The sequence below is a fragment of the Lytechinus variegatus genome, chromosome 6 (genome assembly GCF_018143015.1).
Source record: "Lytechinus variegatus isolate NC3 chromosome 6, Lvar_3.0, whole genome shotgun sequence".
Lineage (NCBI taxonomy): Eukaryota > Metazoa > Echinodermata > Echinoidea > Temnopleuroida > Toxopneustidae > Lytechinus > Lytechinus variegatus.
In genome coordinates this window covers 34,514,580-34,586,668 of record NC_054745.1, presented here as the reverse complement: position 1 = coordinate 34,586,668, position 72,089 = coordinate 34,514,580, and the positions used below count along the sequence as shown (strand labels likewise).

At 35.9% G+C, this 72,089-nt stretch overlaps 2 protein-coding genes across 2 annotated transcripts in view; both read left to right on the top strand.

Annotated features, from left to right (window-relative positions):
- The window catches only part of LOC121417754, a 5,750-nt gene extending 4,859 nt beyond the window's left edge, over nucleotides 1–891 (top strand). Inside the window, exon 3 of the mRNA XM_041611486.1 lies at nucleotides 838–891. Within this exon, the coding sequence (XP_041467420.1) occupies nucleotides 838–891 (54 nt within the window). The remainder of the gene's footprint in view (nucleotides 1–837) is intronic.
- A 40,085-nt stretch (nucleotides 892–40,976) lies between these two features.
- On the top strand, nucleotides 40,977–49,358 carry LOC121416713 (baculoviral IAP repeat-containing protein 1g-like). Its single transcript, XM_041610176.1, has 2 exons — nucleotides 40,977–41,277; nucleotides 47,755–49,358. The coding sequence occupies exons 1-2, from the start codon at nucleotides 40,977–40,979 to the stop codon at nucleotides 49,341–49,343; spliced, it is 1,890 nt and encodes a 629-aa protein (XP_041466110.1). The 3' UTR covers nucleotides 49,344–49,358.
- Nucleotides 49,359–72,089: the final 22,731 nt, after the last annotated feature.

The following is a 72,089-nucleotide window of genomic DNA, read 5'->3' as shown; positions in this document are numbered from 1 at the left end:
TCATATTCATGGTATTCGGGCGAAGTTGTGCAAGCCATGGAACTAACTTTATTCTATATTCCTTGAAGTCATTATTCGGAAACAAATATGATAATGTAGATTACTCCCCCCCCCCCCGGACAGATTTTAATGACAAATGCATGAGAAGTCGGAAATGGACATTGATCTGTTTCATTTTTCCCATGTCCTGAAATCCAGCTAGTCAAAAAATTGCCTTAATCTTTACATGTAGGATTATAATGTGGGGGGGGGGGAGCAAATAATTTCAATTAAATTTAGATTTGAATGAAATTTAGTCTGTTTGATTTACAATGACTAGAAAGGCAAATAAATTATTTTTTAAAAATATGCAGCACGGTGATTGGGTTTATTTTTCTACTTTATCGACAAAACGTGAAAATCAGTGTTGATAACAAATTTCTGCCAGCTTTCCAAAAGTTGGCGGTGCTCACTCAAGCCCAACATTTTGTAAACCTTAAAAAATGCCATCCCATTAAAGAGACAGACAACCAAAAATATGTTAAAATATAATCCCCATTTAGTAGCTAGGGACATTTTTCAAAGTTTAAACTTTTTATTGATATGCGCTGTAAATCGTTTGATAAATGTAAAATAATGTGAACATAAAATCATAGCACATACCCATCTAAAATGCTAAACTATAATCCGCCATACTATGATCGTAGAAACTGTAAACCAGACAAAAACAAAGAGCCAATCATTGAAAACACATTCTTTGAAAACTTAAGTCATAGAAATCGAGGCATATCTTACAGAATCTGAGCATTAATGAAAAAGGCACTTTTATATATGTTCACATTTGTGTTTATTTGTTAGGAAAATGGTGGAGCCCGTACTTATTCCATCCCCCGCACTGATCATGTTGATTGAGCAATTGCCATTACAGCGATTCCACACATCACGGAGTCATTATGATTGAACTCATTCAACTGGAGGGGAATGAAATTGAACCTGCAGACACACCATGGTCAAGTCTACTTTCTGTTTCTTTCCATCCCGGATATAAATGATGGATGTGAGGACTAGGACTACTTCGCTTCAGCCGGTAGCACATTGAACAGCAACTCTTGATTCTTGCTGAATGGAATACAACATCCAAATGTCACTGTTACACCAATGAAACCAGTCGGTTAAATTACGTCATATTGGTCTGGCCCTGTAACAAAACGCCATAGTGATTAATTGCAAAATAGAATTACCTATTAAATCTTTCGTTACATATGCATTTTCTTCAGTATACTGACTCGGAACCAATCAGAATTGCTCTTTCACATTATACAATCTCAAGACTGTGACAGAATTAAGCTGCCAAGATATTGTCTTCGAGGAATCATCGATGGAAAAGTGTCAATCATTCTATCATCCCAAAATGGTTTTAATGGTTTAAATGATAATACAAATAATGATGGTATTCTTCTTTAGGGGATGAGGAGAGTATACAGAACAGTAACTGATAAAGAGAGGGTCCGTAGATTTCAATTTGTTGAATTAGGATATAATATGTGTAAGAGAGATAGAAAGCATTCACACAATGCTCTATTCGTTTTATAGCGATTTGAAAGGTTGTTCCATTGAAAATCAGTTACATTCGTATTAAACAATTTAATTCGAAAGGTTGATTTTCGTGTTTGGAAATGGATGGTCAGGGCTGAATATAATTATATTTCAATAAATAGAGTAAAATTCACAGAACAAATGCTGAAAATTTTATCAAAATCGGGTAACAAATAACGAAGTTTTTGAATTCTAAAGACTTGCATTGTTTCTATCGCATAGTTCTATGCATATCTTCATGAATATTCAGTAGGTGAGCTGATGATGCCATGTACACACTTGCACGACTTGTTCTTTTGTATTTTATTGTATGAAATTAGGTTTACACAAAGTTTTTTTTACCAAGAACTAAAGAAAGTGGATTGACAACTGTCTAAGTGCATAAGTTATGTATTTATTAACTTATTTCCCCATACTGGAGACACATGATTGATGCATGTTTGAAAAAAATAAAACATTCATTATTTAATGTACTAACATAAGCAAAATGAGTGTAACTATGTGACAACATCAACCTAACTAATGAATATTCATGAGGACGTGTACACAATTGTTTTCCAAAAATATTGCTAAACTTTAAAATTCGATAACTTCGTTATCCGATTTTGATGCAATTTTCAGCTTTTTCGTTTGTGAAATTTACTCTACATGTATTTATGTATATGATTTAGATCTGACTTAAGATGACAGTGTTATAAGGACAAGTCATCTGTAAAGCCAAGTTAGCTAGGATAAAGACAGATAAAACGTGACAAAAATTGATTTAAGATTGTTATTTCCCTCCCGTGACATGCAGATGTTAGACCTGCATAAATTCTAATATCCATGTTTTCGCAGTTCGTGGTAACGAAAAGTGTTTTAATCCCATATTAGCACGAGTGTATACACGTTGAGCAACATTGTTTAAAGGGATGGTCCGGCCTGAAAATATTTCTATCTAATTAAATAGACTATAATTCACAGAGCAAAATGTTGAAAATTTGATCAAAACCGGATAACAAATAACGACTTCATGAGTTAAAACAAATTGAATTATTCTGGTGAAACAGCTTTAGGCTTGTCTTCATGTATATTCATTGGGTGGTATGATGTAGTCTTATCCATACCAGTTCTTTTGTATTTTATCTCTTGAAATTAGGTTTATCAAGAATATTCTACCAAGAACGAAAATCATTGGATTGACAAATGATTAAGTGCGTTAGTTCCGTATTGCTGCAACTTATTTAATCATAATAGAGACACATCACTTTACACATGTATGAAAACAATGAAACAATTATGATATTATTTGATAACATAGGAAAACGGAATGTGGGGATGTGACATCATCAGCCCACGTAATGAATAATCATGGCGAAGTGCATATATTTTTTCACAAAATACTGTAAACTTCAACAATCTGTAGATTCGTTATTTGTTATCCATCTTTTTATGAAAGTTTCAACGTTTCGCTTTGTGAATTTTACTCTATTTATTTAGATTTAAGTATTGTGCAGACAACCCTTATCATTTATTACATACTTATATAACATGAATTCTATTTAATGAGCTACTCGGATTCAATGTCATGATATTAAAGCAGTTATTATATTCTTTGATCGAATGCAACACTGACAATTAGGGCAACGCTATTTCGGGTAAAATAAATCATGATAAGATCAGATGTGACCCGAATCACAGACCAATCTGGTGCCGAACGAACGAACGAACTGATTTCAAAGTCAAAGGTGCTCGCCAACATCAAGTGTGTGTGTCTCTCTCTCTCTTGACCTTTACTCTTATCAATGCGAACTAAGCCTTATCATTTTTTTCATTTCCGTTTAATTTCTGACATATCAGCATTTCAGACGTTTTCTTTAGACATAACGTTTATCCAGTTACAAACTAAATCAGCGGGTTGCCATATCTTGTACTTGTATATTTTCTTCCTCCGGTCTTCGGAGATCTGTGGCAAGCCGCAGAGTTCAGGTCCTTTATCGATGGTGCTGTCGACATAGGTGGATTTTTAAGATGTATCTTAAGCAGTGACATGTCAGAGAGGAAGCAGAGAAGGAGGGCATGGAGTGTGAGGGAAAGAGGATGGAGGATGCAAGGATGAGGGGGTAATTTCCAGTGAAATTTAGGATGTGTGCAGGCAGGTCAAGGTTATCAACATGCTCTAGTAGGTCCAGACGCTGCGTCAAGTATTATAATCTATAAACACACACAGTAAACGTATATTTGTAGCAGGAGGGGTCGTAGAAGTAGTAGAAGCAGCAGCACCAGTGGTATATCAGTAGTTGTAGTAGTAGCAGCAGCAGCATCAACAGTAGTAGCAGTAGTGGTACTAATGGACTACATCTACTACTACTACAACTCGTATTATTAGTAGTATTATCATCAGCAGTAGTGGTAGTAGTAGTAGTAGTAGTAGTATTAGATGCAGTAGTTTTTGAAGTAACAGCAGAAGTTGATATAATAATGTTGTAATAGCTTTACTTACTGATCAGATCAGCATTAGGCTGAATGGCATTTAGTTTTCTCTAAATTTCTTTAATTGGAATAGTTTGCAATCAATACCGATTCAAAGTTGGACTGAAATTTTCAATCTGATGCTATGGATTTATGATTTAATCTTATTCGATTGAAACTGTTTAATAAAATCGTTGATTGTTCCCTAGCCACAATCTATTAGATTGACTATCAATCTCTGGATGTTAAGAGAGTGCGCAAGATGTAGAATTGTAATCGATGACATAGACCCAAATTGACACGATTAACATATTATGACCAATATAATTCAGGAATTCAGGATTGTAATCGCAGCGCAGGAAAACCTGTATCCTATTTCGTATGCAAATTTCGAGAAACGATGATGTCATTCACTCTATTTAAATATCACAATTAGTGTATTTCGCTTTTTTCTTGTTCACACTGCTCATTAGTCATTCTTGCCAAATTAGGAAAGAAGCCAAACTTCCTAAAACTACCATGGTGCAATTTGTAAATACATTAACATTAAGTGGCGAATGCCAATGTACAGAAAGTAGTATAGAAAAAACTATATGCAATTATAGTGATAAAAAATATCAACGTATAAGCAGTTAAAATGCAGAATTTTGAAAGGAGTATGTTATTAATGTATTATTTATTCATATATTTAATGGAAGTTCATTAATTTCATTTTTCACTCTTATACATTGGTGGAGTAAATGAATCTTATCGTACTGTATATTATTTTTGTGGCGTCAGACAGTATTGTAACATAGAGACAAAATATGTGGAGATCACCTTGATCACAAACACTGCTATACATATCAGCACAGATTGTACAAACATATTAACCTGTTAAATATGTATATTTACATAGAAATGCTTTCAAACTTTTGCATGATGTGTCAAAAATTATATTGGTTATGATTATTTTACGAGAATAGTCAATGTCAAGAATATTAGTATGTAAATATATAATAGTATATAAAAACAACATATTGCAGAATAACAAAACGTAATACTTTCAAAGAATAAAGAGTTGAATAAAAATATTAATAAATGTTCCTTGTGTAAGAAAGTTTACTGAATGAATATATCTACTTTCTCCAAATGAAATTTTACTGTCACATAATTTGTAAAAGGCAAGTATGTAGTGCTGACGAAAATATGACCCCATTTTAATCCGCAAAAGACGCGAAGAAATGAATAATACTTATTGTTAATTTTCAATCTGACATTTGCACACATTTACAAGTTACATGACTTACGGTTGGCAGTTAAAAGCACATTATGTCGCCCGTTGATTCGTTTTGAAATTTAAAAACAGAGCATGAAGCAGTCGTTGAGAAATTCGGGAATATGATAATTGTTTAGAGAGGATAAAGAATATTTACTAACAAAATATTAAGGCGTGCTTAGCGTTATTCTCTTATAATAAAACTATTCAAGCACATGAAAACTTCCTACATGTATTTGACATGCGCATACTTTTTCTAAGTAACATTTACATATACCTTTTTCTTAGAAACATATTGCTAATATAGATTAAGCAAACAATATTTCGTAATCAGACAAGTACTCAATATTTTACACCAAGCAATTGCGATTAATAATATAGGAAATCGGCTTTCAAAAATAGTTCCAATATTTTGTTTTGAAAAACTACTTAAAAAAGGAATTGATGTAGTTTTGTTATATTTGAGACAACGTAAAAATGATATCATTGTATCATTTGTAAATTTGATTATATTTGGTTAATTTATTTGAAACAAGCTAGTGCTTTCTTCCTTCGGGTATTTCACAAATTGTATCATTGAGTTTTCCTTCAGCTACAGAGTATTGACTGAAGTGGTATCACGCTCATCACTTTATTGAAATTTCTTCGTGCAGGGACGTCGATATATGATTCAGATATTAAGGGGCGCATTATAAAAGCAATGCCAACATTTTAAATTCATCTCCAATACATTTGCAGGCGTCGTGTATTCATTTGCTGTGTAAAAAATAATTAAACGTACATGTAGCAGCAATGTATGCGCTAGAGGGTGCAGTGTAACGACTCCATTGCTATGACGGATACAAATAAATAATACATTTGGAAGTAAAATTCGCGTCTGTTTATGCATTATTTGCGTACGTGCATGTGTGTTAGTGTGCGTATGTGTGCGGACGTCGGAATGTGGCAGAGAGGGTGGGATTTGGGTGCGTGTGTGTATTTCACGTCGTATAACAATCATCAGGGCTTTACTCGGGAAGGTATGACGAGGGAGCTACAGCCCGATAGTCCGCGGGTCCGATAGTCCACGGGTCTGATAGTCTGCAGGTCCGATAGTCCGCATGTCCGATAGAGTCCGCAGTGCGTGTAAAATTATGATCAGAATATATTGAGATGAAATGCCATCGAAAGGTCAAATGGTCAAATGATACGATCGAGACCATGGGTTTCTGTAAAACTAAACCAAAAGACAATCGCCCCCTGACAGGTACTTCCGGGGGTGGCTGCCAAATATATTGATGTATATGCACATGCGTTACCAAAAGAAGCGTTTAAAGGGGTGTGTTTTCTTTTAGGTTTTAGGCGCGGGCTGCGAGTGCGCTCGTTATGGGTATTGAAAACACAAATTTTACAAAAAAGGTGGTTTTGAAAGACTGGTCAGAGATAAGGGACGGCACTTGGGGAATTCAATAGGTTCACTCAGCCGTGACTGCTGAACAAAAGAAGTATGACGTAACAACACATTAGCATAACAATGAAGAGTTGAATAGGGGGAAATTAGCATAACAATGGGGGTGGATAGTCTGGAAAGATGGGAATTCAATAGGGATGATTAGCATAACAATAGCGAGTGCAGGAAGATCGGATGGCCATTGAATAGGGATAATTAGCATAACAGTAGCGAGCGCGGAAAGATCGGATGGCCATTAAATAGGGATAATTAGCATAACAGTAGCGAGTGCGGAAAAATCGGATGGCCATTGAATAGAGGATCATTTAAATAACAAATAAGCGCAGTGACGTAGTTATGTTACGTATCGGTTGGAAGCTACGGAAGCGTCTCCCTGGAAACGAATCAACAAACACAACGTTGAATGGAAGGATTAAAGAGTGTAGTTGTTGGAAAGTAGATGTTGGGAAAAATACTAACAATGTATAAATAATAAAGTGAAAAAAGAGGGAGAGGAGATTTATGTGAACGAATAAAGAGGAATTTTGACTTACCTGATCTGAGTATCTTCAGGTGAGCATGCATGTATTTCAGCAATCATATAAAATCTTGTCCATATTTACATTGTTATTTGTCCTCCAAAATTAGTATTATACCCGGGCATGTAGATCTGTATATTGTCCATATTTATAGTGTTATGGAACAATGGGTTTTCAATAGGTGGAGCAGGTGGAGCTCCACAGTGGGTTGCTCCACAATGACGCCATACCTAAAAACGGATATGATATCATCATGACTATGCAAAATGTCATTGTGACGTAATACCTATATATAGATATGACATCATCTAAATGATAATGAAGAGGGGGGATGTGTATCCCCAACCCTCCGCACATGAAGCAAGCTAGTGAGTGCTTGCATGATCATTCGAACGTAACGATGGGCCTATTGCACAACTTTTGAAAATATTGCATCTTGTTTGTACGTTCACACAGCAGCTAGTGTCCACAAGCCCATTTGGGCCCTGTCTTTGAAGAGTTACAATTGATCCAATCAATCACAACTATGGACGGCGCCAGCAATGTCAACATCTGTTATGCATGTTTGTTCAAAATATTTTCTAACTATGTATATGCATGCATTCCTTGTTTTCTGTGAAATTTAATATGCTTCTCTTTGTTTACAACATATATTGTGCAAATTTCCCATAGAAAAAAATATGGTGGAAGGATTTCCATAGAGAGATACGATTGATTGGCTCAATCGTAACTATTTCTAAGACGGGGCCCTGATAAACATTATTGGGTATTCCCTCACGCATGACGTCAATATTATGCCCACTCGATCGGTCGTGGGCAACGATATTGCACAACGCTGAATATTACATGGTAGGGTATTAAAGTGTGTCATTGAATATTCCAAACAAATAACGTCGTATACGAACAAAGTTGATTTTGAGCATTAAATCTTGACTTTGTATACTCTCAATGAAGTAGGGGAAGTGATATGATTTTCCACGCTCATGAAGCCGATGCATGCTTGATCATTCGTGCATAACACAAAATCAATTCGACGTTGCACCATCCAAGAATGCATTGCGTAATCTGAGAAGTAAAGACGTCATAAATCCTTAGTAAGCTCCCAAATATTGAGAATCATCAGTATTGTCATAAATTCCTACACGAGGTCTGTATAACTCTTTAAACTATTGGTAGTAATAAAATATGTACTCCAATATCAAAGTCATTGGTTGTTCCTTGATTTAAAACAGATTTAACTTTGTCAATTCTATCAATATGATTCAAAGAAGTTCGAATCCTTTTACGGATCTTGGGATTCGTTTAGTGGATTTACGGAATCGTTTAACGGAACTATGGATTCGTTTACGGATCTACGGATTCGTTTAGCGGATTTATACGGAATCGTTCAACGGAATTACGGATTCGTTTAACGGATCTACGGATTCCATTACGGATCTACGGATTCGTTTATGGATGTTAACTTCATTTATATTATAAGGATACGATTGATATCACTTTGCTTCAGTTCTGACCTAAACAGCATCGAGTCAACATGAACCCTCTTGATATGTCCAACCGGCGTTACGCATGTTCCCAATGCAATAGGACCTTTAGTCGGAAGTTTGATATGCAGAGGCATGAACAAAAAGCTCACCCTGATACAGAAGATGAAGGCAAAATTAAATCTTCCTACGCTAAAGAAGGTACAAGTGAAGAAGGTACAAGTGAAGATGATTACTCCGAACCACCCTCTCAAACTCAGGGAGTTGAAGAATCTAGTGATTCAGAAAACGATGGAGAGGATGAATCGTCAATGTCAGAGACAGATAACATGGATGAAATTGAAGACAACCTTGCTTACCAAGTATGGTTAGAGCAGGCCATGACAGCCACCAAGGACCTGATAGATGAAAAATATCAGAAATATATTTCAAAGGGAATGGAAGAAGAAGACGCTAAAGAAAAAGCACACGTGAAATTACTGTGGGCCGTCAAACGCATCTTTTTCGATCTTTACTCCCAGTTCTTGCAGCAGAACGTTAGCCTAGGAGAAGCTGACGTCAATCACGAGATCGTTTCTGATGTCAAGGAAAGACTAGAAAATGGCATGGAATTCCAGAAAGCCGTACAAAGAGTCTTAGCCAGGCATGGTCCACAATTTGATGGTTTATTCCAGTTCCAAGATGGAGGTGACATCAGGTGAGATGACGACGAAACAGAGAGTGAAGATGGAGTCTACAACTAAAGGCACAGCACCACCTTGTCAACAAAATAAGCTAAGAACTTGAAGACGCCGTCAACATAAATGACAGATTGAACTCTATTATTTCCATCGTCAATATTCATACCAGCCATAGGTCTACATGGATTGTGTTACAGCGAAGATATAACAGTTAACAATTATTTTGTCTACACAATACGTACTTAGATCACTTTTACCTTTGTATCAAAATCTGCTTTGTGCATATGTCTGGAATTAAAATGGAATAAAAATGAATAATAATAACATGTATTGTACAGTGTTCTATGTTATCACCATGTGGGTGAATGGAGTTGACCTGAAGCTAGTGCCATCTATGTAATACAGTTTGTGTGAGTCAGAAAGCCAATAAAGAGAGACGTGTATGCGGGTCAAAATGAAAACTATGGAAGCATGAAGTAACCGATTGGAGCGAAGACGCAAAGATTAGTTTCTTACATTCTTCGCTTTGTTCGAAAAATCAAAAGTTTTTTTTCGACCAAGACATCGCTAAGTAGTTTGCTTTCTACCATTTAGCAAAATAACCTATTGGAGCGAAGATACAAAGATTAGTTCTTGCATTTCTCGCCTGGTTAGAAAATCAAAGGTTGTTTTCGACCGTGGCATCTTGAATAGTTCGAATTCTTTCAACTATTATAATATAGATAGAAAAGAAGATACAGTGAATAGTTCTCGTATTCTTTGCTTTCCTTTAACAAAATACCGATTGAAATAGATTGAAAAATCAAAAGTTTTATTCGACCAACTAGGTTTATATGTATAGTTCACTTTCTACCATTTAGCAAAGTAACCGATTGAAGCGAAGAAGGAAATATATCAATCTGTGTTAGTTTTTTTTATTACATTCATTTTCGATAAATTTGATAGAGATGAAATGGCTCGATCTTCAGAGGTATCATTTAGTTTCCGTGAATTCGAGGCAACCTCGCCTGTTAACAGGGCTGCCCTTAGGCTACCAGGATTTTCTTCCTACGAGGCATTCTACAACTGTTGGATTTATTATCCTACCTTTATTGCGTCTATAATATACAACCTTATAAGAAATGGAGAAGATTATGAAGAACTGGAGAAAGTGCCAAAAATAAAAGGCAAAAAAAACGATGGAAGCGATGACAATTCAAGGGGTAGCAAAGGACGTGATTTGGGGAGACCACGGAGACATGTTGGACCGATATGAAAAAGATTCCGTTCAGGGGATGGTGTCTATCGAGAATCGTTGCGTAGCGATACCGGGGTGTATCATCTCCAATCAGGTTGGACATATCAAGAGAGTTCATGTTGACTCGATGCTGTTTAGGTCAGAACTGAAGCAAAGTGATATCAATCGTATCCTTATAATATAAATGAAGTTAACATCCATAAACGAATCCGTAGATCCGTAAACGAATCCATAGTTCCGTTAAACGATTCCGTAAATCCACTAAACGAATCCCAAGATCCGTAAAAGGATTCGAACTTCTTTGAATCATATTGATAGATTTGACAAAGTTAAATCTGTTTTAAATCAAGGAACAACCAATGACTTTGATATTGGAGTACATATTTTATTACTACCAATAGTTTAAAGAGTTATACAGACCTCGTGTAGGAATTTATGACAATACTGATGATTCTCAATATTTGGGAGCTTACTAAGGATTTATGACGTCTTTACTTCTCAGATTACGCAATGCATTCTTGGATGGTCTAAATAAAGATGATCTCCCCGCAATTTTTTCAATTATGTTCTGCAAAAACTCCTCTGTACACGATTATCCTACAAGACAACGAAACTCTTATCACCTACCTCCAACCCGAACTTTACTTGCAAAAAATTCTTTTGTTTTTTCTGGTCCTGTATATTGGAATTCCTTGCCCAACGCCTTTAAGGAATCCCCAAGCATCACAATTTTTAAACATAACCTTAAAAAGATGCTTATTTGCCAATACTTTACACAAACAAGTCAATCTACCACATAACCAAAACCATATACAATTTTTTTCCTCCCATCATACAACTTGCCTGCTACCTGTTTCCGCACCTGCCATGCTCTTCTTTGCACCTCCAATTGTACCTGCACCCCCTCTCTCCCTATATTTGCCTCTGTTCTTCCCTCATAATCACAATTATTGTAACCATGTTGTTATTTTTTATTATTTTTATTGTTATTACTATTATTATTTATTCTAATTTGGTTCACTCTTAAGTTGTTACCTTCGATATTTTGTATAGCCTCCTTTTAAACTGTCTTCCGTCTCTCCTTTATACTATAGTTTTGTAATATACGTATTGAAACTAAGTTACGGGGGCTTGCCTCCCATACAAGCTTCGCTTTTCTTGGCAAGCCCCTCCGTTCTGTTTTATATAGTTATTATAGTCAAAGTTACTTTAGTTTGCAGTTTGCATTAATTCTCATTGTTTATACCTTATTTCGATTGATGTACTTTGAATTTGACTATGTATTGTTTGATTTTGTTGTGCTTTGTGAACGGAAAATGAATAAAATCTAAATCTAAATCTAAAAATCTAAATGGTGCAACGTCGAATTGATTTTGTGTTATGCACGAATGATCAAGCATGCACCGGCTTCATGAGCGTGGAAAATCATATCACTTCCCCTACTTCATTGAGAGTATACAAAGTCAAGATTTAATGCTCAAAATCAACTTTGTTCGTATACGACGTTATTTGTTTGGAATATTCAATGACACACTTTAATACCCTACCATGTAATATTCAGCGTTGTGCAATATCGTTGCCCACGACCGATCGAGTGGGCATAATATTGACGTCATGCTTGAGGGAATACCCAATAATGTTTATCAGGGCCCCGTCTTAGAAATAGTTACGATTGAGCCAATCAATCGTATCTCTCTATGGAAATCCTTCCACCATATTTTTTTCTATGGGAAATTTGCACAATATATGTTGTAAACAAAGAGAAGCATATTAAATTTCACAGAAAACAAGGAATGCATGCATATACATAGTTAGAAAATATTTTGAACAAACATGCATAACAGATGTTGACATTGCTGGCGCCGTCCATAGTTGTGATTGATTGGATCAATCGTAACTCTTCAAAGACAGGGCCCAAATGTGCTTGTGGACACTAGCTGCTGTGTGAACGTACAAACAAGATGCAATATTTTCAAAAGTTGTGCAATAGGCCCATCGTTACGTTCGAATGATCATGCAAGCACTCACTAGCTTGCTTCATGTGCGGAGGGTGGGGGATACACATCCCCCCTCTTCATTATCATTTAGATGATGTCATATCTATATATAGGTATTACGTCACAATGACATTTTGCATAGTCATGATGATATCATATCCGTTTTTAGGTATGGCGTCATTGTGGAGCAACCCACTGTGGAGCTCCACCTGCTCCACCTATTGAAAACCCATTGTTCCATAACACTATAAATATGGACAATATACAGATCTACATGCCCGGGTATAATACTAATTTTGGAGGACAAATAACAATGTAAATATGGACAAGATTTTATATGATTGCTGAAATACATGCATGCTCACCTGAAGATACTCAGATCAGGTAAGTCAAAATTCCTCTTTATTCGTTCACATAAATCTCCTCTCCCTCTTTTTTCACTTTATTATTTATACATTGTTAGTATTTTTCCCAACATCTACTTTCCAACAACTACACTCTTTAATCCTTCCATTCAACGTTGTGTTTGTTGATTCGTTTCCAGGGAGACGCTTCCGTAGCTTCCAACCGATACGTAACATAACTACGTCACTGCGCTTATTTGTTATTTAAATGATCCTCTATTCAATGGCCATCCGATTTTTCCGCACTCGCTACTGTTATGCTAATTATCCCTATTTAATGGCCATCCGATCTTTCCGCGCTCGCTACTGTTATGCTAATTATCCCTATTCAATGGCCATCCGATCTTCCTGCACTCGCTATTGTTATGCTAATCATCCCTATTGAATTCCCATCTTTCCAGACTATCCACCCCCATTGTTATGCTAATTTCCCCCTATTCAACTCTTCATTGTTATGCTAATGTGTTGTTACGTCATACTTCTTTTGTTCAGCAGTCACGGCTGAGTGAACCTATTGAATTCCCCAAGTGCCGTCCCTTATCTCTCTGGTCAATTTCGGGGTCAAACGAATTTTGGGTATTATTTTTTTTCCATTATTTTTTTAAAGACTAACCAAACATGTTTGGGGAATGTTTTTCCCAAATTTTTTTCCCAGGGGTCATATCTGGCGACAACTTATTTAGGAACCAAAATGTGTAAATAAAGCCTACTAAAAACTTGTTTAGGTGGTCGTTTTCCACACACAGAAAAACTCGTTAAGGGAGTGTTTGGAAACAATTTGGTTACGCCTGTGTACAGCGCAAGCAATACATTTGACTGCCCCCCACTTCGACTACTTCAAGGAAAACATTATCCCAACATTTTTATTGCCAGGGACTGTTACCCCCCCCCCTAAAAAAATACCCTCTAGACAGTGACTTCTAATACGAGCCTTTAAAATTTCCGAATTTCCGGGGAGGGGGCAGTACAAATATGGGAATAATATTTTCCTTTAAGTAGTCTGATCAGTGACGTAACTACAGGGGGGAACGTGCCCCCCCCCCCCATCGGCTGGTCGAAAGAAAAACGGGGAAAAGGAAAAAAGGAGGGGGAAAAGAAGAGAAACGTAGTGGCAAAAGAAAAAAATATTGTTCATTATAATGTTATATTATATTATGTTACATTACATATGAAACATTTTTTTCATAACTTTATGAAATATTATTTGCTTCATTGTGTCTTCATTGTTCCTGGTGCTCGCAAAGACTGTTAAACGAGATATAATAATCGTGTTGTACTAAAACTTCCCGTTTTTAAATCAATCTACAAAAAATTCGCAATTCGAGTTATGATTGTTTTATGTAGTTACATATTCTTCTTTTTCATGACTACAAAGTGATTGCACTATTTTAATGTCTTAATATAAAACATTTATGTCCCTGCTAACGTTTGCATGAGTGGATTGGTGAGATTTCTGCTCTTCATGAACTCCTAAAATCGGTCCTTAACATGTCAATTTTTTCTGATCTCAATTTCAAAATTTTTCAGCTCGCGCTTCTTGCTTGCATCATTTGGTTCGTGAAATACGTAGGTTCCTAGTGAATTCCTGCAAACAAGCCTTACAAATGCCCTTCTTCAGGTCTGAATTTCCTAAATTCAGTAATTTTTTCTGATCTCAATATCAAAAATTTTCGGCTCGCGCTTCGTGCTCGAATCATTTGGTTAGTGAAATACGTAGGTTCCTAGTGAATTCCTGCAAACAAGCCTTACAAATGCCCTTCTTCAGGTCTGAATTTCCTAAATTCAGTAATTGATAAGTGAGATGCGTATGATAATCATGATTTCAATGACTTCAAAAAATGCTTCTTTATTTTAGATATAATTTTGCCAAAATCAGCAAGCGCGTGGCACTCACATTACACTGTTAAAAATTGCCGCAATTTTACGGACAAAATTTAACAGAAATTGTCCGTAAATGACGAAATACGGAATTAAATTGTTAATTTACGGATTTCTACAGAACACCCGTAAAATTGCATAATAATCAGGCAAATGATCAATTTTACGGAAATTTTCTGTCATTGTACAGAACATCATTGTTGAAAGGAGACGTTTACGATACGTCTTGTAAATTTACTGTAGAGTAGATGTAAGTTTACGGAAAACATTTAACAGATTAATTTGTAATACGTGTAAGATGCAATTTTTACGGAAAAAATTGTAAAATTTACAGAAAAATCAGGTTATTGATACATTTTCTGACGTCTACGGTAAATCTTTGTAAATTTACTAGTAAGTATGTGTAGATGAAAGTTTACGGACAAGTTACAGATTAGTTCGTAATATGTGGAAAGTGAAATTTCTACGGAAAGTAAAATCAGGTTCATGATAAACTTACTGATGTTGTCCGTAATTGTAGTGAAAATCATTTATTGAAAGGAGGCGTTTAGGATTCATCGTGATAACTTACTGTAAAGTAGATGTAAGTTGATGAACAAGATTTAATAGATGAATTTGTAATATGTGTAAAGTGCAATTTCTTCAGAAAATTTGCAAAATTTACAGAAAAATCAGGTTAATGGTAAGTTTACTGACGTAAGGAGACATTTATGATACATCTTTTTAAATTTACTGTAAAGTAGTCGTAAGTTTACGGACGCTATTTAACAGACTAATTCGTAATATGTGTAAAGTGCAATTTCTACGGAAAATTTGTAAAATTTACAGAAAATATCAGGTTAATGATCAATTTTCTGACGTTGTCCGTAATTGTAGAGCGGAGATCATTCTTGAAAGGAGTATGCGCACTTGAGAAATTTGTGAAAAGTCCGCGAATCAAAGAGAATTTTCCTTGCAGTGTTGGATGTGCCAAGTGATCTTCTTGATCAGAAATTCTTAAGTATTTTGCTTTGAATTCGTAAAAGAAATTCCTCCTGTACTTTTCTTGAATATATTGATACGATTTATCCAGCTATATGAAACTAATAGTGTTGGTTGTCATGATTACGAACCCGGGGGGGGGGGGGACTTCCATTTACGAGTGGATACCATGCGCGACCATGGGGTCGCGACACATTATGAATACTGTGAGCGCTGCTGGGCTGGTACAGCATGTCCAGGGCCCGACCCATATCCAAGGTCACACCTTAGATCTTATTTTTACTCGTGATTATGCTTTCTTATTTGATTGTCATACGCTAGAAATGTGTTCATCAGACCATTACATGATTCATTTCTCCTTAAGAAAGGAGAAGCCCAATCCTAGTTTGATTACAGAGACCTTGCGCAATTATCGCAAGTTAGACAAAGTAAGGTTCATGAATGCATTGGAGGAATTAGTATCGTTAAGACCACATTGTTATGATTGTGATGCCTTTTGTAATTGGTATAGTGTTAAAATCACTAAAATTTTGGATGATCATGCACCATCCAAAACAAGACTCAATGAGTCTACACTTGTTGCCCGCCAGCAACGCCGTCAAGCGGAAAGAAAATGGCGCAAGACAAGGCTAGATTCGGACCGAAAACTATTTTTGGAGCAAAATGATAATCTTAACAAGGTTATTAGTGTAGCTAAAGTGAATTACTTCCAAGAGAAATTGAGCTCTTGTGATAGTAAGGAAGTTTATCGTATCATTTATTCTCTTCTGAATAAGAAGTCTGGTCATCTACCTATACATGACTCAGCATATACTTTGAGCTCACAATTTTCTCAATTATTTGTGGAAAAGATAAGGAAGATTAGAGAAGAAATTGACGCTCTGAATGTTGTCCCTGACACTAGGTTGTTGATTCAGTTGACGAAACTATTCCTCTCTTTGAATGCTTTCAATCATATACTCAATCTGATGTTTCCAAGCTTGTTATGAATTTCACTAACACATCCTGTATGTTAGATCCAATCCCGACATGGCTTATAAGAGATAATCTTGTTCAGTTATTGCCATTAATCACCGACATAATTAATAACTCTCTATCTACAGGTAGTTTCCCTTTTGGAGCACATTCATCAATTGTTAGACATCTGTTGAAAAAGCCGAACTTGGATAAAAATGAACTTTCAAACTACAGACCAGTTTCTAATCTCTCCTCCCTTGCTAAACTCATTGAAAAAGCAGCTTGTTCACAACTAGTTCAACACCTCGACAGCAATAATATGTTTGATTCTGTTCAATCTGCTTACAGGGCGCATCATAGCACAGAGTCGGCATTGGTTAAAGTTAAAAATGATATCATGTTTTCCCTTGACTGTAACAGACTTGTTTTGATCGCACTTTTACATTTATCTGCTGCTTTCGACACGATCGACCACACTATCATGGTTTGAGAGTTATTTGACTGATAGAAAACAATATGTCACTCACAATAATATTTCTTCTAATTTTCAGACAATAAAATGCGGAGTTCCACAAGGATCGATCCTTGGCCCCCTACTTTTCCTTATATATATTAATGATTTGACTACTGTAACGCCTTTATTATCATTTGTATTATTTGCCGATGACACAAACATTTTTTGTTCACACACTAGCTTAGAAACTTTAGTAGATACATTTAATCGTGAATTACCTAAACTATCTTTATGGTTTAAATGTAATAGGCTATCACTTAATATAGACAAAACAAACTTTATGTATTTTAAGCATACAAGTTCACATATTACTGAGTTTCCATACGACATAAGCATAGATAATATTCCACTCAAAAGGAAAAAAGAAACAAAGTTTTTAGGTGTCACAATAGATGAAAACTTAAATTGGAATGAACATATACGTTGTATAACTACTAACATCTCCAGAAACGTAGGTGTACTTTACAAAATGAAAAACATAATTCCTCATACTACACTCGTTTTACTCTACAATTCATTGATATTGCCGTATATATCGTACTGCAATATAGTTTGGGCAACGTGTGCAAAAACTAAAATTAATACAATATATTTATTACAGAAAAAAGCAATTCGAATTTGTACTAATTCGCAATATTTATCACACACAAATCCATTATTCCATAAACTAAAGACTAACTATTTTTGACATAAATTCATTTCAAAGCTTACTGCTTATGTTCAAATACGTAAATAACATGCTCCCACCTTCATTTCACAATTTTTATACTATGAACACATCTATCCATTCATACCCTACGCGGAACTCTTCTAATTTCCATTTAATCAACCCCAAATTGCTTATTGCGCAGAGATCCATAAGACACCATGGTCCTGATTTGTGGAACTCTCTGCCAGAATCTATAAAAAGATCCACGTCCCTTTACTCATTTAAAGCAAACGTTAAATTCATGTTGATATCAGAATATTTGAAGTAAAATTTCTGTGTCGTTGTGTCATTAAAGCATCATCACCATCATCATCCTCTCCATCACCTTCATCTTCACCATTTCACCGTCATCTTCATCCTTATCATCTCCATCTTCAATGCTCAAATTAGATTACTGCTGTTTTTCATAAAATGTACTGTGTATCGATTCTGCTGTATTAATGTATTATATTAATCAATGAGTTTTAACCTGGGGTTGTCATTTTTTCAAGCAATCTGCTTATGATGACAATCCTTCTCCTGCAAATTGTAAATGTTAACTAATTTGGTATGAGATCAATTTTGTTTGTAATGATAATTTTAGTACATTTAGTTATGATTCATGCCAAAAAAAATTATCAATATACTATGTTTGTTATGTTATGGAAAATGTATTCTATACGAATGATGTAATTGCAGAAGTAAACAATAAAATCAAATAAAAAAAAAATCAAATAAAATTCTTTTATCTCGTCTTTACAGCAGAATAGGTGTGAGATCTACAGCTCTGTCATGGTTTGAGTCATACCTCACAGGATGGTCCTCCAGAGTTAACATTACTGGTAAACTATCCAAACCCACTAACCTTGATTTTGGTCTTCCGCAAGGTCCGGTAGTAGGCCCTATCGGGTATTCTATATACACCCTACCAGTTGGTTATATTATTACACATCATTGTATCAACTACCATCTTTATGCCGATGATACCCAATTGTATATTTCATTTAATCCGAAAATTCCATGAGATTTAGTTGTCGCTTTGTTTCGACTTCAGAACTGTATCTCAGATATTAGAAACTGGATGACAGTTAATAAATTAAAGTTAAATGACTCAAAAACAGAATTCTTCACAGCGGCCTCTTTACACAGTCTACGCAATCTGCCAGATCTGAAGTTAACAGTCGGCGATATATCCATAAGCCCTTCAGTTACTGTTAAAAATCTTGGTGTAATTTTTGATAGAGAAATGTCAATAGTGGACCGTGTTTCTCAAATATGCACTACTGTAACTTTTCATTTAAGGAATATTTCTCGAATTAGAAGATATATTACTCAATCTGCCTGTAACAATGCAATTCGTTCTCTAGTTCTGTCCCGTTTAGATTACTGCAATGGTCCTCTCTCTAACATTCCCGTTACGCAAGTAGATCGCATTCAAAGGCTTCAAAATTGGGCAGCTCGAATAATTTATCTAGTAACAAGATTTCACTTCTCCAAACCACTCCTTGAATCGTTACACTGGCTTCCCATACAACATCGTATAGTTTTTAAGTTACTTTTGTTAGTTTTTAAGTCTCCCAATAAGCAGGCACTTTTATATCTGTGTGATTGTTTGACCCTATACACCCCTCGCAGGAATGTACGAGCCTCCAGTGACCCATTCCGTCTCACATATAAAATCACTAAGAAACTGGCTGGAGATAGGACTTTTACCATAACCGCTTCAAAATATTGGAATCTCTTACCTTTTACTCTTAGACAATCACCATCTGTTGCTTCATTTAAAAAGGGACTTAAAACCTTTCTCTTTTCCAATCAAGATTTTTAGGATTGTACGTTTTCATTTGTATAGTTGTAACAATCTCTTTTTCTTCTTGTAAGCGCTTTGGGGCATTCTGGGAAAAGCGCAGTATATAAATTATAAATAAATAAATAAATAAAAATTGGGGTGTCAAAAAGCACCCTAAACACGTTATTTCCATATTTTAACAAGTATGGCGTGTGAAACCCTACCCTTAATAAGTATTGAAAACAAAACAATACTCTTGGCAAATATTCCCTGAAATGAATCCCTAAACAAGTACAGGAATGTTTTATTGTTACGGGTCCTTCGGTCGTCGGCTTTACCCTATTTGGTTTAGTACGACCCCATCTTTGTAGTGTTGGGGAAAAAGATATCCTTTATAAAACATTTAATTTTGTTTTGTCATCCCCGCAAATTCGACCCTAAGCACGTAATTTTTCTATCGAAATAGATACATTTTTTCATTATTGTGTGTTTTGACACCCTTATCACGTTAGGTACGTAACGTGCCCTATCGTGTTGTTTGGGTCGTGCATGGTATCCACTCGTCAATGTAAGTGGCCCCCGGGGTTACGAACAAGGTTTTGGCATTCGCGACCTTTCGTTTGAGGACGGGGACGCTAATTTACAACGGTAGTTGATTTCAGAAGGGACTTTTTTGGCCCGTCATCATGGCCGTAAAACTCTGACCTGCAATGCATGTTGTGTGTGACATGATTTTTTTTTCGTTTCGCATCTGCGGCGGAAACATGCAATGTGCGTTTCGTGTGCAAAATTCTGGTTGGTACTATGGTAACAGCGATATATCCGATTGAGGACGACTTTCCAAATCAACATTTGACTCCTCCTAGAGCTCCATAGGCCGCCCGGGGGGGGCACTTCCATTGATTAGTGGATACCAGGAGCGACAACCCGTAAAAATGGGACAGAGTGGGCAAGTACGTTACGTATAGTTCTATGTAACGTTATAAGAGTGTCAAAACGATGTTTAAAATGCTGAAAAGGGATACATATCCAATACTTGTAGGGTGTCACAATCCAAATACTTATTAAGAGATGCATTTTCATAATCTGAAAAAGACTTACTTCCATTATTTAGGGTGCTTTTCGAAACCCCATGGTCGCGCCTGGTATCCACTCATCAATGGAAGTGGTCCCCCCGGAATTTGAATCTAATCCCCATTTCTGGGGAACTAATGAAATTAAAACATAATGCCGGTTACATCGTGTGCTAGAGGCATATCGTTTGCGTAGAAGGCGTAAACAATAGAACAAAGAGACCCGTTAGCTCAAACCATGGACCCTATAGGGTCCGTGCTTAAACGTATTGTACATGTATATGCTGTGTACAGAAATGGTTTCGGCTAGAGAGGTTGATCTGACCCATGAAATCAATTGCCAGTGATCCACCAATAATCCACATTAAATGCAATATCGATTCGATGGACTGTAATGATCTATATCTAAGCCTTCATTCAGTAAGTTTTTCCTCATTCAATTTGTACTCGATTTGTTTGAAAAACCACTTTCTTATCCATGTCATAATCTATTTTAGGTCCTGCATTTCGAATATCTCCAGCCATCAGTCGTAATATACATGTATGTATGGTGCGGGTGTCGCGGGAAAGGTTTTGCACACAAAAAGCAGATCTGTAGGGCCTGTAACCCCCCTGTAACACAAAGCTTAGCATTGATTGTACAGCAGTTTTCTACGTTTGATTCTATTGACTATAATGTACAATCAATCTTAAAAATCAAGGGTATGTTTAAGCGTTAACTTTTGTGTTAGGGGACCCCAATATTAGCGTCGGTGAGGATTGCGAAAGGTCCCAATTGACAAGTCCAAAATAAAAAAAAATCCAGCCTATTTGTTAAGTATCTTTAAAAAATCTGAAACTGTACATAGTATTCGTACTCGTAGTGCACAAAGCACAGGATTGATTTTGCCCAGAGTTCGAACAGAAATGGGCAAACAAAGTTTTTCTTTTGCTGGTGCATTCATTTGGAACAATTTACCTATTTTTTTAAGAAATGCTCAATCCGAATCCTCATTTAGTCTTCTATTTGGCGTTATAACAGTCTTAATTTATAAACTGGCCCCTTGTGTTGTTCTTTTCTTTACAGTTTGTTTGTTTCAACTTACATTGTACACTGTTTATACTCATGTTTGTTATATGTTTGTATTTTTGTTGTAGGGCCTCCAAGGACAACAGTATATCAATTACTGATGGAGCTACCCTACTAAAAAAAGACTTATAAATAAATAAATAAATAAATAATATTTCCGAAGACCCCATATAGTTTTGTAAAATTTGGTGCATTTAAAGAGGAGAAAGATTTTTTTTTTGCCTAAATTGCATTTCAAAAAATACCTTTTCTTTTCCTTTTGGCACTGGCCAAATTTTAGAAGCTGAAATGTTAAAGAGTTGATTACATTGTACTTAAATTTCGTTCTAAAATCTCTTTCATATCACTTGCAAATTGAGAAAATATAGTGCCCCCCCAAAAAAGAAGATAATAACAATAATAATAATTTTAAAGGCATCTCGCCCAAATTATCACAATGTTTTTGTTTTATTTATCATTGACTATGAGATCTGTATAAAGTGATAAAACAATGAATCATTTTTATATGTATATGTTTCCAATTATTTGCCTATTTATTAATTTTTTCTTTTTCAATATTTTTTTTGTGTTATTTGACAATTGTTTCACAGCACTACGTCGTTAATTGACATCTTACTATACACATGGATTATTATTGAGTGTTTCTGGGCACTGTTAAATCTATTTGACTGAGGTTGTTTCTATTAATTTTAGGACTCCAGACAAAGGTGATGATGATGACAATATCTAGAAATCAGAGAGGGGGTGAATATTTAAGCAAAACAGTCAAGTACCTATGAATTGCATACTTAAAAATTCCAAAACTACCACAGCAGGAGTGAAGGTCTGCTGTTTCTGCTATTAGAACTGTTATGTGATGTTAGAGTTATAAATTCGGCATTAACCCTAAATTGGCAGATCACTCCCCCCCCCCCCTTGAATCTTGGCTGTGTTGCAATGAAAAGCTATGAAATTTGGCACGTATATAGATAACAACTTGCAATGAAGATACACACAAGAAATAGAACTGCAATCATATCAAAACGATGTGCATGCATTGACGCTTGTGATTTTATGGAGGGTGAAAAACAGAAGGAGATAAAGAGAAAACTCCTGAGGATGTACATTTTCAAAATATTAAGAGGGCGCTATTTTTATAGGCAATGGTCACTGATGCGTACGAAATTGAATTATGAGGGATGATGCCATAAGCATACCCTGAAAAATATCAGGCTAAAATGAATAAAAACTAGGAAGTTACAGCCATTTCACGATTTTCCTACTTTACATTGCAATAAATATGAATTTGTTTTAATGTAGACTATTTCGGATTTGAATTTAAGGCATGAAGACGGCATTTTGAAGGGCAAGTCATATGTTTATATGAAGAACAACTCTTAAACAATCTGTTGCAATTTGTTAGAAGTGTGTAGCATGCAGGATAAGAGAGCAAGGACGGGATTAGGAATAGTATGAAAATGGCTTGAAATTTACAAAATGGCACCTGGATGGTCATGCATTGCCTCTGTCTGTCCGCCCCACCCCCCCCCCCCCCTTGGTTTCCACGCAGTAAGTAGAAAAATATTTAATGGACTAAAGACAAATTTGGTGTGTAGGTATAGGACACCAAAATACAGGTCCATTTCGAATTCGGAGTCCGCAGGTCAAAGGTCACAGCCCATTTGATATGCGAGTTGGTTCCACATGATAATCATAAGTTCCAAATGAATATTTAGAAATGTTTTTTATTTGAATTATGTTCATGTGAACAATCACACGTAGACATGTACTATCTGTATACGTCTGGGAAATACGATGTATGTTGTGCGCTATATTACAAAGTGGTACACTTTGGGGTACCGTTTCATTTAGTTTCAGTTTCATTTATAGTAATTATTCGATTCGTGTTTGATTGGGCAATTTTTTTTCTGTTAATTTTTTATACGGAATCATGTTAATTTATAAAAATTTTCTGTAAAGTTTCCGTAAATAAAGTCCGTATTTTCAAGAATTGTAATTTACAGAATCTTGATTATTTTACAGAACTTTTCCATAAATTACCACGTTCTGTAAATTTACGAGAAAAAAAATCCGGAAATTTTGCTGTCGGACTTTTTCCATTAAAAAACGGACATTTTTCAAACAGTTTAAAGTTGATAAAAATAACATATTTTTATTTATTTTTTTACTGAAACAAAATTATCTTCGTTGAACACGTTGAAAGACACTCGTTTGACAGGTGGGCCGAACAGTATATTTTTTTGTTTTACTCGTAAAGAAATGCGAAAATAAACAGCATTGACAGGATTTTTGCCGCTCATTTTCCCTTCCAATACAAAAATTGACCCTCAAACGACAGTTTACAAGTCAATAACATTTTTATAATTTTTTTTGCTGAGATTACCTTTTTTTTTTCGTTTTACGACCTTACCACGCTTAGTGATCATTAACTCTTAACTAGGGAAATTGTTATGAGCTTTATCGAGTTCATAACCATTAAATTGGTATTGATATAAGAATAAATACATGTTTACCCAACTCTGTAAAGCACGCGATCTGCCACTGTGTGCTAAAAGATCTTTCTTCCATTTTAAGTAGACCAAGTCATGGTAAAACGAAAGCTATAGTTTTTTTTGTAAACTGCATAATGTGTCACGAGGGTGTACTTTTTCATTTTTGATGTGTATGTGTGTGTGGGGGAGGGGTGTCACGCAGGTGCAGGTCCAAAAAAAGGATAAACTTCTCTTGAAAATCAAAACTCAAACGAAACAAAATCAACCGGGGCCGGGGCGGTTGACTTATTTCTGAATTAATTGAAAATCCCTCCCACGCGCCCGTCTCTATCTAGGAAACTAAAATAAAAAAACAACCAAACAAGCAAAAACAAGAATAATCATCTTCCTTTTTTAGTTTTCATTTTGATGCACTCTCCTGACCAATGACAACTTTCTTAATTTCTATTTTAATAATAACAATATAGGATATTTATATTGCGCACATATCAACCTCGTTAGGTGCTCAAGGCGCTCCTATATTACCCGGCTAAGCTAGGCGTTCATAGCGCACACAGCTTCTTAAGGAATTACTTCCTACCGGTACCCATTTACCTCACCTGGGTCGAGTGCAGCACATCGTGGATCAGTTTTTTTGTTAAAGGAAATTACGCCATGGCTCTGATTCGAACCCAAGACCCTCTGTTTCAAAGTCCGAATACTAATTCACTGGGCCACAACGCTACAATCCTTTTCTTGAAAAATAATGCTACAACTCGTATATCACAGGAAAGGAGGGAGGGTACCCCTTCAATATTTTGCAATACCGTGCTTACTATTCAATTTTCATTTTGTTAATATTGTACTGAAGAGTGAATTATAGTGCATCATAATGAATCAATCCCTCCATAGTTATAATCGTATATTATGTTTGCATAACCTCACGGAATCATTTTATTCCTTGACTTTCAAACTAAAGGGGCGTTTTATTTACCAATGAGTTATAAAAAAATAAGAATCTTAAATAAATTTACCTTTTTTCGACATGAAACTGCTATATTCATTTGTGTTGATGGGTTATGAACTCTTTGGTCACGAAGTCAGGTTTGACACATGTTGAAAACAATCTCTTTACTGGGACATTTCTTCTAAATTTTCTCTTCATGGAGAACAACATACTTTAAAAGAAACGATTGTCAAAGTGATTGGCCAATATTTTTAATTTGCAGAATAGCATTTTCTTTTAAGTTGATCTACTAAAACGGTTTTTTTTAATACGTCTCTCATTTATGTTTATCTCAACATCTCTTGCAATCATGGGGAGATCGTGGCATTACCATTCCCACTCTTATTTCCTCCCGTTTATTGAGATATCATGCTATAACTCCTTTATTAAAAAAAGAAGGGTCTCCATTTAAAACTTTTGTGTTTACTTTATTTAATTTTCATTATATTTGTATTTTCTTCAAGAAGCATTATAACGCAGGAAGCAATTGCGGGAATCTATCCTCGTGACAACCGATGTCATTATTCATCTCATTTATTACCGTATATTATGTTGGTATAATATCACGGCGTCATATATTCCTTGACTTTCAACCTAAAGGGGGTGTTTCATTTACAATGGTGTCTAAGAAAATAAATGAAATAAATTTACCATATTTGGTCATGAAACTGCTACATTCATTTTGATTGGGTAAGAAATCGTTGGGCATGTTGTCACGTGACACATGTTAAAATCAGGAGCAATGCGGGTATTCATTTTTTGGAAAAAAAAGTTATCATTTTACCCCGAGGTTTACACGTCCTCTCACTACATTTGAAGATGTTGAAGATTTCTTTATTGGGATATTTCGTCTGAAATTTCGCTACATGAGGAAGAAGATACTTACAGCACCGATTGTCAAAATGATTGGCCAATATTTTTATTTGCAGAATATGATTTTGTAACTCGATCTGCTCAAGTTAGTTTTTTTTTGCTGTCTTCGTTTTCATGGTTCTTGGTCGTCAATTGTACCTGTAACGCAAAGGGAAGCAACGTGAAAATTACCTGCTATCGCTACTTCATCGGGACTTTTTAAACCCCAAACTGTTGGATTTCCAATAAAGAGGTAAGTAACATTTTAGAATAATTATGTTTAAGCAAGATGCCGAAAGGCTTTTACTTGAAGGTCAAGTCCACCTCATATAGAAAATATTGGTTTGAATAAATCGGGAAAAATCAAATTTCCACATAACAGTGATATACACAATTCAGTGACATGGACATGAAACAGTCGATAGTGTCCTTCACTCACTTTTTTTTCTTTTTTATTGTTCGAATTATATAATATTTCATTTTTTTCACAAATTTGACAATAAGGACCCGCTTCACTGAACAATATACTTTTAAACAATATACTTCTAAACAATACTAATTTTACATGTTATAGGAGGAATTAATCATTGTTTCAAATGGAGAAAAATAGAATGATATACATGTAGAACAAAATAAATAGTGAGTGGATAACGTCATCAGTCTCCTAATTTGCATACCGACCAGGATGTGCATATACATATGTAACTATTTAGTGAAAACTTTAAAATGCCATAACTCTTTGTTTTGCATCCGATTTTGATGATTCAGTGTTGTATTATTCAGTGTTGTATTTGTTGTATTTTTCTCTTTTTATTTGATTCAACTTTCTGTAGGGATGGACTTGGCCTTAAAAAAATAGTATACGGTTGATTAAATCAGCGTGAATGAGGTGATGGAGCCTTGAAGGGGCTTTTTTTTTCTTTTTTCAAATTAAGCTAAAAAGACTGAAAAAAGTAAGAGAATTAGAGAATGCGAGGGGGGGGGGGGTTTGCGTTTGTAGAATGAGAAATTGGCTACATGATACCCCCAGTATTTTAAGTATGTAAAATTTGTATTGATATAAGAAAATGAAATTTAGACTAAAATATCTAATTTAAAGAAAATTATATCTTTAACTCTACACCCTAATGATAAAAATAAATTATGATCCAATGTCGAATTCTGATGTGCGCTTTTGTCACAGTGCGCCAAATTGACGCTTGTTTCCGTAGTTAGATACGCTATTTTATTCATGAGTCCACTCTTCAAACAGTTGACTCATGAATAAAAAACCGTTGAAAATTAAAGCTAAATTAAGCTTAATTTATGTAGGAAATCTGCATAAACCATGGACTCAACCGTAGGTTTTCAAAACCACCTTTGTGAATTCGGGCCATAGAATTCCCGAGTTTGACCCCGGACCATCCACATCACAAAGGTGGCCGTTAGGAAAACATTATTCAATTTCCAAATAAATGCTGTAAGCATTTTTGGTAACTACGTCTGCACTTATTTAATAAATCGCCTGAGAAGCATAGTGACGTTAATTGATTCAACGCGCGCAAAAGCAATTTCGAGAAAATCGCATTTTAAGTTTGTAGGCAATGTTTGAAGATGGATTTCGCAATGTTATCGTTAATTATTTCCTTTAATTCTTCGCACAAGAAAAGTTAAATTGTATTTAAACTCATATGAAGGAATTACGAGAAAATGTAAGTACTTCCAGATAATACAGTCGATTGAAAAGTTAGTGCCCTCGTGCTTTTTGAATCTTTGTGGATCGGTGGGCGCGCGTGGGGGCGTTAACTACTTAGCGCCCTTATACTTTTCATCGATTATTTACTTCACGAGAAATTAAAGGGCAGAACCCAGTACAGCGCATGCGCATTTTGAATCGAGTAGTGTAAACCACATGATTATGATTGTTTCGTTTTCCTTTTTTAAATTTTTTTAGAACCTTTTCACAGGTCATTCGTATTTTTTACTAATTTTCATCTCCTTCTTTTCACATTCCTTTCTTTCTGTTTTTTTTTTTTTGGTTTTTATTCTTCGTTTTATTTCTGACATGTTATTTTTTTCCTCATAAGAAGTAAACTTTTTTCTTCTCTTCATTTTATGGCTTCGTCATATTTCCATTTATAACATTTCCCTTTCAACGTTTTTTGCTTTTTCATTCTCTGATTTACAACCTTAATTTCTATTGTTATTACTCTATTTCTTTTTCTTCATTTTTACGCTCTCTTTCATACTCAATAGTTTCTTTTTAACAAGTCAGTTTCTTTCTCTTCTGACATTCCTTTGATGTAACGTTGACTTTCTTCTCTTGATTTTAATATTTTTCTTACTTTCCCTCTCTTTTTGAAAAAATTCTTCAAAATAATCTGAAATACAGATTATTCTCATAGTAATTGATATCATCTTTTAATATAATTCACATATTTCGTTTTTTTATTTTTTTTGGGGGGGATGTTCTTTCATAAATGCATCGAATAGATGAAAATAAGCTGAAATAAAAAAAAGATTGCAGCTATCTTAAAGACATATTTTCAAAAGCATTAACTTTTAGTTTTATAAAATGTCTTATTTATTCCTGAAATGCAAATTGTCCAAAATTTTCTTGCACTTTGACCAAAATGTTATTTTTAACCCTACTATGCTTGCCTGTTCTCATGCATATCAATTCATTGTTTTAATATCAAGTTTTTGTATAAAATATGATTGTATCTTATTTTTGTGAATGTGGCCTTACAAGTCGTGATCAGGGGTGAAAGCCTGGAAGCTATAGTAATTCAGTTTTATTAATTTCATTTTGAAAACAAATCATAAATGAATAGCAGTGAGTATTTTTTTTTGTTATAAAAATGGTAATTGGATTTTTTTAATTTGTAAAATGTGTTGGCTGTTGCATGGACTCACAACAGACAGGTTTGTTGCAGAGAGCTTAAACTTTAGGCCTAACTGTATTTGGAAATACGTTAATAAGTTTAAACAATGATATATCTAATTTTACTAGACCACTAGATAATATTGTTATACTAAATATACTAGACATATTAGACCACTTTTTCTATTGTCTCTTTGACTTTATCATGAATATAGACCAGGTTAGAACAATATAGATCCTAACTTACATCTAGACACATTCTTGCACACCCAACATCATAGGATTGGCAAGATCTGTTAAAATAATTGTCGAATGCATTAACTACCACAAATTCTTAGAGGGTATTTCTTGATCAATTATCATTATTATGATCATAGAGAAATCAACAATACTTACCAATTTACAGTTTGTTTGATTTTTTATGTGTGTGTACATTGATATTTCGGGCTTGCAATAACTATTAAGGGCATTCCACAATTAAAATAAGATTTATATACTTCTCACCAAATGTTGTAGTTTCTTTAGCACCGGAATATCTTATAATTATTATGCAAAGATTGGTATGGTTTCATGATCTTGACTTTTTGTTATTGAGTTTTTATTTCTACCCAGTGCAAACTTCTCATTATTTTTTATTGCGCATTCAAATAAATTTGGTATTTGTATCAATGTGAGGAAATATAAAAAAAAAACACTCCACCATTTATTTGAATACTATACTACTATACAGCACTTAAGATCAGAGAAAAGTATTACCTTACCTTATCGCAAATACTGGAAGAATGCTGAATTAGCAGTCGAGCTTCCAGGTCTATGTTCTAATTTTGACAGCTTCCTTCATGCTTCAATAAGTTTATGGAGGCAGTGGGGCAAGTTGGTGAAAATTGACTTCTCATATCTTATCAAGAGTAGTGGGAATCATATTGCATACCTTTCCAGTGTCGGTCTAGCCTGATTTTGAAGGTGTCTACTGTGGGAGCTCCAACTACCTCAGCTGGGAGAGAGTTCCAATCATTGACTAGTCGGTGACTAAAACCTTGCTTTCTCACATTTGTTCTGCATCTTGGCTTTGCAAGTTTGAACCTATGACTTCTTGTTGTACTGTCAGATAGTATTCATAAATTGTATTTTAAAAAGTTCTGTGGATTTTTTCAGCTAATTGGCTAGATCGGATCTGAAGTTAGATTGCAAGACATGTGAAAAGTCAGCTGATACCTATAGCTGATCACCAGTAATTGCATGTTCATCCATTATGACGTCAGTGTGCATAGCGTGGCATTGTTTCTGACGTCAGTGCGCGTAGCGTAAAATATGCACAGATCATGATGCGCACAAACATAACGTCAGGAATTGGCAGAGGTAAAAATGGCAGAGGTAAAATTGGGAGAGGTAAAATTGGTAGAGGAAAAATGGCAGAGGCAATAATGGCAGAGGTAGAAATGACAAAGATATAAGTGGCCAGTCATGCCAAAAATCCAATAGCCCCTCCATGTACAGTAGATTATATAAGAAAGGTTCTGAGAATATAGAGAATAGAATGGGTAATTTTTTTTAATCATCCGTAGATTTTCTGCACCAAAGTACCTGAATTGGTTTTTCTTAATATATTCCTGGATTTTAATAGAACCTTCTGATTTCAAATCACTCTTGTAATATTCAAATTCGAAGCACACTTTGGATCCCAAGTATTGTACTTAATTCATTAAAGGGGAAATTCACCCTGACATAAAGTTTATTGTAAAAATAGCAGAAAATAATTACAATTATATTGGTTAGGGCTTAAGGGAATCCATCAAAGATTAAAAGAAAATCATATTTTAATGGTGACGTTATTTGCGAGCAGTATTTCTCAAATCTGGTGTAATACGAAATATCAATGAATTGTCATAGCAAAAAATGAAAATGGTTTTCATTGTATTTTATTGTTTTCAATTTTTATTTCAGTTTATTTCACAAAGTAAAGTGGTCGAAATAATCACAATGAACTTTAATATACAGACAATATAAATTGAGGCATGTACAATATATAATATTTTCCATAAGTAAAACAAAACAAAGTATTATATATTAGCAAAATATCATTATAAAATAAGATTCTGAGAAAATGGAGGACCCACTATAAAAAACAGTGCCTATATTGCGTGCACTCCTCTAAATAATTATTGTAGTATATCAACATACAGATCATTTCACATCCGCTCCTGAAAGACTTCTTTAGCAATCATGAATCGCTGATTAAAAATTTTGAAAGTAATACGGGGCAGCTGCCCGTATTATGACGTCACAGATCCAAAACTCACTGAAACTTCTAATAACTTTCTTAATCTTTGATGGGTTTTTCGTAAACCTTCACCGATATTTTTTTTAAGAGTAAATCATTGGTCAGGGTGAATTTCCCTTTCAAAACAGGTCGATAGAATGGTACCTAAGAAAAGCCTATAAATTTGAAATAAAATCCTTGATTCGCTACACATTTAAAAATTCATGCGGTAACCATATAAACTAGTTTAGGAACCTGACATCCACTTGGACTAGCTGCACTCAGGCATTGCTCTGAAAAACTGAACACTAATTGCTATTATTATATCATTTATATGGAACTATATACGTATCATATTCGGATCCAATATGATGTTGAAATATGAAAAATTACTTTTATTACGGAACTTTTGTTATTTTTCTGTTATCAAAGTAATGCAAGTGGTTCGAAGAAATCCCGAAATTATCTATTTCAGTGTGTTAATGGTAGCGCACATTTGGTGTTTACATTAAAATTTGTTTGGTATGTATGTTTAAGCGCTGTTCTACTCTATAAAATGGCCAAGATAAATCATTTCATCACTCCATATCAGATTCTGTTAAAACTATTTTACAAATATTTTGTAACTTGTAATGAATTTGTAATCATTGTTATCATATTTCATTTGTTTTTGTTTATATTTACGATGTATGTTTGATTTGTATTTGCTTGTAATGTTGATAATGGAAATGGAAAATAAAACTTGAACTTGAACACTAATTGAAATCGCTTTGGCATGAAAATGTTTGAGTTAAATCATATCAACCATAAAGTATAGAGCTGACCTAAAATGATAAAAAGTCTTAATAATATATTTTCAGTTTATAATGGTTATTCCGTCGATACGAGTCCATTCAAGGCCAATAATTATGACTAATATTAACTGGAAAGGCTCTGTCTTTTCCTTGTTGATGTAGCATGTCATGATCTTTACCGCAGTCATTTTTCCTCTGCCATTATTACCTCTGCCATTTTCACCGGGCACCTCATACCACAACCGTTTCGATGCACAAACATATATACATTCTGTTAACTTTATGAAAATACCTTTCATAACAAGATTCTAAAAGTATGTAATATTACATATTACGTTACAAGCACTCTTTTTCTTGTGGCGACGGTTACATGCATCTAGCCTCTTGTCGAGGCCCTGTCGGCTGCCTCTCGAGCGAAGCGGGGATATAGCGAAGCAGAGAGCCGCGAGACAGGGCCTCTTGACATCTGAGACGAATTTCACTGACTTCCTTTTTTTAATTGTTTTTACTAATATTCTAACAAAAAAAACCCCAAAAAATATCCAAAGAGAGCGCGGGTTGCCACGACGGCATATCGAATATTCATGAGCTCATATTGAACGGTGACCCGTGGATTATTGGCGAAGAGTGACTACGAAATATCAAAGAGCATTAATTTAAACACGCCTCTAAAGGGCGAAATGTTTTTGTAAATCTACCCACAGGATATGGAATAAATGTAATTTTTCATGCGATTCCACTATGCGTCTATTATCGGTCTCCGCTGTGCAGTGAGGGAATGCTGGAGTTGAGTTGCTTCCCATTGACTCGAGTCTGACAAGCAGCTGACCAGTACAGTGCCGGCCGCGGGAAACGTCACGCCCGAGCACGCAAACAGCCTAGGGGGCTTTCGCGTCTAACCGAGGGTATTCAAGGGGAGCAGTCTAGGGCGTTTAGACGGGCCCGCGGTTTCCTGCGTGCTATATAATATTGGCCGTGCCCGCACTTACCCTAGGAAATCCTAGGGTACGTACATTGCACTATGTTTACATGTACATGTACTTCGATTATCTTGTGATAGACCATTATGTTTTTAAACTAGCGTGATCGGGATCTATTGTAGGTTGAATTTTTGATTTAAGATGTTATTTGTTTTCTTTTCTTTCATCCTTTCTTTCATTCTTTAATTTCTGTTTCCCTTTTAATTCTTTTCCCTTATTATTTCTTTCCCTTCTTTCCTTCCCTGTTTCCGTTCCGTTTTTCTTCTGTCTTTGTTTCTTTCAAATAATGAAGGAATTATTTTTCTTTCGTTCTTCCCTTCTTTCTTTCTCTTTTTTCTTACTTTTCTCTTTTCTCTCAATATATTTTTCTTTCACACATTCATTCATCTTCCCTTCCTTTATTTTAATTCTTTCTTCCTTTATTCATTTCAAGTAATGACAGAAACCGTTATCTGTCTTTTATTCTTTCTTTCAACCTTTTAATCATACTTTTTCCTTTAAATTTTACTTCATTTTTTTCTTTCTTTCTTTCCTCTCAATTCATTTCTTGCTTCCTTCTTTCTTCCACTAACACTCCCTTCCCTTTCTTGATATATTTTGTTAACAAGTCTAACATTGTGTGGCCTTTTTTTGTTGATTTTTTTTTGGCCTGGCTCGGTCGATCCTATGTAGTGCTTTGCCGATTGTCCCGTATTTAATTTTGTGAAATCTGGTCACCCCGGCTGGAACGTCGAAGCTATTATCGCAATGAATCTAAACTTTTCGACATATAGATACATGCATGTACTCTCGGACGAAGGCCTTCCCCGAGTCTTGACATTTTTTCAGTGCTCATTTATCCTTTCCTTTCGCTGGAATAGTCACAATGATCGTTGATTACGATACAACGTTACGACGTGTTTATGACATCGGTCATGCGCGAGGTCGACTCATGATATTTCACCGCCTCCTTTTTGTGCCACGATCTTTCTTTGAAGGGGGTTGTCGATTACGATCCGACGTTGGTGTGTTCTTTCGACATCACATCATGCACGGAAGGCAAGAGCCCCACTTATTGTCATTTTATCTCATTTCGGTATTGATATTTTATAAACCTTTATCATAATAAGCGGGGTAGGGGGCCGGGGGGGGAGAGCAAAAAATCCCTCTCATATCGGGGAAAATTGTTCTTTCTCACATCATAAAAAGTAGACGCGCAAAAAGCGAACACCAGCAAAACTGGTTGTGCTCATCGATTTTTTTTTATTTGGTTCTTTTGTTATTGTCAACAGTCTGGGAGAGTCTTGCTCCCCGTCCACGCCGACCCCTCTCCTTTGATCACATCCGCTTCCCAATTTATGACAGGATGTTCTTAGAAATGGGGGGGGGGCATTAATTTGTTGATGCGTCAACAACAATGAATAAGGATATTCTTTTCATTTCGGTTCAAATCGGGTCTCCCAAGCCCTCACCCTATAAAAAGTATAAATTTACTTTAATATAACATCACTTTTAGGTTTGTCTTTTAGCTAAAACATCTGATTTCTTGAGAGAGGGATTGAGAGAGAAAGACATGCAAGATGTTTTATTTTGCTGATTGATATATTTCCTGTAATAAAACATGGAAACGAAATTTAAAACTAATTTTTCATTGTTATTTTTTGCGGAATCGTAACAAATTCAATTAATTTTAAAATGATAAAACCAAGTCACAACATCCTGTAATACAAAATTAAGTTTTACGTGGCAGATCAAAATAATAGTACATGAGATTTTTAAAGCGCACTTTCCATCTTGATTATATGCTCAATGCGGTTCAGAGCAGAAATACAACAAAAGGTATTTGCTTATATGTAGCCTATCTATTAAAAACTTTCCTAAGGCATTTAGCTTCAATGTTTAAACACGTACCCAAGCAAAAGTATGTTTTCGAAAGCTACTATGACGTATTGTATGGAATGGGTACTTAACGAGGTAATTATCACTTGCCGACAAAGCAAGAATGGAGCTATACAAACCATTCTTTTCTTTTGTTAAGAATTTTAGCGGGTGCTCACGCAAACGCTATCAAACCTAACTATTCTTTTCGGGGAACAAAGGAGTTAGTTAAGCCAAGTTGAAGAATAAAAGCCCGTCCCGGTTCACCTCTATATAATATAGTCGAAAATCCCTTTAATCATCACGCGTGAGCATTACTGAATATAACAAGTTTCATAACTATATCCTTTTCCTTGTTTCTTTTCTTAGGCCTTTTCTCTCTTTCTTTCTCCCCTTCAGTATTTTTTTTATCCCTCTATTTCATCTTTCTCAATTTTCCTTTCCTTTTTCAATTTCTCACCCCTTATTCTTTATCTTATTCCAGCTTTCTTTTATTTCCCTTCCACCTTCCCTCTTTTCTATCTCACCTTCGCTTTTTTATCCCTTCTGTTTTCTCTCTCTCTAGCTTCTTCTTGTTTTAATTTCCCCCTTCCTTATCCCTTCTCCATTTTACCTTTTCCCTCTTTCTCTTCTTCACCCCCCCCCCCCTCTATTCTCTTTCTCCCCTTTCCCCTTCTCTCAGTCCGGGCTCCCAGTTTTCTATTTCTCTTATCTCTTTCCTTCAATCCATCCCTTCCTTTTCGCATTTTTCTTTCATTTTTGCTTTCTTCTTCTCCCTTTTATCTGCACTGATCTCGTAGATCCGCGCCTGAAAGGCATATCAGGGTATATAAAAAAGGACGACCATGCTGGGGAAGAATAGAGTAAATAGTTCTAGGACGGAATGTAGGGTCAACATCGACAAATACCAGCTCCTTTGTCAGAAACTCATTATGTCAGTGAATGAAATAACGGACACCACGGGGAGAATATTAATAGGAAATTACCATTTACGCTGGTGCCAGTGTGTAATCCAACACAATAAGTCATTCGGTGAAAAGCCTAAAATCCCCGTTATCAACCCAAAACTTTGTAATTTTCATAACAGATTTTATCCACGATAAATGATCGAAAACTTATGGTTGACATGAGATAAATATCACATGCAGTCTTGAACGAATGTTTCAAATCAGACCTCTTCTTTCGACCAAGAATGCACGGCCGAAAATCCTAGGGAAAACAGCCTAGGATAGATGTGGGCGGTTCCCTAGGGCACTTATATTCTAGGGGAGCGGACGCGGGCGTCTTCCCGCGTCCGCTCCCCTCAAATGCCCGCTAGGGGGCACTGTGACGTTTCCCGCGGCCGGCACTGTATCTCCCGGGAAGTTTCGGGGCGGTTATGGGTCTGTTACGGCCAGTACAAGTAGTAGTAGTAATAGTAGTAGTACCACTACTTGTAGCATTTTGCTGGTTATATACCCTTAACTGTGCAGTGAGGGAATGCTGGAGTCGAGTTGTGCTGTTAATGGTGTTTCCCCTTGACCCGAGTCTGACCAGGCCGATCTCCCGGGAAGTTTCGGGGCAGTGATGGGTTTGTTACGGTTAGTACTAGTTGTAGTAGAAGTACCACTACTTGTTGCATATTGCTGGTTATATCCCCTTTAGTGTCCCGCCATTAAATGAATCCCCTGCAGAATAGTGGACTCCCGGAGTGGACTACTGGTATTCCGAACCCCGGACGAAACGGCTTTGACATGATTTACTAGGTGATCGGTAATATTCATGACTCATGCATATTCATTAGGGAGACGTTCCTCATGAATATATCATTCAGCTCAGGTGTCAAGAGGCCCTGGCTCGCGCCAGGCCTAATTCACTTCGCGAAATAGGAAATCCATCGCTTCGCTCGGGAAGCAGCCACCAGGGCCTCAACAGGAGGCTAACATGCATCATGAATGTATACATACAATGTACTTTTTTTTTTCATTTTCCTACTATCTGACCGCTCTGTCCATCTCTCTTTCATTTATACAGTCACCTTTCTCTTTCATTAAACATGCTTGTCTCTTTCCGCATACTGTACTTCACTCCATTTAGTCAAGTAATCTTAATATTCTGATTTCTTGTGTAATGTATATGTGTTAAGTCTTATGGATTGTAACTTATGAACTGTACCTGTTTAATCAGTATATTATATACATGTATTATCGCCCTGCCTATTGCCAGTGAAGGGGAGTTTGTTCCATCATCTCTGGTAAAGGACCTGGGTTTACTGTAAATGGATTAATTCTTTTCAGTTAACTTGGTTGGGAGCCATAGCAAAATTTAGTTCCAATGAAAGGACCGGATGTTTATTCTCATTCAATTGACGTTGGATAAGGTTGATTATTTTATTATGAAATAAAGGTGATATATATATATATATATATATATATATATATATATATATATATATATATATATATGTATATATATATATATATATGATGCTGATTACAACAATAATAACAATGATAACAATAAATTTTATAGTATCAACGATAATGATAATGATAATAATTTGATAGTCATTTAAATAGCGTCATCGATCTAGAAATAATCTATTCTGAGGCGTTTTAATATTACCTCGGCTAAAGCTCGAGTTGGCTTTTTGGTCTGGGGCATGCATACAGTAATTTGATAATTCCTTAAAGTAACCGTTCAATTCACCTGGGTTGAGCGCAGCACAATGCGGGTAATTTATCGTCGATGAAAAAAGTCATGGCTGGGATATGAACCCACGTCCCTCTGATTGAAATACGAGAGTTGTAACCTCTAGACCACGAGCTTGAATAGGCACATGCATGGGGGAGTTCTCAAAACTAAAGTTAAGCGTGAATATCCACCCAAACAAACACCCCCAAAAAAGTAATAATAATAATGATAATAAAAATAAAAAAAAGAAAACGAAAAAAATAAACGAGTGACGGAAAAAAAATATATAAGTACATTTTTTTATCGAAGGTCGACCTATTTCACGAGTTGAAAGCTATAAATAAAGCAGTATCTAACTCATGATAAAATACCCCCCCCCCCCTCCGGCGGAATTCACCCCCAACATTGTTTTTTGGCGATAAATCTGTAACTGAAAAAGCCGAGGCCACGTCGTTCCATGACTTATTACTTTCAAGTCACGCATAGCTTTTAAAATATATATATAGGAGTGGACCTTAATGGTTGCTATTGTAATGTGTAACTTGTTTACCTTGGATTTCTATTGTTGTTATCCACCAATGAAAATCTAGATTTCATTTATTGGACTATAAATCATGTGAAATTAAATGTTCATTTTTAATTAGATTATTTCAAACTCTTCAGTTCATGCTGTTACACAATTTTACATTCTGTGCCTTATTCGAATCCATGGAACAAATTCACCCTCTGTAATCATATGGCTATGCCGCTACACTAAAGCATCTGAAGATGTGCACCGGACTCTTAACATGACGGCAGAAACAATGATATCCCCGAGATTATAGAGGGGGCAGCGTAATGGCGGGTGGGGTCAGCTAAAAGGAGGGGGTAATCGGAAATCACAATCAGATGTCATTTCTTTACGTTTTTCGCCACATTAAAAGGTATTGTTTAACTTTGTGAGCAGCTGATTTTTATTTATTTATTTATTCATTCATTGCAACCATGACAGTTGGATTATTGACAATTCAAAGAAGTACAATTAAATTCACAATTACATATCAAATAAATATTTAAAAACCAGTGAGAAATTTGTAACAATATACACTGTATAATTAATACCAAAAACAAACAGGAAATAATCAGTATAAGAAGGATTTTAAAAAATCTCAAACCAAGATGAAACATGTGTACAGGTCCATGTATTAGAACTACTAAACCCTGAAAACAACCATTATTGAGAATGAAAATCTAAAACTACAAGGCAAACCCCGATTTTGTAAATAGGCGTCTTATAGACACCTTAATAGTACACATAAGCGTATGAGATGAAATTAAGATGGTGTTTCCGATCACTTTATATTTCAATTTTTGAACCACTAAATAACTATTTTCGAATGCATTTTTTCTGGGCTTCATTTTTTTAACATATCACAGACACAGGTGACAAGTGTGACCTAGCTCAAACTTTTTAAAAGTCAAACCAATGCTAACCAATCACTTTAATAAACAAAGTGGAGGGGGCTAAAACCCACAGCCCCGAGCCTGTTAAGGAACCCATGTACAGCCGCTCTAGGCCCTGCTAGATGTAATTGGATGAACTATCCAACTCTGCACCCCCCTTTCATATAAAAAAAATACTCTAAGTTACGTTCAAGGGTATCAGGTTCGATCAATAGTAACTTTTGCACAATTTTTTTATAATGTATACAATTAATGTCCTAAACGAATGTTGGGTGTTGTCCCGCTCCCTGTTGCATAAAAATTTATACCATTATGGTATTTTTGCCATCGAATGTTAACCTGTAAATCCTTGATTTTGATTTGTTGATGATAAGCCTTACTATGGTAGTTATCTTAAATCAACAAAAAAGGCCACACAATGATAGACTTGTTCACAAAATATATCAAGAAAGGGAAGTGAGGGTTAGCGGAAGAGAGAAATTAGGAAGCAAGAAATGAATTGAGAGGAAACAAAGAAAAAAATAAGGAAAATTGAAAGGAAAAACGTTTCATTAAAAGGTTGAAAGAAAGAATAAAAGACAGATAACAGTTTCTGTCATTACTTGAAATGAATAAAGAAAGTGAAGATGAATGAATGTGTGAAAGAAAAAATATAAGGAGAGAAAAGAGAAAAGTAAGAAAAAAAAGAGAAAGAAAGAAGAGAAGAACGAACGAGAAATAATACCTTCATTGTTTGAAAGAAACAAAGACAGAAGAAAAAAGGAAAGGAAAAATGGAAGGAAGGAAGAAAGGGAAAAAATTACAAGGGAAAATAATTAAAAGGGAAGACAGAAATTAAAGAATGAAAGAAAGGATGAAAGAAAAGAAAACAAACAACGTCTAAAATGAAAATAAAAATCAATCTACAATAGATCCCGATCACGCTAGTTTAAAAACATAATGGTCTATCACAAGATAACCAAAGTACATGCACATGTAAACATAATGCAATGTACGTGCCCTAGGGTTCCCTAGGGTAGGTGCGGACACGGCCAATATTACAAAGCACGCAAGAAACCGCAAGCCTGTCTAAACGCCCTAGTCTGCTCCCCTTGATTAACCTCGGTTAGACGCGAAAGCCTCCTAGGGTGCTTGCGTGCTCGGGCGTGACGTTTCCTGCCGCCCACACTGTATATCAATAAAATAAATAAAATAAAAGTAAATAAATAAGTTAGTTTTCTGCAAAGGGGCTTTGATAATAAATACAAATACAGATTAACAGGGGTCGTAGGTTGTTATTTTATTGCCATTTACTACCTTTTATTTATATCTGTTATTTCTTTTTGAATGCATTGCATTTTTTCTATACCTTGGGGGTATTGACATGCACATTTGGAGAGCAATGAAAACGCCCCTTTTGTGATAATCGAATCAAGCAGTTAAACCGCATTGTTTGGAACTGCCCTGATTTTTAAAAATCATATATCATATCATAAATTGGCAATCGTAAAACGTTTTAGTTGGGGATATTATATAATGAATTTAAAATTCCTCACGGGAACGCTTAGTTTGTATTTTTTTCCCCGTATTTCCTTTATAAACTATATCTTTATGCTCCTTTTGCTTGTCATGCAGAAAATTATAGATAGGAATGAGTATTATGAAGTAGTCATATCCCATTGTCTTTCTGTTTAACCAGAAGCCAATTTTGTTTCTCCCTGATATAGAAATATAAGTCTTGTAGTGTATCAATGGCAGACCAAATAATTGAAATGTATCTATTATCATAGGGATGATGGCGACTCATTGTGGAACTAGCGATGATCTTCTCTCAAGATTGGCTGACGACATCGAGAGAGATGAGCAGATTGAGGGCTTAGGACGATCACTTGGATTCAAACATGCAGCTATCAGTAGATACACAGAGACCAACAGACTAGAAGGACGGGTCACGTGCAAGGGAACACGTGACATGCTGTTTGACTGGAGACAGACCGTGGAGCCTGCCGACCAGCATCCCAGGCTGAAACAAGCTCTCATTGATGCTCATCTAGTCATGCTTGCTGAAACCTATTTTAAAGAGACAACCACTCCGGGTAGGTGTAAAATTCGCCCATTCTATATCCTGAATGTATAAGATAATACAAATGTATTTGTTTTGTTGCGTTTAATGTATGATTGTTTATTATACTCTCCCTCTCTCTGCAATCCTTCTTCATCTCCGAGAACTAGACAAATCAGCACTCCAAAGTGCAGTCACTATACACGCTCTATAAGAGCTGAATTAGCACTTCATTTTTTAGAGTGTAGGCTTTATTTTTTGGGAGAGAGTTTAATGAGCGAGCGGCTTGGTAAAACAAATTCAAAGGTGAAGTTGTAAAACGTTTTTGGGGTCAATTATTCTTAAAATGGCACAATTGCGAGGTGTTGCGAGCGTGAATCACAAGCTAAAACTTTAGGGTATTTCAATAAAATAAAAATCCGAGCAGATTTCTGCTGTCATTAAAAAGATGTGCATCTAACTAAAAAAATTAACACGAGCGCAAAACGCAGCTTAAACATACTGACAAGAAAAGGAACCTGTTAAAGAAAGCATTTAGTGGCCTCTTTAGGAAGCATATTTCACCAATCGAATGAGAGTGCGAAGTGCAAGCTGAAAATGTGCAATATTCCAGCCTGAAAACTTAACTTGTATACTTTAAAAAGAGTATTTTATTTCGAAAAACAGCATATTTATTTTTGAAAAAGGAACTTTCCCATTTTGGAAAATATTCATTTCCCTGTTTTTTATTTCATTTTGGGGGTGCAAGTACCCCCTGCCTCCCTCCCGGCGGATCCAACTTTCGTCAAATAGGGGGGGGGGGGCAATATTTTTTTCAGCCACATTTTCCTCGATCGGCAGCTTAAAATTGATTTTTGTTTGTTTCTTTGAAAGGGTAGTCCTAACAGTCAATAATTAGCTTTATACTTATAAAATAAAGTAAATATGTAATAACATGATAAACCCTTTTTAAATAATGTGAGCGCGAGCTATATATTTTTTTTAATATGATGGGCAATATGTTTGTGATCTTCAAAACGAAATGCCTATGTAACTAACTTTAGATAATAACTGCGAGCAAGATCGCAAACAGAAATTTTAAATATATAAGCTCTGACCTGATCTAAAGGGGACATTTAAAGAACTTTTTGCAGTTAGCCATGAAGAAGATGCGTGTTTCAACCAGTGGCGGCGGAATATATTTTCCTTGGGGGGGGGGGGGGCAAAAAAGGGGTCAATAGGGGCAATTTGGTGCAAACGTATATTTTCACCATGAGATTATTATCTGTGTAAAGAGGTTGTGTGTTTTGTAGTAATTGAAATGAGCAAAAAATCTAAGTGATCACTAATTGATAAATCAAATATTTACGTTTCATTTCTGCGAGCGTAGCGAGCAAGCGGTTTAGGGGGAAAGAAATCAAATCTGAAGATGTAAAATTCGCCTTTTTGGTCAATTACTGTTAAAAGGGCATCCTTGTGAGATGTTGCCATCGATTCACGTGCTCAAACTTTTGGAAATTTCATGTAGGCCTAGAATGATAATGATATAGATATTATTTACCCAGGGAAGCCACTTCATTTCTGAAAACTGTTCTCCCAGCTATTATTTTTTTTTACAAGAATGCTTAGAATGTCCAGTTTTCAGGTTAGAAATTGGAAAATTTTGGCTCACGTTTCTCGCTCGCATCAAGTATTGTTTGTTGAGGAACTCATTCTATTCCTGGTTACAAAAAATATAAAATGTCCAGTTTTCAGGTGGAATATCACAAATTTTAAGCTTGCGGTTCGCGCTCTCATTATTTAGTTCGTGAGATATATATTCTATTCATGAGTCACTAAATGCAGTCCTTAAAATAGGTCAATATATAAACAAATTACAGCTCACCCTCGAGTTAATAATTTCTTTAGAAAGATACACATCTTTCTCACGATTAAAAAAAACTGTTTAGAATGTTTAAGTTCACGTCTTGTTACATGAAATGTTTACTAGTTTGAGCTTGCGATTCGCGCTTTCAACATCTCACAAGGATCATTATTATAGTATTATTTTTATTACCAGCAGAAGCTGTTACTAAAAATGACATCCCCTCCAATACAAATCCTATTATCTAGAGGTTACTCGCACGCGACCAACACACTTGATCCCCTGCATCTTTAAACCATTTGCTTAGGCAGCAATTGCTCAGATAAAATCGAAATTAGCCTATGCTTGATCAGGGCGCCTATTCTTAATGAAATACATGCTTTTGGCCACAACACATGCATGTATCATCGATCGTCATTGCATAATATCGTGTAATCTTGTAATGACAACACCGTTTTTGTTACCAAAATGAATAATTTTTCATTTTCGGAAATACGAACCTTATTTAATTTTCGGATTAACGAACCTTATTTCGTTTTCGGATTGACGAACCTTCGGAATTACGAACCTTATTTCGTTTTCGGATTAACGAACCTTCGGAATTACGAACCTTATTTCGTTTTCGGATTGACGAACCTTATTTCGTTTTCGGATTGACGAACCTTCGGAAATACAAACCTTCGGAATAACCGAACCTTCGGAATTACGAAGCTTCGGAATTACGAATGTATGCGTTAGGAATAGGCACAGCCAGACTGCAGGTCCCAAGAAAGTGGCTTCTTTCATCCAAGTGATATTCATGACTTGAGTTGTTTTGCATTTTTAATGAGCTTGATGCGGACCAAAACACTGTTTTTTCATTCGGTCATTACTGCTCTAATTGTGCATCGAATTTCATGAATTTGGTACCATTGTAGAAGAAAAATCATTCTTTCAGGTCATGTGTTTTGATTTATTCAAAGATTTTGTAATATAGGTTGAAAATTTTGGTCTAAAATATGCTACAAAATAAATATTTTCACCTGACAAAAGCTGCTATTTTCACACTTTATTTATGTTTGAGCCCAAATTAGTTTTATATCATGATAAAGCTGAACATGTATGCTTTGAAATGATATGATTTTAAAATAAGAATTGGTTTAATCGGGTCAAGATCACACTTTTCATTTGCCAAGTACATAAAACAGTTTGAAAACAAGAATACTGCACTCTGATTGGTCAAAGAGACCACCCAGTGGCAAATTCCAACGGTTCCAGTGCTTGGGTTCGTGGAAAGGTCACACTTCCCATGTGGTAATCTCCTCAAATACCCCGCGCCTCTTGTTCTGTGAACCTTATCCAGCCAATCAGGATTCTGGATTTCATGCAAGTACGAAATTTCAGAAATCTCGTCTTGTACCTTGGTAGGAAAAGTGTAATCTTGACCCGATTAAAAGGTGCCGCATATCAAGAGTGGCATTGTGAGAAAGTACAGAAGTTCAGCTTTATGGTGATATAGATATCATTGATTCTCAAAATAAAAAAGTTTTGCACAATTTGCAAAAGAAAACAGAGGAAGAAAATTCAGTTTTGAGGCACACTTTCAAGCCAGAAATTTACTTATTTAACAAAATAAATGACCAATATGAAAGAGTAACTTTTACCCTATATGATGGTGCAATAATATTTAATCTAACTTGAGGTTAAAACAGGTAAATTCTTAGAGAAAGAAAATCTCAAGAATCACGACATTTTGCAAGGAGTAGGATTCAGCCACGAGTAGATTTGGATGAATCTGGCCTTTTTGCTCATTAGCATGGGGACCTGCGGTCTGACTGGGCACCCGGTAAGAATAGGCGCCCGGATCAAGCATAGGCTTAATTTCGATTTTATCTGAGCAATTGCTGCCTAATCAAATGGTTTAATGTAGAAATATATTGAAAATCGTAAAAATGGAGAATCATACATCAAATTAAAGTAGAAAATAAGGGGAACACGGTGGTGCACATCATTTATCATGGAGACCGATGAGACTCACTTAATTGATAGTTTAAAATTCTCTCTCTGAATGCTTCAAACACGCAGAATTACATCCGCGAAGTTGGGGATTTTTTATGACGTCACTGTCTGTACGAGAGGCGTGATTGGCTCTTCCACGTAAAGCTCCACTTCCATGCAAACATGTTGCGAGGGTTCGTTTTCTCCACACTGTCACTAAATACTTTTCTATCACGAAATGAAAGAAAACCCAGAATTTTATCTAGATTTGGATTTTCAAATTGATGATTTTGAAGATGAAAAAAATGATGATGAAATGAACACGATGGCGTACACCATTTATCATGGAAACCGATGAAACTAAGTGACATAGTTGGAGGTAAATTGGGGGAATTACGCCGATGATGATGAGTCGGACAATTCAACTTGCAACACGATCACAATCACATGCCGATTTGCTACCAACTCATGTAGCTGCTACAAGTGCTAGCTACAACGCGCTGGCCAAATTGAATTCATGAAAATGAATTACCACACTGTCCAGACAGAATCTTTTACTTCTGTGACTATGAAGAAGGAAAATAATGATATAACTGTACTTACAAACAAGTGAATATAACCCGAACCTGAAGGCAAATCAACTTAACGAAGAGCAGCAGACGATATGCACCGACGATAAACTTCATGTGGCTGGGATAGATTGTCACTCGGTCTGTTAGATGTAATTTTTATCTCATTAATTTGACAAAATTACGAAACTCGGGGGGAATTATCTATACAGTGCGTATCAAAAAGGGACAGATTTGAAAAGTCTATAAAATTTTTGTTTCAAATTATAATGTCTATATTGTTGTGTTAATAGGTGCTCTAAAGTCTTATCTTTCAAAATGCTATTAAAAAAATAGTTTCGTTCATGCTTGAGCGAACACGGAATGATTTTGTCTGGGGTTAAAAAGGAGGCTTGCGCCAAAATGGCATAAACTTATAAAAATGACGATCGAACTTCTTGCTAATTAGCAACCTTAACCTTTTCATTATCTTATTTTCATATCATAATTTTCAAATCATGCGGTCAAAGTTCATTTTCAGATCTATTTTTTTGCTTGAATTGTTCAGTTGTTGTTTCTGAATATGCTGTCTGTTAGCTTTGAATATTCTTTCTTCAAGCTAAAACAATTTTGTTTCAACCGAAGTATGGGAGAGCGCGGTTTTTTTTTTCGAATCCTTTCTTTGTGTGCTACAAAGGTTATGGTGCCTTTTGAACAGTGCCACACAGATGTGCGGGGGCTTAGGATGCTTCCCCCTCAACCTCAATTTAAAAAAATCATGACCAAGAAAAAAAGTGGACAGGAAATAAAAGGAAAGATAGAAAGTAAAATATGATATTATTTTCTGAATATTATGTCTAAATCTATCATAAAACTTGATATTGTAATAAAAAAGTGGGAATATCTGCGTGCTCACTTCGCTCGCTCACAGCTTTTTAATACATTTTACCCGATTTGCCATATCTAGCTCCTTCAAAATTGACTCAATACACCATTGCCATTGAAAGACATAAATCCCTTCCTGTGTTTCCTGTCAAGCATATAATTAAACTTGGTCAAGGAATCAATGACCCCTTGAAAAATAGATTCATGTCTTTTAAAGGTACATAACATAATTTGTTTCACATAATAAAAAGATTTGAAAAATCACAAGTTTTCCCAATTAATAATGCAAATCTTCTTGCTTGGGTTGACAAAAAAAAATCTTCTTTTCTCAGCTACTTTTGAAGGAAATTAAAAGGGAAGAGAAGTTTAAATAAAAGTAAAAATAATTCAAGTAAATAAATAAATTTGTAAATAAAATGTGACAGCATAATTCGAAAATTGTGCCTCAGATAATGAAAAGGTAAAGAGGGAATCTCCTGATTAGCAAGAAGTCTGATCATCATATTACTTATATTCTGTCATTCTGGCGCAAGCCTCTTTTTGAACTCCCAACAAAAACGTTAGCTCAAGCATGAACAAAATTTATTTTTTAATTGCATTTCAAAGATAAGACCTTATAGCACTTATTTACACCAAAACATAGACATCATAATCATCCATCGACCAAGAAAATAATAACGCAAAATTCACATGATACCAAGATCTCGCCGCGTTTTCCGTACATCTCATGATTTCGCCGCCCGGTGTACAAGGGGTCTTAAAGCTTCGCATTCGATTCATCATTAAAAGAAAAAGAATATTTCCTGTGCCTCAATTTCTAAAATATGTTCATATTATTACTGGGGTAATATACAATTAAATCGAATAAAACTACGAAATGCCAAAAGAGTTGTGTGTTTTCTCTGCATTTACTGATTTACTGCAGCGTCTGTACAAACAAAAATGAATAAGAATCGTCCATCACTCTGCAGTCACAGTTCCACACACAGAGTGGGCATTCACTTTTCAAAAATGCACGCGCAATGAGTTGTGCGTAGCTTTACGACCTGCTTAGCTTTAGGGTCCTCTACCATAAATCTTTAAAATTCATCAGCTTCGTTACTTTTTATGCGATTTTGATTAAATTTTCAGCAGTTTGCTTTGAGAATTTTACTCTATTTATTGAAATAAAATAAAATTCTATATTGATGTTTGTCATTTTTGGAAGGACGATTATAGCAGTAAATTTCTTTCCTGTCTTTTTTATTTATCATTTCAGATATCTACAGTGAGAAAATTTCGGAATCTCTGACTGTTCGAAAATGTCGCAAAATTTTGGAGGATACATACTCGACAGAGCTATGCAAAATTCAAATGAAACCTTGGGACAAAAATGATTATGCAGAATTGCAAGAAATGCACACCGTTGTTACTATTGTAAAGAAAGACTCTCGTGGAGAAGATATACAGGAAAAGGAAATACTTCAAGGTTCAGCTGGGAAAATATTTTCAGCGAAAGTAAACGGAAGGTCTCCATCTCGAATCCTTATTTCGGCTCCAGCCGGACGGGGAAAGACGACAGCTGTCGCTAAGATGGCGCACGAATGGATTCACAAAGAACATGGTTCAGGAATAGAAGACTTGCCACTTCTGTTTATTGTAAAGTTTCGAAATACAAGTCCAAGTATGTCAATTGGAGAAGCAATCATATCGCAACTCCTGAGTGATGTTAGGGATCTATCGCCAGAGGGGCTAGAAAGTTTTATCAGAGAGCATCAGGGAATCTGCCACATTGTACTAGACGGGCTAGATGAATATGCTGGGATTTCTTCCACAAGCAACATCTTAAGCATTCTCCGATGGAAAATGTTTCGACAATGTCGAGTTCTTGTTACAACTCGCCCTCACCTGGACGACTTTTTCAGTCAAGGGGATCTACCAAGGGTGTACACGAAGATGGTGATCGAAGGTTTCTCACGAGAGAGCTCCCGTGCTTACATCGACAAGTTCTTTACTTCCATCAACAAACCTATGTCATGTATGAGTGCAGATGGTCTGAAGGCTTACCTCGATGAGCAACCCTTAATTGAGGAACTGGTAAAAACGCCACTATTTTGCCTTATGGTTTGTCATCTATGGTCTGAAGATCTACTTCAGAGTGAGATTACAACTCAAACAGCATTACTCGACAAAGTGAACGTGTTTTTAATGCACCATGCGAATGCTCGTTCACCCGGCTTGATAGAATCACCCCAAAATCTTACCAAAATAATCCTCAAACTTGGTGAAGTTGCTCTTACTGGTTTGCTCAATGATTCTAAGAAGTTAGTTTTTACGTCTCGTGATTTTCAGAGAATCCCTTCCATCCTTCATATGGCATGTGCTCTTGGAATAGTGTCTAAGGCAGTTGTTTCACTCGAGTGCATTCCTCAAACAAGCGAAACATCTCAAACTACTATTGAGTTTTATCACAAACTTGCTCAAGAACATGCAGCTGGGAAGTTCCTTGCTGATGAAACAAATCGCTTTATGTTGGCTTTCAAGATTAGTAAGATAGACGGAGTACTGCGAAAGATTAACAGAAACATTGGTGAATATGAAAATCTTATTCGCTTTGCTGCCGGTACGAAGAACAGCCTCTGCGTAAGAATAATGGAGACGCTCCTTACAAATAGTCATTTATCTGAGAGTGAGCGATATCGTATTCTCCTAGATTGTTCGTCAGAGTCTGGAGTTAACGTCGTGAATGTGTCATCGTTGATTCGGAGGTGCGTGACGGCGGAAACCATGATCTTAAAGTCACCAACAATATATACTGCTGTTGGAATGCGAAATCTTCCGAGTGAGCTAAAACAGAAGGTATTCTAGTCAGATAATTATGTCGAGAGCAAATTAATTCGTATAATTCACATGAATTATGATATTCTTTTTTTTTGCCATAAATAACTATTTTTCATACCAAATAACATTTTGACCGTAAAAAAGCCACACGAAATCAACAGTAGCTTATAATATACCACTGTGAGTAAAAAAAAAAATTACACCCAACAAAACCCTAATTTGAGGAAAAAACATATCATGAAAATATGTTATTCAAAAAAACTGGTGCCATATTTTTGAGGCATGTTTTATATGGCACACCCATATGGAAACAATTGAATATATATTTCACTTGAAAAAAAAATATGTTTCTCTTCTACTAAACCATTTCATTCAATCAAATTCATATTTCACTTTTAAAAATGCATTCCACTTTATCAACAAAATATATTTCACTTTAAAAATACATATATATTTCACTTAAAAAAATATGTGATCGATCATACCGAAATGAGAGAGAAGTCGCAAATCAAATTTCCTAGAAATTCGGCAAACTTATAAAAAAGTCAAAATTTTGAAGATTTTTTTTGTTCATTTTCTGATTCTTCCATGTTTCATAAATACTCTGTGAAAAAAATGAGTGAATTTGATGACGGTAAAGTGATAAAAAAAACATTTTTTCTGCGAGTGTTTTTTTCGGTCAGTTCGAGATTTTCTGATACTTGGCACGCTCGACTTGATCGAATTTCGCTTCATACTAAGCTCCGCCCCTAGCAACGTACGCCATTGTTGATTGGCTATTCATTTAAACTCGTGTACAGCTGGCGGCGTCCGACCGGCCGTTCGCTCGATCGATCGGTTCAATGAACTTCAAAAGAAAGATCATTTAAGCATCGCTTTCAATACGTATTCTGAAATTGAAAAGGCGGCTTCTTGACAAAAGTTAACAAACGGGATTCAACTTCAAAAGGGTTATTTTTGTGATAATGCAAGTGATCGGGATGTTTCGAAGAGAAAACTTTATTTTCAAAAGAAAGGGTTTAAAATCTATAAACGTATTGTATGTTCGCGGATGTGGGCTAATTGATCTGCAGTATCATTAACAAAAGAAAAAAAGTTTTTCATGAAAGCTTGGTGGGCTTCAATATTTCCATTTATTTTTGCCTTCAATTTTTGTATCATGTCCCATTCGACCATGCCCAGATCTCTTCACTCTTTCCCTCTCTGTTATTCTGTTACCTTCTTCTTTCGTCTTTCTTGTTTTTTATTTCTTCCTTTCTTCCCCTCTCCCCCTTTTCGTTCGCTCTTCTCATTCAGATGATTCGGTCTCTTCTTTCTAAATCTCCCTCCTTGTCCTTCCTCAACTCCTTTCTCTTATTTAATTCTAATTCGTTAATTCCTCTTTTGTTTTCCGTTCTTCTCCCCGTTCGTTCTTCTCTTTTTTTCTATGTCGATTATTTTCTCCTCCTTCTCTCTCCCCTTTGTTCACCGTCCACCTTTTCCCCTATTTTCCCCTTTTCTTCTTTTTTGTTTCTCTTTACATAATTCTTTTTTTTGGGTTATTCTCACCCTTCGATCTTCTCTCTTTTGCCGGTTTTCTTTCTTCTTACTTCTTTCTTTTCTTCCTCCCTCAACCACCGCCTCACTCATCTTCTTTTCTTTTATTTCGTTCCTCTTTAATATGTTTCTGTTTTCCTGTTTTCCGTCTTCCTCTCACCTGCTCATCCCTACGATGTTATTCCTCCCCCCTCTATTTCATATTCTCCTACCTCGTCGATCTGCTCTAATTTTTCTACCTCATTTCTTGCCCTTTTCCTTCTCTCTCTTGCTCATCCCAACGTCTTATTCCTCTCACGTTTCCCTCTTGTTTTTATTTTTGTTCTATGTAATTCCCTCTTCTCCCCATTCGATCTTCTATTTTTTTTAATCACAGCCGGTTTTTAAGGGGGGGGGGGGTGGAAAGGGATAAGCGAAAATAGAGCAGAAAGAGAGAGGGATGGGAAGGAATAAGCGAAAACAGAGCAGAAAGAGAGAGGGATGGAAAGGAATAAACGAAAACGGAGCAGAAAGAGAGAGGGATGGGAAGGAAAAAGCGAAAACAGAGCAGAAAGAGAGAGGGATGGAAAGGAATAAACGAAAACGGAGCAGAAAGAGAGAGGGATGGAAAGGAATAAACGAAAACGGAGCAGAAAGAGAGAGGGATGGGAAGGAAAAAGCGAAAACAGAGCAGAAAGAGAGAGGGATGGAAAGGAATAAACGAAAACGGAGCAGAAAGAGAGAGGGATGGGAAGGAATAAACGAAAACAGAGCAGAAAGAGAGAGGGATGGGAATGAATACGTGAAAACAAGGACAAGAGAGAGGGGATCGGGATTATACAGTGAGACATGAGAAAAAATATCGTACAGTTTTTATTGTTTTTTGTCCTTTATCTAAAATTTCCATTTTCCTCCCGTGAAATAATATCAGTAGTGTAACAGGGAGGGGGCAGAAGCCTGAAAGTGCCTTATTTCTTGACTTTAATCCCCCCGGCTGGATCAAAGCAAGATCATACATCGAATTAAAGGAAATTTCCTGAATTTTTCGGAATTGGGCATTAAAAATGCTGTAATGTGTAGCATCACTATGGAAACCAGCCTTGAACAAGCCACGCCCATTTTAGATACTTATTGAATATTTATCCCGAATATTGATTTTTTTACTTATTAATTTAGATTATCAGATATTTCTTTCTTATTTTCAAAGGATAGATCTACTATATACTGTAAGAAGATTACTGAAAAACAACTTAACATGAATTTTATGAACATTTTCTCATAAATTGTTGCCTAGCAACATATATTTCCTTAGCAACCATTTAGCTCCTTAAGTTAACCACTTATTTTTCCATTTCAAACCTAACTTTTAACTTTTTAACTAGGTTGAATTAAACCAAATATGTTACACCAATGAAATTATGTAAATTATTATTTAAAAAAAAAAAAGAACTGAAAACCCCCATTTGAGCTATTGAGAACCTCAAATTAATTTGCTATGCTCTCCCGGACACACCCCTTCATATCGTACAAATCGCCATTTTATTGTTCATTTTGACTACATTGATACACATACATGTACGTGCAAGTCACACACTTTATACTATTTTGTGGTGAAAAAGTTGATTGGGTGAATAATTCCTGATCAATTATCTTGTCTTCAATAGAACAACAACAAAATGACAATTTCACATTATCCATGGATACCAATTGTTGCCTAGCAACGACTATTTTCCATAGCAACGACTATATTAACACTTTTTTCCCTGGACAAATCTGTGGAAAATAGTCCATTGTGAGCAATCATACTGACACAATTATCATCATAGATGTCTACAAACTCGTTTTCAGTAATCATTCAACAAACTGAATATTTTATAGCTTCCATGGAGTCAAATGTGTTGCCCAGAAGCAATATTTCCTAGCAACGGTTATGTAACCACTCTTCATCTCGGCTAAATGTGTTGACGAAGTTGTGCCTTAGAGTAAAAATATTGAGAGGATTAACATATCATAGCTTGTTATCGATGGGCAAACAAAACTCCGGAGTTTACCATTATGTACTGACACAATTTCAATGCCTAGCAACACTATTTACCTTAGCAACGATATGTTTCCCCCCTAACCAATTTGGGGAAAAATAATCCACTTTTAAGTTTGTACAGTACCATTTGTACAATAATATACCTACATGCATACTGGCAATGGTAAATTGAAGGACACCGCTTCATTTCTCTTATTTCTAAAAAAAAAAATCATCTATCCTTGTATGTATATTGCTTGTCTACCTATTCTAAACATGAGCATGGTATTTAAACTTTATCATTTAAAAAAGAGCAGCTTCAAAGAGAAATTTAAATGTTTTTTTGCAGATAAAAGTAGAATAATATGGTTTGGATGATTCATAAACTGAAACGGAAATAGCTGCTGGGTACATAGCATTTTTTTTTCTTTCTTTTTTAGTTTGCTACAGTAGGTATAGCATTCATGATATGATAAAATGAACAACACTACTATTTAGGCACAGTCCCTTTGATCATTAAGTGGGCCTTCACCTAAGTCTTGTACAGATATATATATATTTTTTTTATTTCAGGGCCCTCCTATACTAGTACTCAATTAGGTCATTGGCAAAGGCTTTTGGCTGCATATTTACATGTAGATCACTTTTTTCGAGTGAATATGGAATGGTTAACAAATGGATCTCTCTTGTCAAATAATACCTAATCACCCATGCATGTCCATCTTCCAAGGTTGTGTCTGTGTTGAGGCTGTAGCCCAAAGATGCCAAAGCTGTGAGTTCGACAAGTTTCTGTTGAAACTTTAATACTATTAATAGGTGTCAGAAGTTTAATCACAGGGAATTTATTATGTCACTTTCAATCTGATAACTGTCAAGAAATCAGAAGGATGAAAGTATGAAAACTTGGGATCTTAAGCCTTAATATGGTGTTTTTTTTACCCGATTGCTAAGAAAGCATGAATGCTTGTAAGCAAACAACCAGAGGACCGACGGCTCAATGTCCTCTCCAAGACCTGGTAATGAGGATATAATGAGGATGCGCCTTAAAAAAACACTAATGCACCAAGTGGGAATCAAATCCAGGTCACTGGAATCCGAAACCCCCGCTCTATCGACTGAGCTATCATTCCTGATCAGGCCAAGAAAAGGACAAGAAAATCATTAAGGATAGAAAGGCTTACTAAAGTGGGAGATGTTTTCTATACATAAGTGTCATTATGTAATATGTCATCAGGTTTGCACACATCTGCTGAATTTTCTGCTACAGCGATAGTGTCAGTGACTCCGATGGTTAAAAACTGATGCCTTAAATACTCAGTTTAAAAAAAGATGTCTGAAAGAAAAGACAAGGATTCCTCTCAACATGCATACATATGTAAAGGACGTTGACATGGGTAAAGCTTCAGAAAACAGGTACACATGCCTCTATTGTCATGATTGTTGGGCTTAAACTAACGCTACTGTTCGTTCCATGGAGATTTAGATCAATGTAAATCTTCAAACACATCCATGGTATAAGAAATATGTCTGAAGAAATATCTGAAACTGATGTAATTGGGATGATACCCCTACAGTATTGGTAAAACATGGTGGTACTAATAATACAAATGCATCTGCATTTGTAATGATGATTTGTTTAAATAATAAGGCTGGAACATTTGAATTACAACCATAATTTTTTTATCACTATTTGAATGGAGTAGAAAAACATTGAATTGAACAATAATCTCTAAAGTAATAATCACTCTCCTGTGTGCCAAAACGGACTCAGTGATGATCTGGCAAGTTTAACTCGTTACTGTGCTATAAATCATCTCTGTTCCGATCCAGAAAGACTCAAACTTAGTGTATTCCACCTTAAGAACAGAGAGCAGATCAAAAACTGAGGGTCAGGTGGTAACAAGCCAACCTACCTTGGCGTCATTGTAGACCGTTCTTTTTTCATACAAAGAACATGCTGCCAAATCTAATGCAAAATTTGGATCAAAGGAATATCATTCTGAAAAAGCAGGGATACATATGTGGAATTGATAGATGCCAAATCTCTCTGTACCACAGCTCTGATTTTTTTGCTTCTGCACTGCTGAGTACACAGCCCTTGGTGCTAAATATTGATCCCAAATCTTGAATGGAGCTTGCAGAGCCATCACTGACTGCCTGTGACTAAAAGAAGTGAGTAATCTTTACCTACGATGTATTATTGCCCCCACCGTACGTCAGAAGAGAAGTCATCAGCACAGATGAAAGAAAAAAAAAACAATCAAGAACATAGTATTCCACTCGTCAATCATGACCCTGCAACGAGACTCAAATCTAGACACAGTTTTCTCTGCTCAATAGAATCCCTTAATGACTCTGCTCGCATAAAAGCGTCACCCACTGGTCTAACAATCTCCAGTCTGTGATGCACAATCTAACCTATGGACTTAGTACATCACTCTCCAGGTCCAAGTGAAGAATGGCCTACCTCATCTCGATCCTTTTCACAGGAAAGCTACATGTAGATCTTGTACCATTATCAGGACATGACATCTTTAATGAGCTAAGAAGAAGTGTGTCATTAATTATCTGACTGGTAGAAGACACCTATTTATGGTAATCTGACATTTGGGGAAAAATGATTATTTGGTCATGGGTTGTTGGATGGGGGAGGGGACAGGGACTTAATTGGTTCCTGATGGGGTTGTCGGTTAGGCCATGGACCTAGGTCCATGGTGAGGCTAAAACTTTGCTGAAAACGGTGCCTATATTCTGATTGTTAGTGTTTTAAGGTGAAATTTACAATTTGTCAGTGAAAGAGCAAAGATATTCGATGCTAACAATCTTACCCAATATCTACATACCCCCCTTAAAAGGCCACCTTTTGGAGAGAAAAACTCCTGCGCACCTAAGCTCCCATTTGGTCTTAGTAAACTGAATGATAATAATATTTACTCTGTGCCCATCTTCTCGGGTAACTACAGAAGTCCTTTGTAGTAGAGGGTTCAAGCAAGATCTGGCTTTTTGGTTGCGTGATTCCAGATCTTTGCACAGCGCACGGCTCTGGTAGGAGGGGGGGGGGGGCAGACCAAAATATGATGCACTGTCTGATCCTCTCCTCAGTCGTAGAAAGTGCCTGCATCCCTGCTGTAGCCCCGAACTGCATATTAAGGACTTTGCACCTTTTTGTTCTAGACCATAGGTGATTACATGTAAGACATAGCCAGGATGGCCAATCGTCATTTGACCCTGGGGCGTGATCATTCGCTAGGTCACATGGAAAGCTTTTGCGTCACAAATTGGAGGTAGTTTGTCCATGGGGCGATCCTTTGACTGTGTGCATAGCTATCAAGGGATTCAGTTAGGTGAAGGAAATTGTCTTGATTTTAGTCTCTTTGTGTCAGGTTCATAGTTAAAGAGTGGAAGAAGGACACCTTTTTTGCTCTTTTTTCCACCCGTGCTGATACCACTATATCTGGGGGACAGTGCCACACAAAAGGTAAAGATAATCTACTCTTTATAGTAGCAGACAGACGGATTACTTGGTCTACTGTGTAGATGTTAAGGAGTTGGGCAAGGAAACTTCTTTGTGGGAGACCATTTTTCTGCCTCCACAATTTGCTGCTGGAACCACTGAGATTCACAACCGCTTTCAGCATTTTTTAAATTAGCCTTGTCAACTTGACTTCCTTTGTCATCACAATGATTTTCCTTGTAAGTAGGCCTACCCCATGATTAACTGTTCCATAAGCTGCAGTTAAGTTATCAAAGGCTGCTCTAATTTTCAGATCTTCCTCAAACCATCTGATGTACCGTGTCAGATTCAGTACTTGATAAGGACTTTCCTGGCCTAAATCTTGCCTACTGGAATGAAGAACTCAGTCCCACAGCGAGCAATGCGGTTAAATAGGAGCTTTTCAAAGGGCCTGTATGTGTGACAGAGTAGAGAGATTTTTCTGTAACTCTGATTGGGTCTTTGCCTAGCTTGACTTTGGCAACTACCCTAAATTTCCTCTTGCCATTGTTTTTTTTTCATGCAAATAGTAGTTTAACATGTCAGCAGCCATTGGTCCAAGAAGGATGATCTGCTCACAGAGGACATCATCTATTCCAGGTGCCTTGTTGCTCTTAATTATTCCCTTTGATAGCCTAGCACAAGCAGACAAGACGTTCAGGCTGAATTGTCTTGTGTATTTAAATGACTCTTAGTTGGGAGACTGTCACTGCACTTTTATTTAGGGAGGTTGGCCCTTCGTGGGCAATAAATAGGGTTACTTTGACTGTACACAAGAAGATAGTGGGCCACTTGGTCGGTGGTCACTAGTGGTATAGTTTAATCGTTTTTCAAGGATCCGAATCGTTTTCCCGGCTTTTCTGCTGTTGTGAGTCATGTCCATTGATTTATTAACTTTTTTTATTATCCATAATGGCAGTTGTCAATTCCCCCCACATTTAAGTGTATCGGCACCAAAGGGGTCATTCTCAAAGCTCCTGAAATATTTACTGTACAGCAGCTGCATCATTCGTCAAGCCCGGAGAATAGTTTGAACAGCATCCTCATGGAATATTCTTCTGTGACTCTGTGAGGATTTCTTCAACAACTTTCCAAATGTGTCGTTATGAGTAGGGAGTGCTGGAAGATCCTGTGGATAGTTACTGTATCCATATCTAACTGCTCCCAGATTGCTTTCTTCAGGGTGAAACATCTGTGAAAGAGATGGAGTGATGGCTTCATTCACCTTCATCCCAATAGGTTGATATTGAGTGTGCGGGAGAGGGTCAAGCACAACCTTGTCACATTTTGTTGGGTGATGCAATCTGATTTGCATCTGACCAGTTCTCCACAAGTTCTCCATCTCGTTGGTTTCTCCATACCCCCAGATAATGCTGTGACTGTTGAAATCCCCAATAATTACATTTTTTCGATCGGAGGTGGCTTCTCGAGGAAGGGAGAGAGATTGGTTTGGAGGTTTATAGAAAGGACGTAAATGGGAATACTCATAAGTTCAGTGGTTAGGACTTTGCCATTTATCTTGATGAGACAATAACAGGGCCTACTCTTAATTAATTCTACTTAAACAGATATTTGACCCGCTAATTAACTGCTGGAATCAGTAATGTAATGCCCACTAATGTACAGAGACTAATCGGTTCTAGTGAGGCACAGATTAGAGTAATTTTTGTTGTCTAGTTGGTATATACGACCTACTGAGGGTCTCTTGATCTGTGTTTAAATCATGGTAGGTGATCATTGAAAAGGTTTTTTCATCAAGTCGTGCAGATAAACCAGCAATCCTGTTTGAAGGTCTTCAAGTATACTACTGTGTTAACTGCCCTATCGCCCATCCATTGGTATGATAAAACAACACCTTCCAACAACACAGGAAAATTGCCAGAATTGCAGATAGAAACTTTGATAGTTCATTGTGATTTACATATTTTAGTAGGAACCTCATAAAGTAATTAGTTTTTGAGTTCACAATGTACAGAGTTGCCAGAATTGCAGAAAGAAACTTTGATAGATCATTGTGATTTACATATTTTAGTAGGAACCTCATAAAGTACTTAGCTCTAGAGTTCACAATCACTACAGTATAGGAATTATATTTTCTATAAGATAAATAATTCCCCATATAATAATTTTCCCATGGCAGGCACTCTAAGACATATTGGCTGGTCTTGGATACACTTTAAGACTTATTGGTTGGTCTTGGATATATATTACTTTTCCTAAAATGTATAATAAAATGTTCCAAATAACAAACTAAATGATATTGTTAATAATACCCATTTCCTCTACCATGGCCGTACGCAGCGACAAGATACAGTTTTAAACTGTTACTGGGCTTGGTAACAGAAAATTCTATGAATACTGAATTATTTAGATTAGAACAGATAACTTGACACAGGGTATCTAACTGAAAATTTTCACAAAATTCACCAAAAGTGTGCATGATATCCTTCCATTTACTATGAAAAAGCATCCCTTGCCAAACTCAATCGCTTTGTTTCTTGGAGACTTTCTTGCCACCCCCAAGGAAAAGTTTTCTGTATACAGCCATGCCCTCTCTCAATATGCTGACTGCCTGGCCAGATGGCTGAAATTAATTGCCATCACCACAATAAATGCTTAGAATAGTATAAGATGCATTTTGAGGACCAAAAACAGGAATTTGGGGGAGGTCACAGGCTTGAAATATCGCCAATAAGTGATGGTTGCTAGGGAAAATACTGTTGCTAGGCAACATAAAATGGTTTCCATAGGTAACAAAAAATCTGTGAATACTCAAATATTTAGATTAGAACAGATAACATGACATAGTAGGGTATCTATTTGATTTATAACAATATTACAATATCCATTAAATGATGCATATAGTCGTAAATACACACAAACATATATATTGAGTGAAATCCGTCACATGCAGGGGTTAATCAAACACGGCAATAATGTAACTTTTCATGATCACATATGCATTATGCATCCTAGTCTTCCTCTTTTATCACTTTTTCATCAAAATTTACCTTTTTCAATAGTTTTTACAAATTAAAAACTTAAAAAAATTATAAAATGAATTAATCTGGTAAAAAAATTAAAGAATATTGAAAAGTGAATATAGTTGCTAGGGAAAATCAAATATGTATGAAATATATATTTGGTTGCTGGGCATTATCATATCATTCAATCTGTAGTGATTTTATCCTTGAAAGTTCTATATTTATATATAAATTAGTATAATTAATTAACAGATCTAAATATTAAGTTGCTGCTTTGCATTTATCACAAAAAATGGGCGTGGCCTATTCAAGGCTGGTTTCCATGGTGAAGCTACACTCTGCGACACTTTAACTCTCAGTTCTGAAAAGTTCAGAAATTTCCTTCAAAATTATGCATGTTTTTGCTTTGATGCAGTCGGGGGATTAAAGTCCGAAATTTTGGCCTCTCGCCGCTCGCCTATAACAGGCAGGGGGCAGACTGCCCTTCCTGATTTCATCGCCATATCTTAAAAAAAGGGGGGGGGAAGGTAGCAAAAAGAGGAAAGGGAAAGAAAGCAAGGAAAGAAGAAATGGAAGAAGAGGGAAAAAGAAAAAACAATGGCGGATCCAGGGGGGCGCACGCCCCCCCCCTACTATTTGAGAAAAGAAAGAAAAGGCGCCGCTTAAGAAATAAAGGCTCAAACCCCCCTCCCTCTCCCTCCGCCAAAAGTTCGATCCGCCTATAAAAAAGTAAATATTCACTACTGAATGACACGCGTCGTATAAGCTAAAACAACAACAAAAACAAGAACTTATTCCATGAAAAATATATGGTGAGGTTTTAGATTTGATTTTTTTTAATGATACGACAAGGTTTAGGGTAAAAACTACATTCTATATTCATTTCTACAAGGTCTTAATTTGGTAGACGGTGAGGTGTTGCAGTTTTTTTTTTTGTTGAATGGCTATGCTCCTTATGTATGCTTAAGTACAGGGTCTTAGTTCAGAAGGATCTTCAAATTATTAAATGACCGGGTCTGAAGCATTAAAGACTACACTCTACATCCATTATTCCAAACGATAGTGGGTCCATTTAAGGGTGGTGCCCCCCTGTTACACCCACAAATGTAATAATCGCCCACAAATGTAATAACGCCCACAAATGTAATAACACTTTACCCACAAATGTAATAACGCCCACAAATGTAATAACACTTTACCCACAAATGTAATAATTTTTGATCGCCCACAAATGTAATAACACTTTACCCACAAATGTAATAACGCCCACAAATGTAATAACACTTTACCCACAAATGTAATAATGCACTTTACCTACAAATGTAATAAATTTGAAGTGATTTTTGGCGAATTCGTTCTAAACTAATATCCTATAGTAATGCGTTCATATAGCACAAAAGTTCAAAGTCTTTTTCCAGACCCGGTTAATTCAAAAATTATAATGCAAGTCCAAAGTCTTTTTTTCAGACCCGGTCGTTTCAAAAGTTATAATATACGTCGGTGAGGGGTAAAGACAACACTCTAAGCCCAAGCATTTTAAGTGGGTTTAATTTTGAAGATTGGTCTCAGCTGTCATTTTTTTTTTCAATATTTCTTTATCTTTTAAATAACCGGGTCCAGACGAAAGACTAAGCATAATACTCGTGTTATTCCACAAGAATAAGAATATGAGTCTTTTGTTTTTAGGATTGTTTAAATCATTTTTAAATCACCGGGTCTGGAATAAAGACAACGCTCTAAACAAGGGCACCGGAAGCGGGGGGGGGGCAGGGGGGCACTTGTCCCCCCAAATAAAATTTTTGGGGGGGGCAAAACGAGATTTTGCGCCCCCCCCCCTCCCCAATGTGCCCCCTGAAAGTAGAAAAATGATAAATTATTTGAGGACAAAAGTAAACGAAGGCACATTTCTGCCTGAAAATTGTCATTTCCATTGTCAAAAATAAAAAAAAATTCGCCCCTGACGGGGCAAATACATTATCATAGTAAGCCTCGCGTCTTTTGACGAACAGTTCCTCTATGAAACAAACCTTCGATAAGCCCTTTTCCATCGGCAGTGTGATAACGTTTAACCTTTTAATAAATACATTTCAGACTAAAAGCGAATGGCCAATTGATAGTGGTCCACCAATTATAAGGTTTATAACTCTATGATGCTGGCTGTGTCGTCTAACAAATGCGCGGTCGCCCAGAAACGCTCAGACCGGACCCGATATCATGCGCGTGAACACTAGTTACTCGAGCAACATATGGAATCTATGTGATTGGTGATTGATTGATTGGTGGTGATATTTTATCTGATTGCTAAGAAAGCATGAATGCTTGTAAGCAAGCAACCAGAGGACCGACGGCTTAAGGTCCTCTCCGAAGGACCTGGTACTGAGGATTAATGCCTTACCAAAGGGCACTAGCGCACCAAGTGAGAATCGAACCCGGGTCACCGGAATACGAATCCCCCGCCCTACCGACTGAGCTACCGCGCCTCCATAAATTATGTCATAGCTGTCTTGAAACAACCGGGTCTGGAAAAAAAGACTTTGGATTTATATTATAATTTTTGAAACAACCGGGTCTGGAAAAAAGACTTTGGATTTATATTATAATTTTTGAAACAACCGGGTCTGGAAAAAAGACTTTGGATTTATATTATAATTTTTGAAACAACCGGGTCTGGAAAAAAAGACTTTGGACTTATATCACAATTTTTTAAACAACCGGGTCTGGAAAAAAAGACTGGACTTTTATTATATTTTTTTAAACAACCGGGTCTGGAAAAAAGACTTTGGATTTATATTATAATTTTTGAAACAACCGGGTCTGGAAGAAAGACTTTGGACTTGTACTTTGATGTTTTATTAACCCGGTCTGAAAAAAGACTTTGCACTTTTGTGCTATATGAACGCATTACTATAGGATTTTAGTTTAGAACGGATTCGCCAAAAATCCCTTCAAATTTATTACATTTGTGGGTAAAGTCATTATTACATTTGTGGGCGATCAAAAATTATTACATTTGTGGGTAAAGTGTTATTACATTTGTGGGCGTTATTACATTTGTGGGTAAAGTGTTATTACATTTGTGGGCGTTATTACATTTGTGGGTGCAACACCCCCCCCCCCCCTGCTCTCTGAAAAGCGTTTCATTGCCGATATCACTGTAGCTTTTCCCTTATGCAGGAATGTTTGTCATTTTAACAGTAATATTATGAAACATTTCATGAGAAATATCCTTAGTATGGATAAAAACAGTGATTTGCACATAAAAACAGTATCTCCCCTAATCAATCCTCTATTGAAAATAATTATGACGGGTCTTTACTCAGGGTACTTCCTTGCTATTTTTTTGTTGAAGAATTAAGACGTTTATATCAAGGTTTTTTTCAGCATCACTTTTAGAATCACTATCACTTTTTTCTATTGCCTTTTTTCATTAATATAACTTTGCATGTATGTATTTTGTACTAATTTTGAATCATTCCAATACTGTAAATTATACCCCCTTCCCCACGATCTGTATTCGCGTTTTTGTTCTCACTTTCTCAATCTAACATAAGCATTAAAAAACATGAGCGCACAACCATTAGTAAAGGTGAGGAACAAATTAATTTGAAGGCCCATCTTACCATTTTACAAGGGACATTTTTTTTCAGAACATGCGGTTTAAGTTCAGGTCTTAATGACTCGCTTGATAGATTACATGTCAAGAGTCCGGGTGAGAGTAAACGCAATCGATATTCAAACAAGCCGATGGCACAATGAAAATCATTGGAATACTCCCTCCTCCATGGTTTTAGGGCCAACCTTTTATCCCCGCCTTTTATTTCATTAATAAGGGATCATGACATTCTTTTTCTTTCACGAAGATTATTATAAACCCCAGTTTAACCAATGATGTGTAGAAGATGACATGGAACGTTGTTTCATCTTGCAGTCGCGCATTACTTGCAAGTTGATTATTGTTCTCAATGCAGCCTCCTCATTGGTTAATCGTTTCGCCTTTTTTGGCAAGCGGTTACTAGGGCATTTCGGTTAGCTCGGCGGTGGCAAAATAGATTTTTTCATGGAGCAGGGTCAAAACGGAAGTCAAACTTCGAAGGCGTTTTTCTCTTGATTTTATTTTCAAGAGCCCAATTCTTCTTGCATTCTAAGGCTAATATCTCCACTAATATTTACTCTTAGGGGTCGAGTGATATATCAAATTAAAGGTAAAGAAATGGGAAATAATTATCACTAGAAAAAAATCGGATTTGGAAAATTCCGACTTGTCTCTCATTTCGGTGTGACGAGTCACATATATATTTTTACTTTAAAAAAATATGTTTCACTTTAAAAAAAATATATTTCACTTTTCCCCAAAAATGCATTTCACTTTTCAACAAAATGTATTTCACTTTTCCAAAAAATATATTTCACCTTAGAAGAAAAATGTATTTCACTTTTCAAAAAATATATATATATTTCACTTTTGAAAAAAAGGATATTTCACTTTTTGAAAAAGTATGTTTCACTTTTCCAATAAAATATGTTTCACTTTTGAAAAAAATATATTTTACTTTTCATTTTTTTTTCGACGAAGAATCATTGCACTTGTTACATTTTAAATTTGAGAGAAAATAAATCCTTTCACTTTTGCTGGATAACACATGCGCTGCCGTATGCGACCGTACGTAAAATTCATCTATCTACCTGCATGATATATATATCTTTCTGCCTAATCTATATCTTTTTGTTTAAATAGGTCTTTTTCTATCTATCTTTCTATCTATCTATCCATCCATCTATCTGTCTGTCTATTTATCTATCAATCTATCCATCCATCTATCTGTCTGTCTATTTATCTATCTATAAATCTATCCATCTTGTCTGTTTGTCTCTTTATCTATCTATCTATCTATCTATCTATCTATTGTTGTGTTCGGGTTGGATCGATTGCACTTTAACTTTCAACCAGACTTAAAATGAAGGAGTCAATACAAAGCCTGTACAGTTCATATATACATTTATTGAAGATGATAACTAAGGTGGTGATGATGACAAATAATACAGGAACACGAGTAAGTATGATGGTGACTATACTCTGCAGTATAAAATATAAACTCTTCTGTAGCTGTCTGTATGCTGGAACAATCTGTAAAGTAATCTGCAACCAATCTAACAATCTCTAACAATCTCTATAACCAATCTCTACTCTGAAGTTATATCATTTTGGTTCAGAAGTGAACTCCTTTTATATCGGTCTGGTCTAGACCCTTTACGATTAAACAGGTGTTGGTCAACCTCGGACGCTTGACCAAACAATCTGTACGTCATAACTTTACTCTGAATTGGGGGAGTTGACCTTATATGGAGAACATGAGATGTAGTGAATAAGAACTCCATAAAATGTGTGTGCGTCAGAAGTTTAGATGGAAGAAAAATGAGTAATACTTTCTAATGAAAGTTGGAGCTGGTATACTTTCTGTAGAAGTATTTATTAAATAATATTGAATATGTGAGATATGTCTTATCATCACATGACACTGTCTATCTATCTATCTATCTAATATCTATTTATTTTAATATGTCTGTATATCTGTTTATTTATCCATCATTCTATATATATCTCTATCGTATGTCTATCTGTTCAAAATATTAAGTATGTCTATTTGTATGTCTACCTGTTATCTTTCAATCTAATATCTATTGATCTGTTCAAATAATTATGTTTGTTTATTTGTCTGTTTTTTCTATTTACTATTTATCTATTTAATCTGGAGATGTTATTCTATCTGTCTAAATATCAATGAATATATCGATTTATTTTCTCTCTATCTATACATGTATATCTATCTACCTTTCTATCTGTGTGTGTATATCTATGTATCTGTCTCTCAATCTATGTGCACGTCAAAATCATAATCACCGTTAGCATCATCATATTTGCCATCCATCACTATCAGCATCATCATCCTTATCATTGTATTTTTGATCGTCAATCAGTATCTATCTAATGTCCATCTGTCTATCTTATACATATTTATCTGTTTATATCTATTTATCATTTAATATACATCTATCTATCTTCTATTAATCTATCCACCTATCATTTATCTCTCCATCCATCATCTATCTATCTATCTATTTATCTTTCTTATATGTATATATTTAAATATGTATGTCTATCTGTCTGTCTATTTATCTTTCATACTTATATCCACTCATTTGTTTAAATACTATGTCTGTTTATCTATTTATCTACGACAGACCACCTTATTCATCCACACGACGAATTAAAATCTAGTTTCACTTGTTACATTTTCAATCTGAGAGAATTTTTTTTTTTTTACTTTTGTTGGATAACACATACGGCGGCCGTATTAGACCGTACGTACATTTCATTCCTCACGTAAAAATCCATTCCTCTCGCTATGAAAAACATTTTACTCATGTTGCAATATTTATTTCACTCAATTGAAACAAAAAAAAAATACGTTCCTCTTTTTTTCTCGGCCTGTAGGCGGCGTGCACCATTGTTGGCGGGACGAGGTAACAGAGATGGTTGCAAAATTTTCGCTGTGCTGAGGGGAGAAATCATGAATGCGGATGCATCACACAAAATAACAAGGATATTGGGAAACCAGCGAACCCAATTGCGTCACTTTCCCACTCCTGAACGTGCAGTGCAAGCTCAGATACCCCCACACCCATGAAATCATCATTACACAGTTCTAATTATTTATAGGATTTCTTTTTTATAGGTTGAAAAGTTGTTTAATTTTTGTATGTTAAGAGGTAGATTGTTGTATAATGTACCACAACGATATATGAATGTACGCTTACAATTTTCATGATTTTCAGTCTTTGGTTTAGGCATTATAATTTGATTTCCTTTTCTTGTGGGGTACCTCGATGTCTTAAAAATCATTTTATCTTTTAAATAGGCAGGAGACAGAGTATCATGAATTTCATGCACTGGCCTGTCCTCTGACAATTTGTTTTTTTTAGAATAATCCTACCTGCACAATTTTGCAGTTCTTGCAACATACCCAAACAAGTTTTGGTTGCAGATGACCAGATAATGTCGGCTTAATCAAAGTGTGGCATAATTACAGCCTTGTATAAAAGATTAAGAGTTGACTCATTAAAAAAAAACCGAGTCTACCAAGAAAACTATTCATCTTACTGACCTTTTTACAAAGGTTCAAAACATGATCATTCTATTTTAACTCAGAATCAATGGTAATACCAAGATATTTAATGGATTTAACCTGCTTGATACGGATATCGTGAATTCTTAGATTTAATTCGTCGTGCTTTCGAATCAAACGTTTAATACCAACTACCATACAAACTGTTTTTGTAGAATTTATTTTTAATCTATTGTGTCTCATCCAATTTTGCAGAGAATTTAATTCATGTTGTAGAGTATTTTGAACCAAAATTGGATCTTTATTAGAATAATAAACAACAGTGTCCTCTGCGTAAATGTGTACTGATGATTTATCGAAACAAAGAGGTAAATCGTTTATAAATAGAAGGAAGAGGACCGGACCCAATCTGGATCCTTGTGTTACCCCATGAGAAAGAGATACTTCAGACGACAGTGATCCATCGATCATTTTAACAATATGCCTATTACTTGAATAGCTGTGGAACCAGTCAAATGATATACCACTTAAACCAACATACGACTTTAATTTCTCACAAAAGAATTCCATGGTTGACCAAGTCAAAGGCTTTTTGCAGATCCAGCGAAACGACTCCCGTGTAGTATCCTTTGTCAAGAGACATTAGCCAGTCATCCGTAACCTGTATTAATGTAGTATTCGTGGAATGGTTTGTTCTAAAACCAGATTGATGTGTAGTAAGGATATTATTTTCATTTAAAAATTTTACAAGTTGACGTTGTACAACTCGTTCTAATAATTTAGGAACAGCAGGTAAAAGCGAGATTGGTTGGTAGTTGTCAGGGTTAATTTTATCCCCCCTTCTTTAGCAGCGGTATTATGTTAGCAATTTTCCACCTAGTTGGTACTATCCCTTCTCAAATTGACTTATTTATAATATATGTTCAGCTTTTCACAATATCGGGGCCACATGATTTAAATAAATATGTACTGATGTCATCAATACCCGTAGATTTCTTGTTTTTCAGTATTGTTATTTCACGCAATACATCACAACAAGTTACTGGTGATAATTCAAATGTATTATTATGAGAGTTTGATACAAAACTGGTGTCAACCGTATCATTTGCACTAAAAAAACTTTGGGCAACATTTGCAAAATGAGAATTAAATCTTTCTGCCATGACTTGAGTATTATCAGCCTTGTTAAATTGTTCTTTGATTTCTGTGGTAAAAGAGATTTTAGAACAACCCAAGTATTTGTCCTGCCCCTACAATTCTCAATCTTTTCAGAGTAATAATTTTTTTTGCTTTCTTTATTACATAAGTAACTTGATTTCTCAGTCTTCTATAGCTTTCCAGTCTTCCTCCAATCTACTCACTTTAGCCTTTTTATTTTGTCTCTTTATTTCATGATACAAAAAATTGAATCATTTAACCAAGGAGATTACCTTTTCCAATGCTACTCTCAGCACGGGCAGTGCTTTACCAACTTTAGAAAAGACATGAAAAGTGAGTATACGGGACTGAAGTTAGGCGATGACGTCATCGCTCAAACCTAAAAATTTGGTGTTAGCCGAGAATGTCCACCGAAAGCAATGACGTTTTCACCCATTCAGTCCTGTATGCTTTCCGCTTATGTCTTTTATTTTAAAAATGGTAAGCACTGCCCGTGACAAAATGGTGAGAATTGTGTTTTGCAACACAAGTACAAGCGAGTTGACCAGTGAAATGTAGCCTTATGTAAGCTTCATTTCATCAATCATCACGGTTATTGTATGTCAATAAAGTAAGAGACAGGCGGAATGGAGAAAAGGGAAATTTCAACACCTTGTCCATTCAGCTCCGTAGATAGTGTAGTGCCATGGATTGCATGCTTCATGCGTGGAGCTATGTCAGCTTCATATCATGTCTACAAAACGTTAGTGATTTATCGTAGAGCCGAATACAACAGATGATTGCACTGGCTATTTGTATAATCAGCGATAAAATCAAACTGTTTGTTTTGTGCGTGTTTGTGCCCATCTCGTGGTGCATTTTCTTGCACCTGGGAAAGTTGGGACCTTTCGCAATCATCACGGACGCTAGTATTAGGGTCCCCTAACACAAAAGTTAACGCTTAATCATACACTTGATTTTTAAGATTGATTGTGCATTACAGTCAATAGAATCAAACGTAGAAAACTGCTCTACGATCAATGCTAAGCTTTGTGTAACAGGGGGGTTACAGGCCCTACAAATCTACTTTTCGTGTGCAAAATCCCTTTCCGCGACACCCGTACCGCATACATGGATGTATATTACGACTGATGGCTGGAGATATTCAAAATGCAGGACCTAAAATAGATTTATGACATGGAGAAGAAAGTGGTTTTTCAAACAAATCGAGAACATATTGAGTGAGGAAAAACTTACTGAATGAAGGCTTAAATATAGATCATTACAGTCCATCGAATCGATATTATATTTAATGTGGATTATTGGTGGATCACTGGCAATTGATTTCATGGATAAGATCAACCTCTCCAGCCGAACATTTCGCATGCGTTGATATGTACACATCATATGCGATACCTTTGAACTCGTTTCCTTTTGTTTCTTTTGTTTCTTTGTTTCTTTTGTTTACTCCTTATACACAAACGATATGCCTCTCGCACACGATGTGAGGGGCATTATGTTTTACATTCCCCAGAAATGGGGATTAGATTCAAATTCCGGGGGGACCACTTCCATTGATGAGTGGATACCAGGCACGACCATGGGTTTTCGAAAAGTACCCTAAACATGCTAAACAAGGGAAGCAATTCTTTTCCAGATTATGAAAATGCATCTCTTAACAAGTATTTGGCTTGTGAAACCCTACAAGTATTGAATATATATCCCTTATTTCAGCATTTTAAACATCGTTTTGACACCCTTATAATATTACATAGGCCTATATACGTAACGTACCTGCCCACTCTGTCCCCTTTTACGAATGGTCGCTACTGGTATCCACTAATCAATGGAAGTGGGCCCCCCGGGCGGCCTCTCGAGCTCTAGGAGGAGTCAAATATGGCTTTGGAAAGTCGTCCTCAATCGGATAAATCGCTGTTACCATAGTAGCAACCAGAATTTTGCACACGAAACGCATATTGAATGTTTCCGTCGCAGATGCGAAACGAAAAAAAATCTCATGTCACACAATTTGCATTGCAGGACTTAGTTTTACGACCATGATGACGGGCCCAAAAAGTCCCTTCCAAAGTCAGCGACCGTTGTAAATAAGCGTCCGCGTCCTCAAACGAAAGGTCGGGAGTGACGTAATTGAGTTCGCTGGTATCCCCATATCCTTGTCATTTTGTGTGCTGTAACCGCATTCATCATGATTTCTCCCCATAGCACAGCGAAAAATTTGCAACCATCTCTGTTACCTCGTCCCGCCAACAATCGTGCGCGCCGCTTAGAGGCCAAGAAAAAAGAGGAACGTATTTTGTTTGCAGTTGAGTGAAATGAATTTTGTAACAAGAGTAAAATGTTTTTCGTAGCGAGAGGAATGAATTTTTAAGAGAGGAGTGAATTTTGCGTACGGTCCAATACGGCAGCCGTATTATCATCCAACAAAAGTGAAAGGATTTGTTTTCTCTCAGATCTAAAATGTAACAAGTGGAATTAGATTTTAATTCGTCGTGCGGACGAGTTAGGTGGTCTGTTGTAGATAAATAAACAGTTATAATTATTTAAATAAATAAGTGGATATAAGTATGAAAGATAAAAAGACAGACAGATAGACATACATATTTAAATAGATACATATAAGAAAGATAGATAGATGGATGGAAAGATAAATGATATGTGGATAGATTAATAGAAGATAGATATATATATATATATTAAAAGATAGATAGATATAAAGAGAAAAAAAATATAAGATAGACTGATGGACATTAGATAGATATTGATTGATGATCAAAAATACGATGATGAGGAGGAAGATCCTAATAATGATTGATGGCAAATATGATGATGATGATGATAACGGTGATAGTATATTCAGAGGCAGATAGATGCATGAGGACATACACAGATAAATGCATGTAGATGGATAGAAATAGAGATAAAATAAATCGATATATTTATTGATATATAGACGGATAGAATAACATGTTAAACAGATTTAATAGATAGATATTAAATAGATAATCAGTAAAATAAACAAACATTGTTATTTGAACAGATCAAGAGATATTAGATTAAAAGATAAATGTTACACATACAGACATGACAGATAGACATACATATTTTAAACAGATAGGTATAAGATAGATAGATAGATAGATAGATAGAGAGAGAGAGAGAGAGATAGAGAAATATAAATAGGCAGATATATAGAAATACAAAAACATTTAAACAGACGGAGAAATCATTAGATAAATAGATAAATTGATAGATATATAGATTGATAAGTAAACAGATATTCAGATCATATTAAAAGAAATGAATAGACATTAGATAGATAGATAGATAGACAAACAGACAGATGATAGATTAGTAGACATACAGTGCGTCCCAGAATAAACGAAACCGAGATTTAGCGATCATTTATCATAACTTAATCGTAAAAAGAATAGTCGAATGACCTACCAATTTAAAGCTTAGAATCTCCTCGTTCATCTGATATTACTTAGATTTTTTCTTATTCACGCATGAGTGAGCAAAAACAATTTTTTGCCATTCCGAGATATTCGAGCTTGAATATTTGAAATTGCTTCTTTTGCTTTTCTTGGAAAAATGGAAAATGGTATAATGAGTTTTTTTGTTTTTGTTTGATCTGTGGAGCTTATATAAGCTATTGGCACCAAGAACTCGTTGATTTCCTCATTTAATCTTCTAAAATTCCTCTTTTTAAAAACATACATACTTTTGCCTGATTAAATCGATGACACACTCCGAGCTTTTGATCAGGCAAAACTACGTATGTTCTAACTTATCAGGCAAAACTATGTATGTCACAGGGTAATCACCGGCGTGGCAAATGATTATCAGGCAAAACTATGTATGTCCTACGCATGGCAAAGTTTTATCAGGCAAAACTATGTATCTCTCGAACATTGGGAAATTATCAGGCAAAACTATGTATGTCCACAATATTGTGAATGACTGGTTTATCAGGCAAAACTACGTATGTCTTAGACATTGCAAACGCGGCAGAGCAGCTACAAGTGATAGTGGTTTAATTACTGACGGTTGGTCTAACATCACTTGGTCTAATATTCAGACGGGCTTACAACATTTGGGCTAATAGTCCAATTCGCATTTGGTCTAATGACCACTTAGTCGAAAAGCCAGTTGGTCCAATGACCACGTGGTCTAGTATGGCCAATCGGTCTGATTATGACCACTTGGTCTAATAGTCATTTGGTCTAATGCCCAGTTACGCTAATCGTCACTTGGTTTAATTTTCATTTGGTCTATTTGCCATTTCGTCTAATGTATTTTATTGTCACTTTGTCCAATTGCAATTGGTCTAATACTAGTTGGTCTAATACCGGTTCGTCTAATACCCTCACTTGGTCTATATTCTTCACTTGGTCTAAACTGCACTTGGTCTAATGTGCAGTTGGTATAATGTCTATTTCGGCAAATTTCCACTTTATCTAATTCCATTTCGCCTAATTT

Excerpts from the sequence above, each read along its gene's own strand:
- LOC121416713 (XM_041610176.1), top strand. The coding sequence starts at position 40,977 with ATGGCGACTCATTGTGGAACTAGCGATGATCTTCTCTCAAGATTGGCT. Across the intron at positions 41,278-47,754 it reads TAAAGAGACAACCACTCCGG|ATATCTACAGTGAGAAAATT; the intron begins GTAGGTGTAAAA and ends TTATCATTTCAG.